The sequence below is a fragment of the Haliotis cracherodii genome, unplaced genomic scaffold (genome assembly GCF_022045235.1).
Source record: "Haliotis cracherodii isolate W230 unplaced genomic scaffold, xgHalCrac1.p SCAF_25, whole genome shotgun sequence".
In the NCBI taxonomy this organism is placed as follows: domain Eukaryota; kingdom Metazoa; phylum Mollusca; class Gastropoda; order Lepetellida; family Haliotidae; genus Haliotis; species Haliotis cracherodii.
Genome location: NW_027266281.1, coordinates 5,202,323 through 5,274,411, shown reverse-complemented (window position 1 = coordinate 5,274,411; position 72,089 = coordinate 5,202,323). Strand labels below are relative to the sequence as shown.

Sequence of the window (72,089 nt, the reverse complement as noted above, 5' to 3'; positions counted from 1 at the left end):
CACAAACAAGGAAATGGATGAAAAAAGCAAAAGTCGATTATCGTTGAAACAATGTTATTCAAGTATGACATAAAGAAGAACAACAAACAAGAACGTTAACATTATGCATATTAACGTCCATTGTAAAAAGAAATATACATTTCAAGTTAATACATCGTATTAGTATATATTATAAGAACAATATCTCGAACCAGTCCTGAAATATTCATGAATTGATTAAATGGAATAATGTCACTTACTGAATGAAATGAAGAAATAATGTAATGCTTTAGCGCCATAAACAGTACCGTATGACACTCGGTAATGACAGAAAAGGTACAGGCAATCGACGTGATGATTGTGAGAATATGCAGGGAATATCCACCTGTGCATAAAATGGACTTGACCGACAATGCCGAGATCGGATTCCTGACCAATCACTCAAAAATCACTGGAGAAGTGGGTCACTCCTTTCGGGCATGGCGGACAGTCCAGTCTGCAACACGCACACATCACCACATGCACTCGGTGTCATTACTGTGGGCATGGCGGACAGTCCAGTCTGCACCACGCACACATCACCACATACACTCGGTGTCATTAGTGTGGTCATGGCGGACAGTCCAGTCTGCAACACGCACACATCACCACATGCACTCGGTGTCATTAGTGTGGTCATGGCGGACAGTCCAGTCTGCAACATGCACACATCACCACATACACTCGGTGTCATTAGTGTGGTCATGGCGGACAGTCCAGTCTGCAACATGCACACATCACCACATACACTCGGTGTCATTAGTGTGGTCATGGCGGACAGTCCAGTCTGCAATATGCACACATCACCACATGCACTCGGTGTCATTAGTGTGGTCATGGCGGACAGTCCAGTCTGCAACATGCACACATCACCACATACACTCGGTGTCATTAGTGTGGTCATGGCGGACAGTCCAGTCTGCAACATGCACACATCACCACATGCACTCGGTGTCATTAGTGTGGGCATGGCGGACAGTCCAGTCTGCAACACGCACACATCACCACATGCACTCGGTGTCATTACTGTGGGCATGGCGGACAGTCCAGTCTGCACCACGCACACATCACCACATACACTCGGTGTCATTAGTGTGGTCATGGCGGACAGTCCAGTCTGCAACACGCACACATCACCACATGCACTCGGTGTCATTAGTGTGGTCATGGCGGACAGTCCAGTCTGCAAAATGCACACATCACCACATGCACTCGGTGTCATTAGTCAGGGGTGTCAAACGTAAACACATGCCAATAAGCGCCAAGAGGTCTGAGCATGTTGACAATGTGATTAACAGTTGAAGAACACGGTGTTTATACCTATATCACACCGACTGATGTTTTTCTGAAAAATGAAAAAAATGGACAGCGACTTTTTAAAACAATGAAAAATGCAAGATTGAAAGTTTGAAAAAACACACGCCTGAACGCAACACCAGTGGTTTAGCCAAGCACGTGCAATACATGACAAGTAAAAGTCAAAGTGGGTTTAAAATAGATTATTCCAGATGCAAATGAACTGCACTTTTAGAAATTGAAAACGTGAGTTTTATCTCTTTTTAACCTCAATGATAAGGCTGAATATATATCAGCTAAGCAGATGATGGTTATTCAAATTCTTCAGAGACGATGTCGTCGACGTTCAACACACGGCACCCGTGATTCCAACGTGTGAAAACGGGTTTAAGATCGTGGTGCAAAGTCCATCTTACCGTCACTTGATCTCAACAATAATTTACATACATTTTCTTCCTCTTTCCTTTCCAGTTCTTCCTCCGTGAAACCCCGCAGTTCATCCATATAGAGCCGTGGTAAACATGACCTGGGATAGTTTCAAGTGACAAAACTTGTCAATGGCATCACTTCCGACATTGGGTTCCTAACAGAGTTTAACTTACTGGCATGTGACCTCTTGACCTCAATACAACTTTGCAGTTGTCATTTGTAGTTATAATGTATATCAATTACTATAATTGATAATTGTACACGATAACATATCTCAATTACGAGACTATAATATCATAAGTAGAGCGATGGGTTATTATCCAAGAACGACAACTGCTGCAGGTTCTTCTAATTTTAGCAACCCTCATTGTTCAGGCTTATACGTCATTTAGCAATGTTTTTCACAATCAGTCACTTCGTAAATTTCCTCCTCAATCAAGCTCGACTCGTATGGCGATCCCATCGTATCAAAGAACGATAACTCTCATAGCTTCTCGTCGTGGGAGTATGGCTCCAGCACCATGTACACGGCCTCCTGAAACTGGTTGAGCTGTATGTGGTCCGCCTCCTTCTCAAGCAGGTATTCCACGTGCTGCACGAGCTCTTTGAAGCGGGGTCGGTCTTGAGGCTGTGATTCCCAGCACTTGCACATCAACGAGTGCATGGGGAACAAGCATCGCATGGTTGGCTCAGTCTATTTGAGTTTGGGCGGTCGGGTAGCCTAGTGGTTAAAGCGGTCGCTCGTCACGCCGAAGACCCGGGTTCGATTCCCAACATGGGTACAATGGGTGAAGCCCATTTCTGGTGTCCCCCGCCGTGATATTGCTGGAATATTGCTAAAAGCGGCGTAAAACCATACTCACTCACTCACTATTTGAGTTTCAGGGGTGATGAGTATTGATCAGCACTGATAATGCAAAAGAGGCCACCATCACGCATCTCAGTTTTGTTCCGTGTCTATGGACAAACGTGCATTATAATTGCAGCCTCATCTCCCAAGGGGAACACAACCTACACTTCAGGCGTATTCATATTCCCATCTTACAGGATGGGTACATGTCAGGTTTAGAAGCCAAGGTAGTGAGTGACTGTTGTTATATGCCGCAATGCAGCTGCCCCAGAAAACATAGGCCACAATTAATTTCGACGAAGTATAATGACACCTTATCCTTTAAAAAAAGGGTTGATATCCATAACATATTTCGTTTGGTCAGGCTCGCTGTCTTGGTTGATGCATGTCATCGTATCCCAATTGCGTGGGTCGATGCTCATGATGTCAATCACTGGATTGTCTGGTGCAGACTCAACTATTTACAGACCGCCGTCATATATCTGAAATATTGCTGAGTGCGGCGTTACACAACAAACAAACAAACTTACAGTTCGTCCATACAGTACTGGGGTGACTCCAGGCGTTTCCCTGCAACAACAACGTCAATAACCCCTCGCAGTGTCATCGTGGAGTAGGGACTGGCTCCTGGGGAGAGAGACATCAGTGAGTGAGCGGGACATTTTTGCCAAGGATATTATTTTCACAACCAGTATCTTAATAAACTGGTATAATTTCCTATATGAATAATAGTTTCTCCGGAAACATTTTGACCCTGGAAACATTAATCATTAACATAATAACCAGAAGTGCGTGCGTGCGTCCGTGCGTGCGTGCGTGCGTGCTTGCGCGCGTGAGTGCTTTTAGCAACATAAATCATATCACAATAACACACTACCGAACACAACATCACGTTACACTTTTGATAACCAATAAGGTTGAGGTCAAGAGGGGTTTGACGTCGCGTTCAAGAGTATGTCATGTTTAACAACACTATTTTCAGACAGATTGCTTGACTTTGAAAAGAAGAAGCTACGCGTGGAAAAGCAGAAACTATCAGATATAATTTTGTTTCAAGCAGGACACTCTGATCTCAGTCAGTTATTCACAGTTATTCTTTTATTCAAATTAGATTTTCCAAATGAACACACTGTGTAAATATGTCTTATATGTTATTTATGCATGGAACTCCTGCAACTGTAAGACAATACATGGTTCGTTATTTACAAGTGTGTTTGTACGACTTGTTATTGTGTCAATAGTCACATGAAATATTCACCTAAATAAAAACTGACTTTTTATTTTGTTTCTGTTTGCATTTATCGGTGGTAACAAAAATATTATAATCATAATTTAGAGCAACGGCTTTTGATAACATCCGCTTCAGACCGAACATGAGGCCCCACGTCTGTGATAGCATTGGCCTATTCTTAGCTTTGGCAGATGAAGACATACTATTATATCTACTTATGATGGACAATTAAATGTTATACACGTGGCACCACTATCAATTGTCAAAATCATTAATGCTATAAACAAAGAAGGTACCCTGAGAGTTAAAATGATATGTGTCAATATTTGTTTGTATAACACTTATGATTCATTTATGGTTGATCTGCAGACCCGTGAAGATCCAGGGTAGAATAGGTCTTCAGCAACCCATGCTTGCCGTAAAAGGTGACTATGCTTGTCGTAAGATGAAACTAACAGGACTGGGTGATCAGGCTTGCTGACTTGGTTAATGCATGTCATCGTGTCCATATTGCATTGATCGATGCTCATGATGTCAATCATTTGGTCCAGATTCGTTTATTTACAGACAGCCGTCATATAGCTGGAAAACTGCAGTGTCCGGCGTTAAACAACAAACGAACAAAACTTGATCTGTAGTTTCTAAATGAAGAAGGCATTGTTTAGTTGTGTGCAGCGGGTTATTATTATTTTTTTGGTTTGGAACATAGTCCGAGTGAACGCTTATATATCCTGATTCTGTGGGTTTCAATATTGGTATGAGTGTGCCATCCATACACGCAAGCACATGAGCGAATCTACCAACATAATTATAGGAATCTTTGGGGTACTGATTGGAACCGAAGGATCACCTGCACACGCCTTTGTCCACTGCACGGCAAAGTTGCAACAGCTCAATATCGTACATTTTAGAAGCTGCTACACCGAACGAAGTACTCCGAACGAAGCAATATGTTACATAAAGCTGTGTTACAATAATAATGAAATAATAATATATGTACATTCGTATCCTACTGACCTCTAGTCTTGACTGTAGCTAACCTGATTTGGTCTCAAGCTTTATGTTATAGTTACTTATTTCACAATAACCCCTTTCAATGATATGAAGATACACTGAACACTGACAAATTTCACACTGAAAATGTTTTCTTTTCAGCAAATTGAGTTCAGATCCCGGACGAGCCCTCGGTTGCCGTTGCGTGGTGATTCCCAAGGTGACACGCAGAAATTGGAACGTATAGAACTACATTGTCAAATCAGTAAAAACAAGAACACAAGATCAATGAACAATACACATCTTAAACTGAATAGACAGGATTAGTGTTACAATCACAAAAGGCAACACTATGGCTCAAATATGTGCCAACAGCGATAAATACGTAATTTCAAGTATTTGTCACAGATTTGTGAATTGCGTTAACATAAAAATAAAGATCAATAGGATAAATTACCAAGCCAATTTACAGCCAGGCTCTTCTCACTTGACGAAACTTGGCCAAACTGAGACACAACACTAGTCTCTGAGAAAATGGCATCACAAGTCAGTATCTCGTGTGACAACAATACTGTTCAGCTGCGCATGCGCATGCTATCAACCACTGAGTTGTCGGCTAACGTTAGGAACCTTCTTAACTCTTGTGGCCATGGAAACATATGGTTAAATCAGCGTAATGGCATACAACCAAACCACATTAATTGTTTTCCGTAAACCTTGAAGGACATGTACATTCAGAACTGGCATGCGTCTCTGTCATTGTCTAGTTAATTAACGTGTTATTCTTTGTTTAAGAAGCGTTTTGTTACTGAAAAATATTTATGAAATATAAACGTTAGTAAATTCAGAGTACAACTTACAAGATTGCGTTGTAGCTCGCATGAATTATTTATTGAGACTTGCAGATACACAGGTATTCCATGTGACAGATGAATTTGTCAGTGTTGCAACTTAAAAAAAGTAGAAGACGAATACCATTTTGTTTTTGTTTGCCTATATATTCGGAGCAACGATTTAAGCGTATTAATAAGTTAAGCAATTTCCTATTAAACTTTAGCTTACTCATGTCAACAGAAAATGTTATACTTATTAATGTATCTATATCACGCTTTGAATTTTTGAAAATTGGTGCATAACAGTTTGTTTGTAATGCAAGACATTCATTACAAGACATTTTGTACCATATATTTATACTTCAGGCTTGTGGACTTTAAATATGTGACGACCGCCTCCGTGAACTAGTGATAGAGCGTCGATAGGTTCGATCCCCGGCCGCGTTATACCAAAAGACTTTAAAAGATCGTACTTGTTGTTACCCTGTCTGACGCTCGGCATTAAGGGGCTAGAACAAGGACTGGTCGGCTCGGGGTCAGTATACTGTGTCTGAGTGGGTTTTCATGTTAAATTGCGGCATGGTATCTCAGTAGGCTAGCACTTAAAATCGGCATCAGTCCGGACTAGTACAAGCAGCCACACACACACGTGCATGCACGCCGCTATAACTGCATTAATCTTGGACGCGACATTAAACCCCATTTCACCTCAACAAAGTATGTTAAATAAATATTGATTGTCGACTCCAGACTCGAGCACTTACAGGTCGCTGTGTACTGCTGTAAATCAAGGACATGAGAATAAATTGAATAAATTTGTATATCGTACATATTTTTACAAATACTACTTCATGAGTATCCTCTGAAACATACATGTATCCATTTTTTATATTCATGCAATAATTTCTGTGTGCCTCATTATCGTGAGTAGAAACTCCTTAATTTAATGTTTTGTGTCGGTAAATAACAGAGCAAAAAAAATACAGATAATTCATCTTAACACGTCGTCCTCGCAGTGGACATTAAGAGCCCATGAAATTCAAATTTTGACAGCTTGACAGATTACCTTAATGCATAGAGCCGTTGCATTCAAGGCTACGTGACAGGTGGTGACACATCAGGCAGACAGGTGACCTAGCTGCGCCGTCTCAACTATTTTGTATATGCATCGTGTACTGTGAGGTGAAAGATCTGCTTATCAATGTTTATTAAGCGTCGAACATTACATTAACACATATATAAATAACTTTACCTGAATTAACAAAACGTCTTGTGATCCAGCTGACCGCTGCTTTCTGGTTTGCTTACGATTCGATTTATTTAACGGTCGGGTGGTCAAGACGTCTAAGGTGCGCACATTGCTGTGTAAAACTTTGTCCCTGGGGCCTTCGTGGTTACGAATCGACGGTCCACGGGTGGCCCAGTCGTCTAATGTTTCTAGGTTTGTCAGCAAAATACCTGTGCTCGTGAGTTTCACCGAAGTGGTAAACATCTGAGACTACATCACTTCGGGCTTTCCTCCCACATTAAGCTGACACGCCGCGATATAACTGGAATACTGTTAAAGGGGCGTTAAACCCAACTCACTCACTCACTCAAGCAAAGTTCACACAACTTGGCATAAAAGGTGTCATTGAACGCACAGTCGCGGTCGTTGTTCTTGCTAAAACCTACTGACTTGTTCTCGAAAAGATCGACCCGGAAGAATATAATTTGAAGATATTTTATATGGGTATACACAGTTGTATCGACGCATTATTTTCTTGCGTCGAAGTTTGACATGAGGACAATCTGAAAGCTTCAGAAGTGTGCTAAAACTGAACAAAAGGAGTAGAATACTGTAAAAGTGTAAGGATTGATTTTAGCTCCAAATGGAGTGATCTGAGCGTTTAGTGCAAAATCCAATAAACGATTAGAAGCAACAAGTATGCTCTATACCTTAACAGCCTTGTTGGGGCGGTCGGGTAGCCTAGTGGTTAAAGCGTTCGCGCGTCATAACGAAAAAACGGGTTCAATTCCCAATATGGGTACACTGTGTGAGGCCCATTTCTGGTGTCCCCCGCCGTGATATCTCTGGATTATTGCTAAAAGCAGCATAAAACCATACTCACTCACTCGCTAACAGCCTCGTTAACACTTATAACACTACCCGATGACCTGACCTGACCAGCTGGTCATACAAACGAAGCAAACGATGAAAAGAAAACCCATGCAAGTCTATAAAAGTTTTATCTAGCAAGTCTAGATTTTCTGCAGTTAGGACTGTCACTTTGACATGCAGTCTTTTTCTATCATATTTAAAAAAAACATAAAGCAAATGGCCTTAAAAGGCTTCCGTAGGCAAAAATAAAATCGAATTGAAATATATCTTGGTGTCATCTCTTGATCTTGTCTAGATAAACAAAAATTCATTTCGAGATTAGGTTTGTCTGCATTAAGGTTCCCATTCACGCGTTGAAGTCCGTAATGACGAGAATAACGCAGGTCTTTGTGATATCAGTCAACTGATCAACTGGCCTGATGAATATGGCGTGTCTTCAAACAAGCTTCGGAATAACTACTATCAATTGCGCTTACAACTTCTAACCTCCACCATAATGTTAGAATATCTAACATACACAGTTATTTATACTACACATTGCAGTCTACAATGATGGGGAGGCTTTTCCTACGTACAAAGACGACCGCCCACGCACATTTGATATACCTCTTGTGGAATAAATTACATACAGTTAATTTTTGGGAGAAATCCTAGGTTTTTTAGCCAAAAACGTTTTGCAGCCATTAAAGGACACGCAAGAACACGCACAAACACGCACATGCACATACATGCACTTACAGATTTCACATAAGTCTTGGCAACTAATAATTGTCCAAGTACAATACAAGGAACTTCTACTGAATCTCAACAGAAAGAATGTCATAACGTTACAATCATTGTTTGAAAATAAATCACACTGCCATAGAACAGAATGTAAACATTTTGAGCGACAGCAGCCGCCTCGGGATGGACAAAGATTTGTATCCACTAATAGATCGTTCTATCTGTAACAGCTGTACTCTGCATCATTGATTTAAGTTCCCTTTAGGGTAAGGGTTAGGGTTAGGGTTAGAAGATACACGAGACTGATTATTCTCGAACAGCTTTATCGGAGTCATATACCCTTTCAACATTACATTATTAGAAGAACTTTGTGTCTTAAGGGTGCGTTTTGGAAATTTTATAATACGTTGGTTCAGCGGATGCTACCAGGGATGTAAAGCATGCATCACCAGTACTGTGCTGTTCCTTGGCTGTGTCTGCTTTTACTTCACGTCTAGAAAGCATCACATACAGGTAAGACATACCATGGACTTAATGTGGACCTTGTAATTTCTTCTTCGTATTTAAAAAATGTATTTGTTCATAATCGTAAGATCACTTGGAGAGTGAACACTTACTTTCTATACTTCTTTCACAAAATAAACCCTAATAACTTGTCTTTTGTTACTTAAAGATATTTAGTTTTTTTAATGTGAAGTTTACTCGATATCTGGCTTTTGCATTGGACGTGGGTCACGTGAAAGCGAAATTGAAGATGATACGTATATTGACAACACAATTTGGCGTTCATACGTTTTTCAGGAGACAGTGGTAAATGACTGAAACACTGACACACTACTTACGCATTTCTGGGGGAACCCCTGGGGTTTCCCTAGCACGAATAGATATAAACACGTTGTGTCTGATCAATTCGACTCTATAATATTTAACTCAGAGTAAGATCCATTGTATTACCGCCGTCTCAAGTTCCGATTTCCATAGTTGGACCATCTCTTTATGAAGGTTCATATTACAATGAACTCCCACAAAGTGAAAATGAATTCTTAAATCTGTTTGACACATCATTATACTCCCCTTTCCAAGATGGTCCAGTTCATCAACGATGACTGATAAATGTTACCGCCATAGGTCCACAAACAGCGTCACGTGTCGGCCATTTTAACGTCTTGCACTTCATGTACACATACGCGATAAATCACAAAGAACAATCAAGATCGAAGTGTGTTTTATTTCACGATAATACATTGTTCTGTCACGACATCATATTTGGAGGTTTAAACATGCGCTCGAAAAATGATGACGTCATAAATTGGACGACATTATTTTTTAGAGGGAAATGTCTCGTGAGTTGTTCCCCATAGATGTAGCTGGGCTACGCGCATAAACAAGGAAGATACATTGATTTATCATATAATGTGTAGGTTTCTCGGCAGGATAAAGCCAACGGATAAAACGATATCCGTTGGGGTCATATGCGGATAGAGATGCAAATATCAAAGGTCAAGTAGGGACTACTTTCACAGATTATAAACAAACATGGCGTCGCCCTCGTCATTCGGCGATCGAGTCAGAATTAACCAAGGGGAATCTGGATAAACTACAGGGATAATTGCTATAATTATCAAAAGAACAGTCTAATACACTGAAAATCAGTGTCTAACTGTGACGTAGCTAAGGCATTTTATAAGTTTTAGCAACTTTGGAGATGTAGATTTCGAAACAATTTTGCGAGGGCACGAGGCCTAGCCAAGCGGAATCAGTAGCCATATCTGTGCTTGTAGACCTCTGCAGCTTGAAACCTTCTCCACGAATTAAAAAAGTTGGATTTGGCCGAAGTATGTTTGAATTGTTACCTTGTTTCGTTTTGTCGATGTGTGCACATCTGACTACATTTCTTTACGTTATGACAGGACAACCCGACTGTCAACAACGTCTGACTGTTGCTGTGACGTCCCATAGACTATAGAGTTAGAGTAGCTTCCCTTTGACAAAGGGCAGTTACTCTAGCGGACAGACCGATGGATTGCCGCGAAAGGCAATTAAAAATAATTGTTGTTTTGCGAATATGTTGCTTCGCCACTGTATCAGAAACAGATTTCAGTTGGAACTATATTGGCTACTGTCACTGTCTGACTGACACATCAGTTACCCTGTGACGTAAGAAATATTCATGCGCGCATTCCAGGAAAACTCGCAATATTTCGGTAATGTTTATGAGAGAGGGAAAGCGATTTTGAAGCACAGAATTAAAGAATGACATTATATGATAAAGAGGTTATCACGCTTGTGTGTTTGGGGATGGTAAATTTCGTGTAAATATCCAAAGCACGCTAAATACAATGTTTATTCCTAATGCAGGATATTTACCATCCCCAAACACACTCGCGTAATAACCTCTATCTATCACATAATGGGTAGGTTTCTCGGCATATGCGGATAGAGATGCAACTATCAAAGGTCAAGTAGGGACTACTTTCAGTGTTCACTATTTCTACACACATGGGTATGATTTAAAAAACGATATTACATGGCAGTAGTTTAGTTAGCAGTTCAGCATAACTATTCTTAAATCAGTTCATGATTTCAATGTCAAAGCAAAAGATTCGAGTAGCTTAATTTTATGCATGTAGTAATGGAAAATTGCATTATCTTATTTCACAGACACCACTTGTATTGGCTTCATATATTTCATTTGTGCATTTAGTATGTTTATGTTTAGCACTATCTTACATATAATCTAACATATAACTAGCTGTTGTAAAGTTATTACCTGGAGAGGTATTTACAAAAGCAAGTTTTGCTTGTTTACCAATCTAGATTTCTTTTGAAATTAAATATGTTTAAACCAACGAGGAAGATATATGACACTCGGTATTTGGAGAAATGGTACAGATAATCGAAGCGAGGATTGTGAAAATATGCGGGAAATACCCAACTTAACCCTCCTGTTCGTAAAATGGACTTGCCCAGCATTTACGAGGCCGGATTCTATTCGGGGAGTCATCCTATTTAAAATTAGGGTAAATATTTCTAAAGCTTGTGCATTTTATCAACACCCTTAGAGAGGTTGTACATTATGTTGACATCTCATATAAGAAATAAACGACTCATGGTCGTGTTTATCGTACAATAAAAAACTGCAGGGACGAGGCGGTAAAAGGTTCGATTATACCGTAGTCATTTATGCATTAAAGACTCTTAGTTATGTAAATAAATCAAACACACGGTTAAAAGCAGATATTAAATTATGTAACAAAACCAGCCCCATATACCCTATTCCCCATTTCACAATCAAATCAATAAATGTAATTATTCAAATATATTAATTTCGACAATAAAATCCTTTTGCAAAAAAACACACCAAAAAACACTGCAGGGACAATAAACTAATCGGGGCTATCCTAATTCGGGAGGATTAAGGGCATTAGGGCTGTGGGATTATAGTCAGTTCTTGACGGGTTGAATTTCGAGTGAAGAACTATCACCTAGAAACGTTTTGATTACCAATCGAGTGTTGTGTTGTTAAAAATCATTACTTCCCCACCTACCCCGAAATGCAATTAATGCGAAGCGGACGTAAAACCTGTAAACCAGCAGCAGCAGCAGCAGTGTAGTTCACCCCTAAACTCAAAATACCTAAAATAGACACAACGCTAGCAAACCAAATAAATAAACAAACCGACCCAAACATAGCTAAAACCACAACACTCGTATACATACACGAAAATTGGCCAAATTGGTGTCACATTTACACTGACGGATCTTCAGACCCGATCTCCAACCACACAGGCTTCGGAGTCCATACCACACAACCAGTTATATCCACACAATCTTACCGACTCCCTAACAACCAATCTATATTCACGGCCGAACTTATGGGCATGGCCTCAGCCCTGCATAACCAACAATCTAAAAACAACAATAAAATCCTAATTCTCACCGACTCCCCTAGTGGACTACAAGCCCTCTAAAACAAAAATACCAAAAAACGACCTAAATTAAGGGATTGCCTAAAAGTCGGGCCAAGAAAAGTCGGGCCGGGCCGGGCCAGCGGGTAATACTAAAAATGGATTGCAGAATAATAAAACGAAACGCGCATATCTAGGCAGATCTCAAATGTCCACAAACGTATAGGTTTGCTCATTTAATTGAGTTTGAATAAAAATGCACCTTCAACAATGTAATAAACTGATGATTATGACTACATACCGTGAGTCTCGTAGAAAAGTCAGTGTTTTGAGTGTGTGTATTCTTTGATTAGAATGCTTCTCACCGACCTTAGCGTGTAGGGGTATGATGTCCTGGGCAGAAAACGACAGTGTTTTGACTACTCTTCTTTCATTAATTAACGTGTTACGGTAATTAACCTTTACTAATTCGTGTAAAACCAAAACAGGAAGTTTCCTGGAAGTGGATATTCGCGAATGTCAAAGGACTGACACGACACGTGTTAATAACTGTCCAAGCACTTCTAAAGTTCCTAACATTCTTTATATCTAAAGACTAGTTTTACATTTAATTATATATCACTTTCTTGTTTCATATTTCAGTAGTTTAAGAAAACACAGAGCTCAAAGAGAAGCTTTTTTCACTCCAAATTCTCAACATAGTCTCTATCAGAAGTGTTTTGCTTGTGTTGGGTCCGACTTGGCCCGGGCTGTCAAAATCAACTTAAACCTCACAGATGTATCATCCAATGGATCCACATCTTTCGATTAGTATTATATCTACCTATATACCACTTTATAGTGTCTCAGATCGCTGTACTTAAAGAAAACAAGGGGCTCCAAGTCTCTATCAGAAGTGTTTTGCTTGTGTTGGTTCCGACTTGGCCCGGGCCGTCAAAATCAACTTTAAACACACAGATGTATCTTCAAATGTGTTTACATCTATAGATTAGTGTTATATCTACCTATATACCACTTTATAATGTCACGGTACATCGTATTTAAAGAAAACAAGGGTCTCAAAGTGAAGCATTTTTACTGTAGATACATCTGTGTGTTTAAAGTTGATTTTGACGGCCCGGGCCAAATCGGACCCAACACAAGCAAAACACTTCTGATAGAGACTATGTTGAGAATGTAGAGGGAAAAGGGCTTCACTTGGAGCCCCTTGTTTTCTTTAAGTACAGCGATCTGAGACACTATAAAGTGGTATTTAGGTAGATATAATACTAATCGAAAGATGTGGATCCATTTGATGATATATCTGTGAAGTTTAAGTTGATTTTGACAGACCGGGCCAAGTCGGACCGAACACTTGTGTGACTGTTGAGAGTATAGGGAGAAAAGGTCTACTTAAACCAACGTGTCTGCTTTAAATACGACGATCAGTGACATTATAAAGTAGTATTTACTTATATATAGTACGTTCCTATAAATATAAACGCTATGCCGACAGATGGAAATTTGTATCACGATAGCTAGAAGTATTTGATACGTTTCAAATCTTATTTCGTTTAACGATTGCACTTTTACATGTTACCAAGATCAGCGACGCTTACACACAGCTCCACTTTCTGGTTTTCAAGCGATTTACTCCGAATTACTTATTTATGGTGCACTTTTTTGTTTGGTGATTGTTCATTAATGTCATGTGTGTATGTTTCATCAATTATATATAGGTATGATCGCTGATAATGAAGTAATTAGCCAGTAACACTTTGGCCCGTCTTGGCCCGGCCCGGCCCGACTTTTAGGCAATCCACTAAATTAATAAACCAAATACTTAAAAGCTCCAACGACCCAACAAAAGCAGGCAAACAAATAACCTTCTTGTGGATCCCCGCCCACGTAGGAATTTACGGCAACGAAAGCGTCGATAAAGCAGCTAAATTATCTCTCAAAATATCAGAAATAAGCCTAAACCTACCCATCTCAAAGTCAGAAATTAAAGTGTAAACAAACAAAAAGTAACCCAAAAATGACATAATAAATATCAAAACTCAAATAGCCAAATAAAAAAAGAGCTCAGCAAACCACTAGCCAAACCTAAAATCCTACACCCCTCAAAAAAATCGACAGAGTAATCACTAAACTCCAAACAGGACACACCAACCTAAATAACCACCTAAAAAAATTTAAAAAACACACTACAGGTAACTGCCCACACTGCAAACAACCAGAAACCCCAGAACACGCACTCAGCCACTGCACACACTACCTAACACATCGAACCGCATTACAAACCACCCTCAATCTAAACAAGGCTCTAACTCTAGAAGCAATACTAAACCCACAAAATAAACTAGAAAACTTCAAGGCCATAGGCGTATTCTTCATCAAAACGGAACTAATAAAACGCATCTAAAAACACAATAACCTACCAAATCAAAATCACATAAACAAACAAACATCCACCATACCCAGCTCCCTTAGTTCTCCTCCCCAACCCCATCGGCATCTATTCCAAATCTCAAAATTCCCAAATTATATATAAGCAGCCCCTAAAGCGCCCTCTTGGGTTGCACAGACCACTTTCGCCCCTTTCGGAAACACATTAAATGGCCTGGCCGGGCCCGTGTGCGAAATACGCATCAGTCGGAAATCGCACGTTAAATCTCCAAAGTAAGTAAGTAAGTAAGTAAGTAAGCAGTGTAGATCAGAACTATAATGGCAAACGCTCTAGTTACAGTCCAGTACATTCATGCTGACTATCAATAAAAAAACAACCAGCCACACAGACACATTGGAGATGTGTACATCATATCACTGGATGTCCAGCCACGCTGAACACGAAGAATCACGTTTAAGATATACTAGATAAGTTTAAGTACCTCCACAACCATCACGCAGACCGGTCAAAAGTAGACAATAGGGCCTTCTTAAGCAACATGAAGAAGCGTGCTTGTGCAGAAGTGATTCCAGTTACATACTGTACAAGAATATACCAAGTGTTATCTGGATGCTGCCTCCCATGGACTTCCTGACCTTTAATGCGTCATTTGTTTTTATGTGTTTTTATGAATTTTGTACAGACATTTATTATTTTTCAGACAAACTGTGTCTTCTGTCAGGAAATGGAACAGACTAAACTATTAGCCCCCATTGTTCAGCCAATGAACAGGTACATTGAATATTCACCTCAAAAGAAACTGACTTTTCATTTTTATTTTTTTTTCATTTATCGGTTGTATCGAAAATAATATAATCATAATTTAGAGCAACGTTTTTTTTATAACAGCCGCTTCAGACCGTACATGAGGCCCCACAAAAACGTATGTGATAGCATTGGCCTATTCTAAGCATTGGCAGATGAAGACAAACTATTACATCTACTTATGATGGACCAATAATGATTTTATAGACGTGGCACAACTAGCCATTGTCAAAATCAATAATGCTATAAACAAGGAATGGACCCTGAGAATTAAATTGATATGTGTCAATATGTGTTTGTATAACACGGATTCATTTATCCTTGATCTGCAGACCCGTGAAGATCCAGGGTAGAATAGGTCTTCAGCAACCCATGCTTGCCGTAAAAGGTGACTATGCTTGTCGTAAGATGACACTAACAGGTTTGGGTGGTCAGGCTTGCTGACTTGGTTGATGCATGTCATCGTGTCCAAATTGCATTGATCGATGCTCATGATGTCAATCATTTGATTTCCTGGTCCAGACTCTTTTATTTACAGACCGCCGTCATATAGCTGGACTATTGCAGTGTGTGGCGTTAAACATCAAACAAACAAAACTTGATCTGTAGTTCCTAAATGAAGAAGGCATTGTTTAGTTGTGTGCAGCGGGTTATTATTATTTTTGGGGTTTGGAACATAGTCCGAGTGAACGCTTATATATCCTGATTCTGTGGGTTACAATATTGGTATGAGTAAGCCATCCATACAAGTAGGCACTTGAGCGAATCTACCGACATCATTATAGGAATCTTTGGGGTACTGAATGGAACCGAATGATCATTTGCACTCGCCTTTGACCACTGCACGGCAAAGTTGCAAAAGCTCAATATCGTACATTTCAGAAGCTGCTATTCTGAACGAAGTAATACGTTACATAAAGCTGTGTTACAATAATAATGACATAATAATATATGTACATTCATATCCACTGACCTCTAGCCTTGGCTGTAGCTAATCTGATTTGGTCTCACTTGGAGACTTAAAAAATGTCTCAAGCTTTATGTTATAGTTACTGATTCCACAATAACCCCTTCCAATGATATGAAGATAAACTGAACACTGACAAATTTCACACTGAAAATGTTTTGTTTTCAGCAAATTGAGTTCAGATCCTGGACGAGACCCGGTTGCTGTTGCATGGTTATTCCCAAATTGAAAGGCAGAAATTGGTACGTATAGAACTACATTGTCAAATCAGTAAAAAACACACAAGAGCAATGATCAATACAGAAATTGTACTGAATAGACAGGATAAGTGTTACAATCCCAAAAGGCAACACAATGGCTCAAATATGTGCCAACAGCGATAAATACGTAAGCACTCAGGAAGTTCAAGTATTTGTCACAGTTTTGTGAATTTTGTTAACATAAAAATGAAATATTATTCTGACGTCTGAGATCAATAGGATAAATTACAAAGCCAATTAACAGCCAGGCTCTTCTGACTTGATGACAGTTGGCCAAACTGATCACCAAGGTTGAAATTAAAGTGTCAAATATTCTTAAAGTAAAACACAACACTAGTCTCTAAGAAAATGGCATCACAAGTCAGTATATCGTGTGTCCGTCATGTGCATTGGTGACTGCCGTGTAACTTCGATACATGGAATGGATGAGGCGGTTGATGAAGGCCTATAGGCACTTGAACCCACACTCTGAAGAACGCCTGACGCAGTTCAGCTGCAGTTGTCGGCCTAGGTCGGAGGTCATTCATCCATCTTTGAATCTCGTCCCACAGGTGCTCAATGGGATTTAAATCGGGACTGAGGGCAGGCCACTGCATGGTTCTGATACCATTCTGCTGGAGGAAGTCTGTTGTTGCTCTCGCGGTGTGGGCACGGGCGTTATCAAGCTGAAACTCGTGGTTGCAGCGACGTGCCAAATGAGGTATGGCGTGTGGTCTGAAAACTTGATCAATGTACCGAGCAGCTGTGACACCATTGCCTCTCCCTGGACTGATGTTGAAATTTCAAGATATTAAGTTGAAATTTCAATATGCTACGTTAAAATTTCAAGATACATACTAAGTTTCAATATCATCGGCAACAGCTGTACCCCGTATCATTGATTTAATGATAGCTGACGTTGTAAGTTTACACGACTGATGATTTCTTCATCCAGTTTGTGTTGCTTTCCACATACAGGAAGAACCGAACTGCTTTATCGGAGTCATATACCCATTCAACATTACATTATTAGAAGAGCTTTGTGTCTTAAGGGTGCGTTATGGAAATTTTGAAATGCGTTGGTCGGCGGATGCTACCGGAATCGTAAATCATGCATCACCAGTACTGTGCTGTTCCTTGGCTGTTTCTGTTTTGACTTTTCATGACTAGAAAGCAGCACATAGAGGTAAGACATAACATGGGCTCATTGTGGACCTTGTTATTCTTTTTTATTATTAAAAACATGATTTTGTTTAAGCAGTGTTAAGCCAAACTCACTCACTTATTCAGAGCCATGTCGGTCCCTCAGGCTGGATGTTGGGGGTAGTTTTCCAGTATAAGCATGCCTATCATGTGGATGTCAAGGCCACAATAAATTAATAGTTAGAGTTAGCCGAATGCTACAAATTGATCTTTGAAAAACTTTCCTTGTGTAACATTGCCTCATGGAGAAAATCACTAGCCTGTGATTATTCCTGTAATTGACAGTGCAGCCGCGAATAGCTGCACTACTGCTGATGTGCCTTTAAGCAATATTTACTCTCTCACTGACAGTGATATATTGTTCCCAGCATCCTCACACTTTAATGTTTTCACTATCACTGGACATTCATGTACATGAATTATTTATTGAGACTTAGTAGATACACAGGTATTTCATGTGACAACAGTATTTGTCAGTGTTTCAACTTAAAAAATGTAGAAGACGAATACTATTTTGTTTTTGTTTGCCCTCCATATTCGGAGCAACCACGGAAGTGTATTAACAAGTTTAGCAATTCTCCTATTACATTTTAGCTTACTCATGTCAACAGAAGATGTTCTACTCATTAATGTATCTATTTCATGCTATGAATTTTTGAAAATTGGTGCATAACAGTTTGTTTGTAATGCAAGACATTCACTACTGGACATTTTGTACTATTTATTTACATTTCAGGCTTGTGGCCTTTAAGTATGTGAAATAAATATTGATTGTCGGCTCCAGACTCGAGCACTTACAAGTCGCTGTGTACAGCTGTGAATCAAGGACATGCGACATTATTGCATACATGTGTGTATCATACATATTATTACAAATACTATTTCATGAGTATCCTCTGAAACATACATTATAATCCTTTTTTTATATTCATGCAATAATTTCTGTGTGCGTCATTATCGTGAGTAGAAATTCTTTAACTTAATGTTTTGTGTCCATAAATAACAGCAACATCAATACACGTCGTCCTCGCAGTGCTCATAAAGAGCCCATGAAATTCAAATATTGACAGTTTGACAGATTACCTTAATGCATAGAGGCTAATTGCATTCAAGGCTACATGACAGGTGGTGACACATCAGCCAGACAGGTGACCTAGCTGCGCCGTCTCAACTATTTTGCATGTGCATCGTGTACTGTGAGATGAAAGATCTGCTTATCAATGTTTATTAAGCGTCGAAAATTACATTACACATATATAAATAACTTTTCCTGAATTAACATAACGTCTTGTGATCCAGCTGACCGCTGCTTTCTGGTTTGCTTACGATTCGATTTATTTAACGGTTGGGTGGTGAAGACGTCTAAGGTGCGCAAATTGCTGTGTAAATCTTTGTCTCTAGGGCCTTCGTGGTTCCGATTCGAAGGGCCACGGGTGGCCCAGTCGGCTAATGTTTCTAGGTTTGTCAGCACCATACCCGTGCTCGTGGGTTTCACCGAAGTGGTAAACGTCTGAGACTGCATCACGTCAGGCTTTCCTCCCACATTAAGCTGACACGTCGTGCTATAACTGTAATACTGTTAAAAGCGACGTTAAACCCAACTCATTCACTCAAGCAAAGTTCACATAACTTGGCTTAATGGGTGTCACTGAACGCAGTGTCGTGGTCGTTGTTCTTGCTAAAACTACTAGCTTGTTCTCGAAAAGAAAGACCCAGGAGAATATAAATTGTAGATATTTCATATGGGTATACAGATTTGTTAGAATAATGTTAGATTAATGTTTGTTTGTTTGTTGTGTAACGCCGCAATATTTCAGCTATATGATGCCCTGTAAATAATCGAGTCTGGACCAGACAATCTAGTGATTGACATCATCAGCATCGGTCTACGCAATTGGTATATGATGACATGCATCAACCAAGTCAGCGAGCCTGGCCAGCCGATCATGTTAGTCGCCTTTTTCGACAAGCATAGTCGCCTTTTACAACAAGCATAGGTTGCAGAAGAACTATCCTAGCCCAGATCTCACATTAAAATATAAAACGTGACATCAGGCTCGATTTTTATTAACAGAATCCAATGGGCGTAAAAGGCCGACTGTTATGAACAGATCATTTAAATTCAGCGATGACATCAGGACAGTGGTGTTTGCAAAAAGGGTCAGCATGTCCTGATCTACCAGTAGCAGCTGCATGAACACTTAAGTCTTTGTCTGTTGCCTATGGCCGCACAACAGTCCCCCTGCCATGTCGCGGCCTTCAAACGATCGAGTCTTTACCAGGCAATATAGCAACATGACAACGCGCTTCTACTGTGACTGACTTAGCAAAGTAGTTGTTACCAGACCGTTCTCAGCCATGATGATGATGATGATATTACAAAACATACTTGACCATACATGCGAGCGCTTTGTTGCCTGTACACCCTGGGCACTCTGATCTCACATAAATTATTGCACAATACAGGCAAGTAAGGAAGCCTTTTAGCAGCGTTAGAAATTGGCACAAGTCATGTAGTCCTTGCCAAATGGCCCAGTAGTTAAGGTATCAGGGTTTTGCCATTGGTTATCAATATAAGGGCCAGTGGACTTTTCGAGATACATACTCAGTTGAAATTTCAATATAATCACTGAGTATCTTGAAATTTCAACTTAGTATCTTGAAATTTCAAGATAGTATCGAAAAAAATAAAAAGGTAATGCCCCTAAAAGGTTTCCGTAGGCAAAAATAAAATCGAAATTAAATATATCTTGGTGTCATCTCTTGATGTTGTCTAGATATATTTTTTTTATTTCGAGATTAGGTTTGTCTGCATTAAGGTTCCCATTAACGCGTGGAAGTCTGTGGTGACGAGAATAACGCAGGGCTATGTGATCAGTCAACTTATAATAATATATATTAGTCAGGTGATTGGCCTGTGTTGACATCAAATGTGGATGCTGTTTCTGGCCTGTGGTATATGGCGTGTCTTCAAACAAGCTTCACAATAACTTCTATCAATTGCGCTTACAACTTCTAAATTCCACCCGTTGGAATTTCTAGCATGCACAGTGGCTTATACTACACATTGCAGTCGGCAATGCTGGGGAGGCTTTTCATGCGTACAAAGACGACCGCCCACACACATGTGATATACTTCGTGCGGAATAAATTACATACAGTCAATTTGTGTGAGAGATCCTAGGTTTATAGCCATAGACGTTTTGCGGCCATAAAAGGACACGCACAAACAAGCACACACACGCACATACATCCACTCACAGGTTTCACATCACTCTTGGCAACTAGTAATTGTCCAAGTACAATGCAATGAACTTCTACTGACTCTCAACAGAAACAATGTAATACAGTTACAATCATTGTTTAACAATACATCATACTGCCATATAACATAATGTAACATATAGCAGAATTACAGAATGTAACATAGCAGCCGCCTCGAGATAGACAAAGATTTGTTCCCACTAATACATCGTTGCATCTGCAACAGCTGTACCCCGTATCATTGATTTAATTTCTGTTTAGGGTTAGATGTACGCGAGACTGATTATTCTCTGCAGCTGACGTTGTAAGTTCACACGACTGATGATTTCTTCATCCAGTTTGTGTTGTTTTCCGCATACACGTAGAACCGAACTGCTTTATCGGAGACATATACCCATTCAACATTACATTATTAGAAGACCTTTTTGTCTGAAGGGTGCATTTTGGAAATTTTTAGTGCGATGTAATATTTATATGTGAAAGCCTAAAATGAATCGGAAGATATATTTATTAAAAGGCAAAAGGTTCTTTTATTAGAACGAGAAGTAATTGATTTGAGGAAGGTGAAAAGAGTAAAAATAATATAGGAAAGATAACACAAATTTAAACTCAAAAGTTGATGAAATTGAAATGCTCCACGAACTTCATATATTCTATAAATATCAATATTCACAACAGAAACTGAATTTGAAACTTACAGGTGCAAGATGAAATCTCAAGAAAATGATTAAAGACATTCATTGTGTAACATTAAAAGTAACAAGTCCCCCAGGATTTCATGGCGTGTCTGTAGAGCTTTCTCAATATTTTGTGGAAATCTCTAAAAGCCATTCTTGAATTATGTCAACCATTTCTTCCAAACATGTAAGTTAACAATATCTCAAAAAGAGGAATTATTACACTTTTAGATAAACACGGAAAAGACACGTCAATGATTGAAAGCAAGAGACCAATTACATTGTTAAATGTATATTATAAAATAATTGCAAAGCTGTTACAAATAGAGAGAAACAAGAAAGAGACTAAAGTCTCTCTTGACAGTTCCTCCTCTCAAATTGGGTTTATGAAAGGCAGATATATTAGGGAGAATATTAGATGTTTCTCAGATATTTTGGAAATATATCATGATTCTGATGAAGGTATTATTATGTCTTCAGATTTTCAAAAGGCTTTTGATTTTAGGGAAACATGTTTTGAAAAGTTCAATTTTGGACCGAAGATGTGTAATTTGGTTTTCTATTTGATATAATTCCCCAGGAGGTTGTGTTATTAATAAAGGTAGATCTACACAAATGGATTCTTTCATTTGTAGGAGTTAGGCAAGGCTGTCCCTTAAGCCCATATATTTTTATTACATGATTAGAAGCCTTCAATATAAAATTATCGAACAGTAATGCTATACGAGGAATTTGTATAGGTAATAAAGAAATAAAAGGATCTATTTTGCTGACGATACCAACTTAACTATTAGATTTATCAAATCAGTGGAAAAAGCTTTTGATATCATAATCAAACTCAAAAGGCAACTGGTTTCAAAATACATCCCCCAAAAAGTAGTACCATGCTAATTCAGAATCTCCCACAAGGAACATGTATTAGTGGAAGTAGTATTTAATGGAGTTAAGTGTCTCAGCATGTAACTGTTTCGAAATAATTATATCTTCGCTGCAGAAAATCTAAGACCACAAATTTAGAAATCTAACAATATATCGAGGACTTTACTTTCTAAAGGAAAAAGCTGCTCTTGATTAATGTATCAAAGTAATAGGATGCAAGTACTATACTCAATAAGAAAGGAAATTAATGCTGATTCACTTAAATTTATTTGGAATTATAAGCGAGAAAAGAATAAAATAACTACTTTAATAAACACGAGTGATAATGGAGAAGCATCAGTATTGAAATTTGATAATATGTGTAAATCCCTATGTCTTGCACGGATTCCAAGATCTTTTTCATTAAAAGGTTGTTTGAACATTATTCTTGATTTGCCTTTCAATCGAGTAGGGCGATTAAACTTCAGGTATTGGTTCCATCATTTCATGAATATTTGTTGAATTCATGGAAGAATACTGTTTACAAAGATAATATATAGTTTATTAAATAATAATTTGGTTATTGTGAATGGAAAAACATTTTATAATGTAAGCTGGGTTAAAGCGTGTGTTATTTTCGTCAGGAATATATATTATGATGATGGTAATGTAATGAGTAAACATGAACTGCAAGTTCTACAATAAGATCTATCCAATGGGCAGTTGGTTGTGATATGTTATATCCATAGACTAAGAAGACCTGACAGAGATCTTGATGAACTGGCAGAAATTGAGGGGAAATGATAAAAAGAAATTAGATCAACAATGTTTTATCAGGTTTTGAAAAACAGTAAAGTTACTTTGCCATATACAATTCATAACACTCCTAATTTTAAGGTTATGTTTGCTGATATGTGTAGGTTACCTGTGCAAAACAAGATGAAAGAATTGGCGTTCACGAATTTTGATAATATTGTACTTTGCAGAAAATGGTTATTCCAAATTAGTTGTGTAGATAGCCCCATCTGTGGAGTCTGTGAGGATGGTCTTTAGAAACTTTTATGTACATATATGGATCATCAGATAATGTGTATGACTTTTTTAACTTAAATGTGAAATGTTTCATTTCCAAATCATATGATAAGATCAACTAAGAATGCTAAATTGAGATAGTTCTTGTTAACATTAAAATTGAAAGTCTTATGAAGGATATTATTTAGTATCCTTGACCATGTGCACATGGATGGTTTGTTGTAAAAGTGAGGTTAGTATCCATGGTAATAAAAGCAAACAAAAAACAAACAAAAGAAAAAAAGCCTTCAAGATGGCCATACTACACTATTAAAGCAAAGAAGAAAGTCAATAATTCTATTGCTTTAGTTTTCAACAAGTTGACATACAGAGACAAAGTTTGTAACGTCATTTTTTCTTACTCTATGATTAAGTTTCATCAATCTATTAAAACAGGAACTACTCAACACATTCGCCAGCAAGTGCTTACATCATGGTATTCCTATATTTGTCATCGAAACATCCGTACTGCAGCACCTATTGTCTGCCAATGAGTCGGAACCTCCCTGTATCCTGTGCTCGGCTGGAGATGTCATCTAACTGGGGGTGTTCGGAGCAGACTGGGACAAAGGGGTATGTTAAAACCATAACACACTTCACAATTAACTCAGGGCAAAGACATTTTTCTCAAATAATATTACCTGCCCATGTAAATTGTCAAGTTGGACACCAGAGCCTTCGTAGCTCATCCAAAATGGTTCAAGCCAAGAGGGAAATTGGCTATCATGTCGTCTGGTACATCTACGTTGAAGTATCTTGCCGAATTTACTAGAAATTACGGGCATACCTTCTCATACTCAGGTGATCTTTCAATACCAATCTATATCACATAATAATGTATTCATGATAAATTGAGTGAGTGAGTTAAACGTTAACGTCACATCAATATTTCAGTCATATCGTGACGAGAACTATATATATATATGTATCGTCGTTGGACAAGGCAATAACAATCACAGTTTCGATTCAAAAGTAGTTGAGAGTATTTAAAAGAAGAAGTTATTGTACAACAGAAAAATAAAAAAGGGTCATAGATCGCCAGCAACCAAAGTCAGGCCACCATACTAGGAACCATGGGGACCTACGAAACTTCCGCGTCCTGCTCGGTTCCGCAGCAGGATTTATACCGTTCCTTCAGCTGCTGGAGAAGTATGCAATTTAGCCATCAATATAAAATGACAAATATACTACTTTTATAAGTATGGCATGCATAAAAACACTCTGAATGACGTGAAACTTATATACCCACTTAGGGGGACACTAACAATCTAAGTTACTATTTAGCAGCTCCAGTTAATATAATAACACACTTTGTACAACAAGATTTATGAATCAATTCTATTTCTCTTAAAAAGCACAATATAAATGAGAAATAACATTTCTAGAAAGAAAGGTTCGTGGACGTTTGAAAGTGAAATATGTATCCCTTGTGATGGAACAAAATCAGTAAAGTCAAGCAGGACATGCTTGACCATAAATGAGGGCTATATCTTGAAGGTCAATATGTGCAAATGAAATGGCTTTGTTATTCTGATTCCAAGTAGTGGGATAAGATATGATTTCTTGTTGTAAATATCTTCATAAAGAGGATTAAAGACAAAAGCTGAATATGCCTGTTTTGAACATAATTTAGTGTTGTATTGTAAGAGTGATTTCAGACGGCGTTGAAATGGGTAATTCCTCTGCTTCCTATGAATGGGAGAAGTTCTGAAGGCTCCAATGCAAAGCCTGAGGCCTTGATGATGAAGAGTATCTAGTTTGTTTTGTAAATTACGTTTATATGCTCAAACATAGACGATGGAGCCATAATCAAGTTCTGAACGAATCAGTGACCTGTACAAGCGTAAGAGGGTTAGGTCTTTGAAAGGCATTTAGAATTTATACACATAAGGAAGAGAATATATGGATGGCAACTTCTGTATTATGAGGAACATAATATAAAAGTTGATATCCATATACTCTCTTCTTAATGTAAGAGGGTTGTCTGATCCCCTACCCACTCTGAATTAGAAACTTCTTTCAACAAATCTCCTTTAGGCATTGGCTTTGAGGTATTTAATGTAAGGAAGTTAAATGGCTGTCAAAGTCCCAATATCTTGGCCTCCTTTACAACTTTGATAGGGATGCAATTCAATAATAGTTCAGGGTCCTTATACGACTTACATTTTCTGCAGAAAAACATACAATAAGTTTTAAAATTTCGAAAATCTGTTCTCAAGAAACCACTTTTAGACAGATTTGTAACTGCCTCTCTATTGTGTGCATATTTTTACCCCGATAAGAAATATTAAGATCACCCACGAACAGTGATCTATATACTGAATCAGTTCAAACCTTTTAAAGACTATATATTCTAATACGAAACAATCTGACATAGGTTTCTGGCGTGCCCAAGGGACGCAACTCTGTACAGCGAATATCGGCGCCTTAGAAGACTTGGCCATACGCACCCGATGTATGCAGTCAACCATTTATGGATTAAATTAATATTTTAAGCTACCTAGTGTTACTATCTCCCACAGGAGCACCCCGAAGGTCCAGACGTCCGCCTTGTGACTGTGAAACCCCTCCATCAAGGCTTCGGGGGACATCCACCGGACAGGGAGCGGCCCCCTTAGACGTCCTCTCGTACACGTCCACACCCTCCACATCTCTTGCGAGACCGAAGTCCGAGATCTTGCACACACAGTTATAGCCAACCAGCACATTTCTTGCAGCGACGTCACGATGCACAATCTGGAACGACATGGTCACAGACATCAAATCACTGTCAAACCACGGTGTGAGGGAGGGTTATTTTATGCCGTAGTCAGCAAAAAAGAAGAAGAAGGAGAAGAGGAAGAAGAAGAACGAGTAGGAGGAGTTATTTTGCGCCGCAGTCAGCAAGAAAGAAGGAGAAGAGGAAGAAGAAGTAGAAGAAGGAGGAGGAGGAGGAGGAGAAGAGAAAATCCGGGCCACAATAACTAGTGATTGATATAATGAGCAACGATCTACACCGGTGCAGGTACGATAACACACAGTCAACCATGTTAATGAGAGTGACAAGCCGATCTAATTTAGAGGCCTATTTCCACAAGCAACAGTCAGTTTGGGGCCCACTCTAGCCCTGGAGAGGTAGTCATTAAAAATAAGGCCTTGAAAAAACCACTGCATTCACTCTGCGATCGCTTGGGATTATGTATATTCAGAGATTATATTTATTCTCTACACATTTCATATTACATATTCCCTGATTAGACATATTATTCCCTGATTACACATATTCCCTAGTTAGACATATTTCCTGATCATACATATTCCCTAGTTAGACATATTTCCTGATCATACATATTCCCTAGTAAGACATATTTCCTGATCAGGAACATTCCTTGGTTAGACATATTCCATGATCAGGCACATTCCTAGTAATATATGTCCCCTAGTTATGCATATTCACTAGTTATACATATTCCCTGATTGTACATATTCCCTCGTTAGACACATTCCTTAGTTAGACATATTCCCTGATTATACATATTTCCTAGTAATACATATTCCCTGATTATATATATTTCCTGATTATGCATACTCCCTAGTTATACATAATCCCTGATTAGACTTCTTCGCTGATCATACATAAACCCTTATTATACCTATTCCTAAGTTACACATACTCCCTGATCATACATATTCCTTCATTACCCATGCTCCCTTATTATACATATTCACTAGTTATGCATATTCCCTGATTGTACATATTCCCTAGTTAGACATATTCCCTAGTCATACATATTCCCTACAATACATATTCCCTGAGTATACATATTCTCTAGTTATACATATTCCCTATTTATATGTATTCCTTGATTAGGCATATTCCCTAGATATACATATTCCCTGATTACACATATTCCCTGATTGTACTTTTCCCTAGCTATACATATTCCCTGTTCATACATATTCTCTAGTTAAACATATTCCCTAGTTATACACATCCCATAGTTATACATAATCCCTGATTACACATGTTCCCTGATTATACTTTTCCCTATTTATACATATTCCCTGATTATAATATTCCCTAGTTATACACATTCCCTGATTACACATATCCCCTAGTTATACATATTCCCTAGGTATACATATTCATTGATGAGATTTATTCCCCTGTTATACATATTCCCTGGTTAGACAATTATTCTGTAAGGTAACACTATAAAAAACCTACACAGGTAGCGTCCAGGTGCTGCATTCCTCGAGCTGTCTGCAAAGCAAAGGACAGTAGATCCTTGGCGGTCAGCTCCCCGTCATCTTCACCTTTGACCATTTCCTCTACCGCTAAGGGGCTCTCCTGCACGCTGAGGGGACTCTCCAAGGTCTTGTCATAGGCAGGGCGGCGTCTGCGCAGGTAGTTGCGCAGATCTCCGCTGGGAATATACTCCAAGATCAGAAGGAGAGGCTCGTAACGCCAGAGAATTGTCACGTTGATATTGACTCGTTATACTAGCATACACATCACCTCCACAATCAAAACAATGGCGAAGATTGATCCTCATGATGTCAATCACTGGATTGTCTGGTCCAGACTCGATTATTAGCAGATCTCCGTCATATAGCTGGAATATTGCTGAGCGCAGCGTTAAGCAACAAACAAACAAACATTGAAAAAAAGATATATTAATTTATCAACAGAATCCAAGTCCTTGCCAAATAGTCCTTGCCAAATTCCCCAATAGTTGAGGTATCAGGGTTTTGCCATTTGTTATCATGATAAGGGCCAGTGGACCAAAACTCTAGGTTTCTAGCCCTGTGTTTAGGGTCATTTGTTTTCTTCTTCTTTTCTTGAAAAAAATTAAGTTTTATTTAGTTTCAAGTTTATTTCAAGATAATAAGTTGAAATTTCAAGATACTCAATTGAAATCTCAAGTTGCTACGTTGAAATTTTAAGATGCTACGTTGAAATTTCAAGATACAAACTTGAATTTCAAGATACATACTTAGTTGAAATTTCAATATAATCACTTAGTATCTTGAAATTTCAACTTGGTATCTTGAAATTTCAAGATCATATCGAAACAAATAAAGAGCAAATGGCCCTAAAAGGCTTGCGTAGGCAAAAAAAAAATCGAAATTAAATATACCTCGGTATCATCTCTTGATGTTGTCAAGACATTTATTTTTATTTCGAGATTAGGTTTGTCTGCATCGAGGTTCCCATTAACGCGTGGAAGTCCATGGTGACGAGAATAACGCAGGGCTATGTGATATCAGTCAACTGATTATAATTGCTATTAGTCAGGTGAACGGCCTGTGTTGACATCAAATGTGGATGCTGTTTCTGACAGACCAGGAAGCTGTATGCTCTAAGCTGCTATCTAGACTTAACTTAAATATGTATGTTTCGCTACGTAATGATAGAGAACACAGACTCTGGCTGCTTGCACTTGAACGTCCTGAACAGTTCCCAAACCTGTCTTATCTTGTACGACTGGGATGCCTAGATATAGAATCTAGGGAATGTCGATGTAGAATTGTAGCTCATGATATTATTAAGCATGTCTTTTTGTATTGTACTTTGAATATGAATGACAGAAATGAACTATTTGAAATCATTTGTGATGTGATAAATGTCTCAACATTTGCAAGACTATGTAGTGAGGACGATGATATAATCCTGTCTGTACTACTTGGCGGTATGCCTGATTGTGTTAGCTCTTTATCTCAAAGTCTATGGGGTGAACTTATGGTTATCGTGTAGGAAACGGCTGTATCTGTTACAAAACAGTTATAAGAATGCTTGATTGTCATGCATTTTGTAGTTATCATTTCTCATAATAGTGTTAAATTGTACTTCTGTACAGCTCTGAAATTATACATAATATCATATATGATATTTATCTTCAATATCTGGAGGAAATAAAGAAAAAAACAATATCTATCTAACAGAATGTAATATATAGAGCGACAGTAGTCGTCTCTGGGTAGACAACAATTTGTTTCAACTAATAGATCGTACTATCTGCAACAGCTGTACCCCGTTTCATTGATTTAAGTTCACTTTAGGGTAAGGGTTAGTGTTAGGGATAGAAGATACGCGAGACTGATTATTCTCTGCAGCTGACATTGTAAGTTTACACGACTGCAGATTTCTTCATCCAGTTTGTGTTGCTTTCCGCATACACGTAGAACCGAGCAGCTTTATTGGAGTCATATACCCATTTAACATTACATTACTAGAAGAACTTTCTGTCTTAAGGGTACGTTTTGGAAATTTAAGAATGCGTTGGTTCAGCGGATGCTACCAGAATCGTAAAGCATGCATCATCATTACTGTGCTGTTCCTTGTCTGTGTCTGCTTTTACTTCACGTCTAGAAAGCATCACATACAGGTAAGACATACGACCTTGTAATGCTTTTTATTATTATTAAATACATGTATTTGTTCCTAATCTCAAGAGCACTTGGAGAGTGAACACTTACTTTCAATACTTGTTTCACAAAATAAATCCTGATAACGCATGTCTTTTGTTACGTACGGATATTTAGTTTTTAATATGAAGTTTACTCGATATCTGGCTTTTGCATTGGGCGAGAGGTGGGTCATGTGAAACCGAAATTGAAGTTGATACGTATATTGACGATACAATTTGGCGTTCATACGTTTTTCGCGAGACAGCGGTAAATGACTTAAACACTGACACCCTACTTACACATTCATGGGGAACCCCTAGGAATTCCATTGCCCGAACAGATTCAGAAACGTTGTTTCTGATCATTTCGACCCTATAATATTGAACTCAGAGAATTCTTAAATCAGTTCACGATTTCATTGTCAAAAGCAAAAGATTCAAGTAGCTTAATTTTATGCATGTAGTAATGGAAAACTGCATTATCTTATTTCACAGACACCACTTGTATTGGCTTCATATATTTTATTTGTTCATTTACATAAGCAAGTTTTCCTTGTTTACCGATCCAGATTTCTTTTGAAATAAAAATATGTTTAATCCAACTCAGGGTGAGAGCCATTGTATTAACGTCGTCGCAAGTTCCGACTTCCATAGATGGACCATCTCTCTATGAAGTTTCATATTCCAATGAACTCACACAAAGTGAAAATCAATTCTTAAATCTATTTTACAGATCATTATACTCCCCTTTTAAAGATGGATCCATTGTCAACGATGACTGATAAATGTTACCGCCATAGGTCCACAAACAACGTCGGGAATCTCTCCCGTCACATGCCATGTTAACGTCTTGTGCTTCATGTACACATACGCGATGAATCGAAATAAACAATCAAGATCAAAGTGTGGTTTATTTTCCGATAAAATTGTTCTATCACGACATCATCTTTGGCGAAAATTGATGAAGTCGTAAATTGGACGACGTTAGTTTTGAGTGGGAAATGTCTCATGAGTTGTTCCCCATAGACGAACGTAAACGAGGAAGATATTCGAGAATCGGTATTTGGAGAAATGGTACAGAAAATCGACGCGAGGATTGTTAAAATATGCGGAAAATACCAATCTTAACCCTTCTGTTGATTCTATTCAGGGAGTCATCCTTTTTAAAGGGTAAATATTTTAATTTTTTTTATAGCTTGTGCATTTTATCAACGTCCTTAGAGAGGCCTTACATTATGTTGACATCTTATATAAGAAATAAACGACTCGTGTTTATCGTACAATAAAACACTGCAGGGACAATAAACTAATCAGGGCTGGGTTTGGGGTCTTCCCAGTTAGCTCAAAACTGAAATTCGGGAGAATTGAGGGGATTAGGGTTATTGGATTATAGTCAGTTCCTGGCGGATGAACGCTAGTCAGTTTTAAAGTTTAGAAGCTGAAGACAGCATTTGACAGTTGCATTTTGAGTCAACACCTGTCACCAAGAAAAGTTTTGATTACAAATCGAGTATTGTGTTGTTATTAGTGCACCTGACACTTGAATTTTGAGTGAACACCTGTTACCGAGAAAAGTTTTGATTACCAATCGAATTTTGTGTTGTTATTAGAGCACATGACACTTGTATTTTGAGTGAACACTCATCACCTAGTTGTGTTGTGGTTAGTATCAACTTACTAAAAGTGACTAGGTACATCAACATGAAGTTAAAGTAAACACATCAAAATTCGCGGATGATGGAGCCCTCTGGATCCGCACTAAAAGCATTAAAATGACGCCATATACAACACCCTAAACAATTCTCTATCTAAAAAACTTGACTCAATACAATATCAGGCTCTCAAGCTAATTACACGCACCCAACATGGCACCTCCTACACTTCACTTCAGGCCTTAACAGGAGAAATGCCATTAAGTCTACGCAGGGAACAGCTAAGCTTAAATTTCTGGGCCGCGTCCCAATCAAACCCTCTCATCCAAAACTTAATAAACCAAAATATCAGCACCAAAAACCAAGCTCTAGCTCGTAAACACCCCTTACTTACCCCAATATCCCAAAGAATAACAAACTACCTAAATGAACACCAAATTAAAAATCTTAAACAAAACTGCAAACAATCAAATATCTTCACCCCTAAACTCAAAATACTCAAAATAGACACAACACTATCTAGCCAAATAAATAAACAAACCGACCCAAACATAGCTAAAACCACCACACTAGCATACATACACGAACATTGGCCAAATTGGTGTCACATTTACACGGACGGATCTTCAGATCCGACCTCCAAACACACAGGTTTCCGAGTCCATACCACACAACCAACTAAAACCACACAATCCTTCCGACTCCCAAACAACCAATCAATATTCACGGCAGAACTAATGGGCATGGCCTCAGCCCTCCATAATCAAGAATCTAAAAACCACAAAAAAATCCTAATACTTACCGACTCCCTAAGTGGACTGCAAGCCCTCCAAAACAAAAATACCCCAAACCGACCTAAATTAATAAATCAAATACTTAAAAGTTGCACTCACTACTTGTTCCCCTTTCGGAAACACATTAAATGGCCTGGTCAGGCCCGTTTGCGAAATACGCATCAGTCGGAAAGCGCACGTTAAATCTCCAAAGTAAGTAATTAAGTAAGTAAGTGTAGGTCCGAACAATTATGGCAAACGCTCGAGTGAAAGTCCAGTATATTCCAACACTAAGGGTGGTAGGATATTGGCTCTTGCTGACTATCAATACAAAAGAAATCAGCCACAAAGACACGACATACTGAAGATATGTACATCATACCACTGGATGTCCAGCCACGCTGAACACGAAGAATGACGTTCCAGATATACTAGATAAGTATAAATACCTCCACAACCATCACGCACACCGGTCAAAAGTAGACATTAGGGCCTTCTTAAGCAATACGAAGAAGCGTGCTGGTGAAGAAGTGATTCCAGTTACATACAATGGATCCCCCAAAAAGTAGTACCATGCTAACTCAGAATCTCCCACAAGGAACATGTATTAGTGGAAGTAGTATTTAATGGAGTTAAGTGTCTCAGAATGTAACTGTTTCGAAATAATAATATCTTGGCTTCAGAAAATCTAAGACCACAAATTTAGAAATCTAACAATATATCGAGGACTTTACTTTCTAAAGGAAAAGGCTGCTCTTGATTAATGTATCGAAGTAGTAGGATGCAAGTACTATACTCAATAAGAAAGGAAATTAATGCTGATTCACTTAAGTTTATTTGGAATTATAAACGAGAAAAGAGTAAAATAACTACTTTAATAAACACGAGTGATAATGGAGAAGCATCAGTATTGAAATTTGATAATATGTGTAAATCCCTATGTCTTGCATGGATTCCAAGATCTTTTTCAACAAAAGGTTGTTTGAAAATTATTCTTGATTTGCCTTTCAATCGAGTAGGGGGGATTAAACTTCAGGTATTGTTCCATCATTTCATGAATATTTGTTGAATTCATGGAAGAGCACTGTTTACAAAGATAATATATATTTTATGGAATGATAATTTGGTTATTGTGAATGGAAAATCTTTTTATAATGAAAGCTGGGTTAAAGCGTGTGTTATTTTCGTCAGGAATATATATTATGATGATGGTAATGTAATGAGTAAGTATGAACTGCAAGTTCTACAATAAGATCTATCCAATGGGCAGTTGGTTGTGATATGTTATATCCATAGACTAAGAAGACCTGACTGAGATCTTGATGAACTGCCAGAAATTAAGGGGAAATGATAAAAAGAAATTAGATCAACAATGTTTTATCAGGTTTTGAATAACAGTAAAGTTACTTTGCCATATACAATTCATAACACTCCTAATTTTAAGGTTATGTTTGCTGATATGTGTAAGTTACCTGTGCAAAACAAGATGAAAGAATTGGCGTTCACGAATTTTGATAATATTGTACTTTGCAGAAAATGGTTATTCCAAATTAGTTGTGTAGATAGCCCCATCTGTGGAGTCTGTGAGGATGGTCTTTAGAAACTTTTATGTACATATATGGATCATCAGATAATGTGTATGACTTTTTTAACTTAAATGTGAAATGTTTCATTTCCAGATCATATGATAAGATCAACTAAGAATGCTAAATTGAGATAGTTCTTGTTAACATTAAAATTGAAAGTCTTATGAAGGATATTATTTAGTATCCTTGACCATGTGCACATGGATGGTTTGTTGTAAAAGTGAGGTTAGTATCCATGGTAATAAAAGCAAACAAAAAACAAACAAAAGAAAAAAAGCCTTCAAGATGACCATACTACACTATTAAAGCAAAGAAGAAAGTCAATAATTCTATTGCTTTAGTTTTCAACAAGTTGACATACAGAGACAAAGTTTGTAACGTCGTTTTTTCTTACTCTGTGATTAAGTTTCATCAATCTATTAAAACAGGAACTACTCAACACATTCGCCAGCAAGTGCTTACATCATGGTATTCCTATATTTGTCATCGAACCATCCATACTGCAGCATCTATTGTCTGCCAAAGAGTCGGAACCTCCCTGTATCCTGTGCTCGGCTGGAGATGTCATCTCACTGGGGGTGTTCGGAGCAGACTGGGACAAAGGGGTATGTTAAAACCATAAAACACTTCACAATTAACTCAGGGCAAAGACATTTTTCTCCATTAATATTACCGGCCTATGTAAATTGTCAAGTTGGACACCAGAGCCTTCGTAGCTCATCCAAAATGGTTCAAGCCAAGAGGGAAATTGACTATCATGTCGTCTGGTACATCTACGTTGAAGTATCTTGCCGAATTTACTATTCCCCCTGTCAGAAATTACGGGCATACCTTCTCATACTCAGGTGATCTTTCAATATCAATCTTGATCACATAATAATGTATTCATGATAAATTGAGTGAGTGAGTTAAACGTTAACGTCACATCAATATTTCAGTCATATCGTGACGAGAACTATATATATATATGTATCGTCGTTGGACAAGGCAATAACAATCACAGTTTCGATTTAAAAGTAGTTGAGAGTATTTAAAAGAAGAAGTTATTGTACAACAGAAAAATAAAAAAGGGTCATAGATCGCCAGCAACCAAAGTCAGGCCACCATACTAGGAACCATGGGGACCTACGAAACTTCCGCGTCCTGCTCGGTTCCGCAGCAGGATTTATACCGTTCCTTCAGCTGCTGAAGAAGTATGCAATTTAGCCATCAATGTAAAATGACAAATATACTACTTTTATAAGTATGGCATGCATAAAAACACTCTGAATGACGTGAAACTTATACCCACTTAGGGGGACACTAACAATCTAAGTTACTATTTAGCAGCTCCAGTTAATATAATAACACACTTTGTACAACAAGATTTATGAATCAATTCTATTTCTCTTAAAAAGCACAATATAAATGAGAAATAACATTACTAGAAAGAAAGGTTCGTGGACGTTTGAAAGTGAAATATGTATCCCTTGTGATGGAACAAAATCAGTAAAGTCAAGCAGGACATGCTTGACCGTAAATGAGGGCTATATCTTGAATATGTGCAAATGAAATGGCTTTGTTATTCTGATTCCGAGTAGTGGGATAAGAGATGATTTCTTGTTGTAAATATCTCCATAAAGAGGATTAAAGACAAAAGCTGAATATGCCTGTTTGAATATAATTTAGTGTTGTATTGTAAGGGTGATTTCAGACGGCGTTGGTCAATGGGTAATTCCTCCGCTTCCTATGAATGGGAGAAGTTCTGAAGGCTCCAATGCAAAGCCTGAGGCCTTGATGATGAAGAGTATCTAGTTTGTTTTGTAAATTACGTTTATATGCTCAACCATAGACGATGGAGCCATAATCAAGTTCTGAACGAATCAGTGACCTGTACAAGCGTAAGAGGGTTAGGTCTTTGAAAGGCATTTAGAATTTATACACATAAGGAAGAGAATAAATGGATGGCAACATCTGTATTATGAGGAACATAATATAAAAGTTGATATCCATATATTCTCTTCCTAATGTAAGAGGGTTATCTGATCCCCTACCCACTCTGAATTAGAAACTTCTTTCAACAAATCTCCTTTAGGCATTGGCTTTGAGGTATTTAATGTAAGGAAGTTAAATGGCTGTCAAAGTCCCAATAACTTGGCCTCCTTTACAACTTTGATAGGGGTGCAATTCAAACAATAGTTCAGGGTCCTTATACGACTTACATTTTCTGCAGAAAAACATACGATTAGTTTTTAAATTTCGAAAATCTGTTCTCAAGAAACCACTTTTTAGACAGATTAGTAACTGCCTCTCTATTGTGTGCATATTTTTACCCCGACAAGAAATATTAAGATCATCCACGAACAGTGATCCATCTACTGAATCAGTTCAAACCTTTAAAAGACTATATATTTTAATACAAAACAATCTGACAGACAGAATTGTGGGACTCCCTGATACTGATAATAATGTCCAGACAAGGTTGAACCCTCTCGGACTTGTAACTGTCTATCTGTAAAACTGTGATATAACATGACCTCAATAATGAAAAATTCTTTAAAGTGCCATGCTTCCAGATAGTATACCATACTTTTGCAAGATCAAAGAACATTTAAATTGATACTACTTGTTTATTTACTACAGCATTTTAACAAAGGATTCTAATCGTACGAAATGATCAGTTTTGTACTTCTATTTGTAGCTCATGTAATGAACATACTTTACTGCAATCTTCACCGTTTGAATCAAAATTAACATTTTTATTTTCCTGCTGTTTCTATTATCTCTCAAACTCAGGGACGTAAGTTTATTTGCATTGTCAGATTTATCAGTTGTTAATTTGTAACCTTCTTTAATATGGTGCACAGATGATTTTTTAACCTTTGCCTTATATTTTTCAACCTTGTTCCACACCTTGTACGTAGTTGTGCGTAAATTAATTTGGAGACATAGTTCCTGCAAGAATGCCGCTTATTGTGGTTATATACACGTCATTATTTTGCACCAGTAGTAATCTTAACTTCATCTACGTTGTTGCTTGTTTGGATTCATTATTAAACCATGGTTTACGAATATAAGGATTTGCAGAGGACGATAACTGTATGAGATTTTTCAAATTATCAGGTTTAACCCTTTCAGCACATGCTATTTCGTACACGGACAAATTCGCCTTTGTAAAATACCACCGTGATAAAGGGGGTTATCATCCGGTTTTACAGTTTTGAGGACAATAGGGAAGTGAATCTTCAATGGCTTTGCCCTTATTGCTTGTACTTGCACTTCCAAATAGAGGGGACCCGTGAAGATACGGGGTAGAATAGGTCTTTAGCAACCCATGCTGACCCGTGAAGATTCGGGGTATAATAGGTCTTCAGCAACACATGCTTGTCATAAAAGGAGACAGGCTGATGCATGTCATCTATCCCAATTGCCTGGATCGATGTTCATGATGTAAATCACTGGATTGTCGGGTCAAGACTCGATTATTTACAGACCGCCGTCATGTAGCTGGAATATTGCTGAATGCGGCGTTAAACAACAAACCAAACCCAATAGAGGGTTATGCCCATTTAATTCTCCCTTGATGATGCAGGGCTGATCATATAGATTCTGAAGAACAGAATGTCGTAGAACAGATGAGGGGGGTATATACAATGAGCACAAAGTAAATACAGTGTGAAAGGCGGATAGCAACAGCTTGAAGATTAGTATTTAAATATATAGCAGTATGAATGATGTCCTAGCTTATAGAATAGTGGAGCCTCCAGTCTCTTATCACCTGTAATTCACATCATTAGAAACTGATAACAGCGTTTCAATATTTCTGAAAGTCAGGATTCTTCAGCATTGTGGTTCCCCATGTCACAGGTACAGCTTCAACACTATATAAACTGTGGTCAAGGTTGTATCACTGCGAACATGAAGCAATTACATGTGTGTATCGATTATCAAGCTACACATTTTAGGCTGAAGATATATTTTTCGTCACAGGAATCACTCCTTCTAGAATTCAATGACCTTGGTATTGTACTAAATGAAGTGACCGCTCCTGATCCCCGCCTGTTGTCCTTGGAGCGGACCACTGTCCCCAGTGTTCCTACACATTACCTCATCCGCCAGTCGGGAAGCCTTCCTCTGCATCTGGTGGTATTCTACGAACGGGACGACAACTACTGGTGGCACAGTTCCCTTGAACCCTCGAACAGTCAGATCTTTCACGGATTCAACACGACGTTTGGAAACAGCGCAGGAGCATATGACAGGTACACGACGTGTCTTTTACCACCTGGACACATTGTATCGGTCAGCTCATGTGTTGTATTTATAGTATGACTCGTGCTACAAACACATTTCAAAATCAAGTATTACATTTTGAGTGAGTGTGTGAGTTGGGTTTAACGCCGCTTTGAACTGTGTCATTTTGCTGTATTTTGCTGCGGGAATATTGCTCGTCATAAGGGGGAAGACGTTGCACATGAGGGCTGTTGCCAACGTTGCCATAAACACCAAATGATGTTTCTGTGGACGTTAAATTGTCTTGCAACACCACGTTGACCCGATCCTGCTTCAAGCATACCAATGGCTCGCAGACGCTCATTCTCGGACAGGCGTGGCATTTCGCAATGTTGAATAATTGCGTAATTTTGTTGTTTTTCTGAGTGGTTGTTGTCAGCACGATGCTAAACAATGCATATGGAATCCCGTCAACGCACATGTTTTTATACCCATTCATGGGTACTGAAATGCATGGGGCTTGCATAAAAGTCAACTTTTGCATGGAATGCATGCTTTCTGTAGCAGTTGCGTTTTTGTGACTTGATTCCATACATGTACTACAATATTGAAAACCAAACTTTACTTGTCTGAAAAATAAACTAAAATATTGGCGCCGATCCATCTCATCCCACATGTGCTCAAATGGTGAGAGATCAGGGATGCGAGCCGGGCAGGCGTGGCATTGCGTAATGTTGAATAATTTCGTAATTTTGTTGTTTTTCTGAGTGGTTGTTGTCAGCACGATGCTAAACAATGCATTTGGAATCCCGTTAACGCACATGTTTTTATACCCATTCTTTGGTAGTGAAATGCATGGGGCTTGCATAAAAGTCAACTTTTGCATGGAATGCATGCTTTTCTGTAGCAGTTGCACTTTTGTGACTTGATTCCATACATTTTCTACAATATTGAAAACCAAACTTTGTTTGAAAAATACACTAAAATACTGGTGTCACAGGAACTTTGGTTGTTGAGTATATTTTGGGAGAGGGCTATCTAAGTTGTGAAAACTTGTGCCCAATCCTTTTCCTTGTGAATAACATATGTTTAAATCATAACTAGATTCGATGTCCGACTGACGGCGGTGGACGGCATGTGGCTCTACCTCCCGCACCCAGTAGGGGAGTTCCTGGCCCAGATGCCGAGGTCCAAGTTCATTGAGTGTGACTATCAAGGGGCGCAGACATATCTCAGTAAAAACCCTCAAAAAAGAAGTGGAATAGCATTACATGGGGCAGAAGTCCTGTACAAAACGAAGAGGGCTCTGGATCCTCTTGGCATTCCTTTCTGGCTCAGTTTTGGCACGTGTCTTGGTGAGAGCACCTGTATGGCATTATGTTACGTCACCAACCACCATTAAGGGTCCCGTCGTTTCCCTATCTGTGTGTGTGTGTGTGTGTGTGTGTGTGTGTGTGTGTGTGTGTGTGTGTGTGTGTGTGTGTGTGTGTGCAAACAAACAAATCAACCACTGGGGTCTGGTAACTTTCACCAAAATATACAGCTATACAGATGAAAGTCTAATATTAATAACAAAGCTTCTGGATGCTGCTTACATATGAACTCGATAAAAGTATCAATATCTTGTGTGACATTCTCCAGTGGTCAGACAGGTCTGGGGCCCGTTCCACAAAGCGATCGGCGCTCCCATACTTTAACATAGACTTACGGCAGTCTTAGCGCTAAGATCACTTTGTGGAACTAGGCCCTTGGCACGAAGCTTTATGGATAATGTAAGCCGCCCGATAGCGTCATTGGAAATGCGATCGCACTCCGCCAATAACGCAGGTTCCTACTGTGGACATTGTCTTATCTGTCTACCAAGATGATCTCAAATATATTATATCGTGAGAGGTCTCATGACAGCCCTGGATTATTTGAGCAGTATGGTTCTGACATTGTAATTTTGAAACATTGTCACCTGTGGTTATCTTCTGACATAGGGAGTAAGTAAGTGAGTGAGTTGGGTTTGACACCACTTTTAACAGTATTCCAGTTATATCACGGCGTGTCAGCTTAATATGGGAGGAAGCCAGAAGTGATGCAGGTCTCAGACGTTTATCACTTCGGTGAAACCCACGAGCACGGGTATGGTGCTGACAAACCTAGAAACATAATCGAGCGAACCGGGATTTTAACCAACAATCATAGCTTTCTGGGGTGCCCGAGGGGTGAATCGCGGCGCCTTAGTCGACGGGGCCACCCGTGCCCCCCTGACACATGGAAGGACACCTCGAAAGGACACAGTTCGGAACCAATGCTTTTTATTATGCAGATGTTGACGGGTCAAAACTATTCTGCGGTTGGGTCTGCAAATTCCTGAGCACTGCAAGTTATTGCCTTGATATTTTTGTCTTATAGTGCGGCGTCTCAATCCCGTCAACGCCAATGACGTCACCGTCAGGAAGCGGTTGAGCAGTCGTCGCACGCCACACTTTACGGTCACACGTGGCCTACGCCACTGTGGCCTGTCTCCCGTTTTCGGATCCATCTGTTTGCACTTTATACCTTTAAAACATCTCATCTCACGCTAGAACCGTGAAGATCCGGGTTAGAGCAGGTCTTCAGCAACCCATGCTTACCGTAAAAGGCGACTATGCGTGTCGTAAGAGGCGGCTAACGTGATCGTGTGGTCAGGCTCGTTGATTTGGTTGATGCATGTCATTGGTCCTAATTGCGCGAATCGTTGCTCATTATATTAATCCCTTGATTGTCTGGTCCAGACTCGATTATTTACAGACCGCTGTCTTATAGCTAGAATATTGCTGAGTTTGGCGTTAAAAAACAAACAATAACAACAACAATATAACTATGTATACTTTCCTTTTATGGGGTGTTTATTTCTTATATATAATCAAGATGTGACCAGGCTCCTCTTATACGAAACATACAAATAATGAGTTTTAAACTTAATTTCTAATACACAGCTTTATGTTTTTCCTTTCCAAAAAGCTACTCAGTTGCAACAGCACCAATCTAATATAACAAATTGTATCTTACTGGACTTCTGTTATGCATAAGAGATTGACAGTGAACCGGACGTTAACATTGTGCCAAACTGTATACTCAAAACAATGTGTTTATCAGGTTGGTATCGACAGTGTGGTTTCATTCCCTATACCAGTGATATAGACATAGAGATTCCCATTCAGCGCTACAGTACAGGCATCCTGCCGGCGTTTTTGAAAGTCGGGTTTCAACTCCTGCATGTCAAGGGGAAGGTGAGCCTGTATGTTCTTTTTTTAAACTCTTCTTTATGGAATGTGGGTTTTAACTATTCTTTACTTTATTTTATGGTATGAGGGTTTCCACTCGTTCTTTGCCTTATTTTACAGCATTCAGATTTTAACTCTTTTTCACAGTATTTTACTATATTCGGGGTTCAACTCTTCCTTACAGTGCCTTTGCATGTGATTGTGACGGGTGCCACGGGTGGGGCAGGATACGCTGACCATTTCGGGAATACCTGGTATCATTACTATTTCATAGTGATTCATAAACACATGCTCGTGATATAGTCGGGATTGTATAATCGATTATACAATTCTATTGTATATGGAAAGGAATTTGTTGCTGTTTTTTGGCATTTGCGTTTCAACTCTCTCTTTACGCTACTTTATGGTGTTCGATTTTTAACTCTTCTTTACAATATTTGAGTTTATAAGTCTTCTTTACTGAATTTTACAGTATTTGTGTTTCATTTCTTCTTTATGATATTTTATTTTGGTATTCAATTTCTGACTCTTCTTTATGGTATTTTAAGGTATTCAACTTATAGCACTTCTTTACAGTATTTGGGGTTTAAATCTTCTTTACGAAAGTATTCAAAATTTAGATCTTCTTTACGGTACGGGGGATTATAATTCTTTTGCATGTATATGCATACGGATTTCAACTCCTTTATGGTATCCGAGTTTCAACTCTTCTTTGCGGTATTTTATGGTATTTGGGTCTCAACTCTTGTTTGCAGTATTTTATGGTATTTGGGTCTCAACTCCTCTTTATGGTATTTTATGGTATTCGGGTCTCAACACTTCTTTAAGGTATTTTATGTTTTTCGAGTTTCAACTCACCTTTTTCCGTATTTTATGGTTTTCGGGTTTCAACTCTTTATTTTTGGTATTGATGGTATTTTTGTCTCAACTCTTTATGGCATTTTATGGTATTCGCGTCTCAACTCTTCTTTGTGGTATTTTATGGTATTTCTGTTTCAACTCTTCTTTAAGGTATTTTATGGTATTTGGATTTCAGCTCCTCTCTACGGTGTTTTATGGTATTTGGATTTCAACTCTTTACTTTGCGGTATTTTATGGTATTTCGGCCTCAACTCTTCTGTAAGGTGTTTCATGGTATTCAGCTTGTATCTCTTCTTTGCGGTATTGGGTTTGAATTCTTCTTTAGGTCTTTCAAAATGATATTATGATGGTAGCTAGATGACTACGGATGCGGGGTTTTTTTAGTAAATATTCACCGTTGTATTTGCGTATCTGTTATTTATACATGTGTTCAATGTAAACGCAGTACAAATCGCCAGAAAACTTCACTACACAATACGCGGGAGAGGAGCATCCAAACACCGCCTTCCTAGAAATAAACATAAAAAAACATGTTGACACTACAAAATCTCTGAACTGTGAATGAACCTATTCTGGCTAAGCCAGCTGTCATCCAAGTCTGGCCGTCCTACATTAAAAATGTGTAGAAGAAGAAGTCTTTTATTTGTGCCAAGGCCACTGGCCCATATACAATACATACATTTGAAAGAGTGTGGTGCATGAAAAAAATGTAAAATCAGGTACAGATTTACGTAATATAAGTGAAATAATATTCAATTAGTAAGGAATGTTAATATTTGAAATATCCGTGCAAGTAATAGATTCTTATCTCAATCCATTTTAGATGTCTGATAGTTTCGAAATGGCTTTTAAAACTCATGGCATCAAGATCGATGTGTGCTTCGTGTATGAGGAAAAGACCTATCTATGGCTAGGAGGAACCGACGCCCACGATGGCAAGAAGTATAAGTGAGTGTTGATAATACGAATCTCCTACCTCATCCTACATAATCCCATTTGTGCTTTTTCAAAAAGTGTTTCCTTTGCAGTAGGATTAGCTTCTAGCCTAACTATTTAAGAACTGACTTCAGTATGTTTTGCTTGTGTATTGTACTGTGTTAATCTGCGTGTGCACATCTGGGTTTGTGTTCATATAAAAACGCAAAATAATAATATTAATATAATATGCAGTACAAGCCCCACCCACTCTATTATCAGCCACTCATGAAACATAAGTCTTCTAGTGGGCGTGGCCTATTTTTCAGGTTTATGAATACATAAAGCACAAATAATGCTTGGTTAACCAATCAAATGCCATGGAATCACTTCCAATTATATGTATGTGTACATAATGCTTTGCTCTGTGGTTCACTGGCCTTCATTGGTAGCTTCTTAAAGATTACGGGGGCGGTCGGGTAGCCTAGTGGTTAAAGCGTTCGCTTGCCACGCCGAAGACCTATGTTCGATTCCCGACATGGGTACAAAGTGGGAAGCCCATTTCTGGTGTCCCCCCGCAGTGATATCGCTGGAATATTGCTAACAGCGGCGTAAAACCATACTCACTCTCTCTGAAAGATTACAGTTTGCAGGCAACACTTATGGCTGAGATGAGGCTGATGTCATGTTGACCTTTTTACCTCACTAACTCACACATGATGCTCATCACTGCATGCTACTGGGGCCTCATGCCTATTTGGCGGCCCTGCTTTGGTTGCTAGTGGTCTTTAGTCCGTTCTGCTGGTAATTAATGTTGATAGTATTTAAATACGTTTTACTTCTAATAATAACACTCAGGTAGAAGGATATAAGCATGACTATTATTCCAGATACATTTTTCCAAAGTTTGACACTTGCTGGACTGACTTCATGGGTTGCCGACTGCGCATCCCCTGTCCTACTCTGCCCTACATCACTGCCGCCTACGGCAAGAACTGGAACACTTCAGTGAAGCAGTGGGACTGGAGGGGAAGCAGCAGTAACGTGCAGAAAAACGGGGTCTGGCCAAAGGAAGAATGGCAAACAGTGATACAGGAGACACACTAGTGGGTTAACATCAGTTAATCAGAGCTACTGTACTGGAGGTCAGCTCATCATTAAAAAGGGCAAACGTGTCGGCATGCCTTCATGAATATATCTTAAACATGTACCGTGTCTTCAATTCAGTCGGGAAACACGACATACCGACGGAGTTCACTTATTTAGATATAACACGCCAAGGCAGGAAAATAACAAATGACGGAACAGACAAGTACATAAGATGTACTCACGCCGCACAGTAGTACTCCCGCCTGGCGATGGATGCCACAAGGGATATCACAAGCTTATTGTCATTTTATGTTTTTGATATTCATTAATGAGTGTAAGATATTAAAATTGCTGAAAATCAGTTACTTGTTTCATGATAGTCATTTTGTGCAGGAAGCGTATGAAACAAAACTGTTTTTGTTTATATTTCATGCTTGCAGATAAAGTACTCTGACACTTTAAAATGTTGAAACAAATCGCAGACATTTCTCATGATGATGCAAAAAGAACTTGAACATTTATTTGGTCCATGTGGTTCTTAAAAATTGAACGTCAGTTTGGATTGGTTCATTGAAGTGTGTACGATTTAAAAGCGCTCGTTAAACTGCGCTGGTGAACTTTTTTGTCCGTTCACAGGTGTGTGAACTCCAAACATCAGATCACGCGACTACCCCTTCCGCCAATCAGTATGAAAGAAACAGTGTAAACTTCAAAGCATGAAATTATTAATAAATAAAGTAACACATGTTTACTGCATTCGCACGATATCCATTGTGGAAGGTAATGATTGTGTAAATGATGCATTGAAATTACCTACAAGCATAATCATTCACATGAAGGTTGGGCTTTCTGGGTATGGTCCTTCCTCATTTATACATGGTCGACGATTACGTTCAGCAATAATCGTCGAATCAAGACAAGACAATTCAGTGATTGATATCATGAACATCGATCCACGCAATTGGGATACGATGACATGCATCAACCAAGTGAGCGAGTCTGACCGCCCGAACTCGTCAGTCCTCTCACAACAAGCATATTCGTCTTTATACGACAAGCTGAAGACCTATTCTAACAGGCATCTTCACAGGTGGGTGGCTGATAGCTGTCATTTCGTATCTTCGTATTATCGAGTGATTTTGTTCCATCCTCATCCTCCATCCTACATAACTTAATGAGGGCGAAAGTACGAAGGCACGATGCGATGACAAGAAGGCAAACCAACTCACTCACTCGAAAACAAGGGTAAATATATTTGACGTTACTTAACTATGAAGTCATACAGAGAAATACGAGCAATCCTTTATGACTGAGTGAGTGAGTGGCTTGGATTTGACGCCGCTTTAAACGGTATTCCTGTTATGTCAAGGCGTGCCAGCTTGATGTGGGAGGAAAAGTGATGCAGTGAGCAAGGGTATGGTCCTGATCAACCTATAAGTATAATTGGGGCGAACCGTGACTCGAACCCACAATCATAGGTTTCTGGCGGGTACAAGGGACGCAACTCTGCAAAGAGAATTGCGGCGCCTTAGACGACGGGGCCTACCGCGACATCACATTGTTTTAAGGTAATTCACAGTTACCAGCATGAATAAAACAGTTCTTGGTGCCCATGCCACGATATGACTTGAATACTGACAAAAGCAGTGGAAAACCTCACTCACTCTTAATTTAATTCAAACTTTAATGTTCGAAAGAAGGACATGGCGTTTTCTTGTGGATAATGTAAGTGAGTATTTCATTATTACATGACCGTATGCATTTAGTTCCACATGTGTTCGACAGGGCTGAGGTCTGGTGGCCAGACTGTCCACTCCATGCGGACAATGGTCTCCTGCTCTATATGGACATCCACGACCCTGGCACGATGAGGTCGTGTGTTATCGTCCATTAGGATCAAGTCCGGTCCGATTACACCAGTATACGGTCTAACGTACACATCCCCAATGTGATCCCTGTGTAGAACACACCTGTCATCGTGCCCCACTGTAGGACATAGACCCCAGATCTGCTGATCCCACCAAGAAATCATGATTGAGCCATCCCCAGAGCGGCCATGTTCGGCTACGTTGGACGACTTGGGCACGACGATCTGTGAAGTATTGACACTACCTCCATTCATTAGTGAATGGTACTGGAGCCCTGTCGTGGTATGTCCAACTGACGTAATCTTCAGCCCAATCAAAACCTCTTGACCTCAGTACAACTTTGCAGTTCTCATTTGTAGTTATAATGTATATCAATTACTATAATTGATAATTGTACACGATAACATATCTTAATTACGAGACTATAATATCATAAGTAGAGCAATGGGTTATTATCCAAGAACGACAACTGCTGCAGGCTTACACGTCATTCAGCAATGCTTTTCACAATCACCTTCGCACCCGCACAGTTCCTCCTCAATCAAGTTCGACTCGTATGGCGATCTCATCGTATCCAAAAACGATAACTCTCATAGCTTCTCGTCGTGGGTGTCTTGCTCCAGCACCATGTACACGGCCTCCTGACACTGGTCGAGCTGTATGTAGTCCGCCTCCTTCTCAAACAGGTATTCCACGTGCTGCACGAGCTCTTTGAAGCGGGGTCGGTCTTGAGGCTGTGATTCCCAGCACTTGCACATCAACGAGTACCTGGGGAACAAACATCGCATGAATAGGCATGGTTGGCTCAGTCTATTTGAGTTTTAGGGGTGATGGGTATTGATCAGCACTGATAATGCAAAAGAGGCCACCATCACGCATCTCAGTTTTGTTCCGTGTCTATGGACAAGCGTGCATTATAATTGCAGCCTCATCTCCCAAGGGGAACACAACCTACACTTCAGGCGTATTCATATTCCCATCTTACAGGATGGGTACGTCAGGTTTAGGAGCCACGGTAGTGAGTGACTGTTGTTATATGCCGCAATGCAGCTGCCCCAGAAAGCATAGACCACAATTAATTTCGACGATGTATAACGATATCTTATCCTTTAAAAAAAGAGTTGATATCAATAACATATTTCGTTTGGTCAGGCTCGCCAGCTTGGTTGAGGCATGTCATCGTATCCCAATTGCGTGGGTCGACGTTCATGATGTCAATCATTGGATTGTCTGGTGCAGACTCAACTATTTACAGACCGCCGTCATATATCTGAAATACTGCTGAGTGCGGCGTTACACAACAAACAAACAAACTTACAGTTCGTTCATACAGTACTGGGGTCACTCAAGGCGTTTCCCTGCAACAACAGCGTCAATAACCCCTCGCAGTGTCATCGTGGAGTAGGACTGGCTCCTGGGGAGGGAGACATCAGTGAGTGAGCGAGAATTTTTTGCCCAGGATATTATTTTCACAACAAGTATCTTATTAACACTGGTATAATTTCCTATATGAATATTATTTTCTCCAGAAACTTTCTGACCCTGGAAACATTAATCGTTTACATAACGCGTGCGTGCGTGAGTGAGTGAGTGAGTGAGTGAGTGAGTGAGTGCTTTTAGCAACATAAATCATAACACGATAACACACTACCGAACACAATATCACGTTACACTTTTGATAACCAATATGGTTGAGTTCAAGAGGGATTTGACAGACGGGGTTTTAAGTCGCGTTCAAGAGTATGTCACTTATAAAGCGACGTCTGGCGGCTTGTAATAGCCGAGACAGACGGGGTTTGACATCGCGTTCAAGAGTATGGCACTCATATGGCGACGTCTGGCGGCTTGTATAGCCAGGACAGCCGGGGTTTGAGGTCACGTTCAAAAGTATAGCACTTATATAGCGACATCTGGAAGCTTGTAATAGCCGGGACAGATGCCAGATTGAAAGGCGGCTAGCCCACTGAGATAGCACACAGCAGATACCCTACTCAGGAGCAGTGAACTGACTCCAACACGACCAGTCCTTGTTTTATCACTTTATGACGAGCACCAGCCAGGGCAACATCAAGGCATCCGTTCGGTTAAGCAAATTTCCGGATAAACGAAGTAGTGATTGTATGTGTTGACATAGGCCCCGGATTATAGAAGCTATTGATATGATCCTCTGGATCTTTGTACACGTCATCCCTGGAGGTACTCCCTTAGTTGAGGTTTCCGGATTAAAGGGGTCCGGAATAAAGGATTAGAGGGACCAGGGATGTTATTAACAACGTTTACATTTTCATGGTATCTGTCAGTTATAACCAAACACTGAATTGAAATGAGTAATGAAAGTCTCCGACGTTTACCACTTTGGTGAAACGTTCACAAAGCTATTAATTTATTAACAGAATCCAATGGGCGTAAAAGGCCAACTTGTATGAACATATCAGGACAGTGGTGTTGGCAAAAAAGGGTCAGCATGTTCTGATCTACCAGTAGCACCTGCATAAACACTTAAGTCTTTGTTTGTTGCCTATGGCCGCACAGCAGTCCCCCTGTCATGTCGCGGCATTCAAACGATCGAGTCTTGACCAGACAATATAGCAACAGGACGGCGCGCTTTCACTGTGACTGACTAAACTAGGTAGTTGTTAACCAGACCGTTCTCAGACATGATGATGATGATGATGTTATTACAAAAGATGTCACTGTAGAGCTACTTGACCATACATACGAGCACATTGTTGCCTGTACCCCCTGGGCGCTCTGATCTCACATAAAGTATTGCACAATACAGGCAAGTACGGAACCTTTCAGCAGCGTTAGAAATTAGCACAAGTCATGTAGTCCTTGCCAAACTGCCCAACAGTTGAGGTATCAGGGTTATGCCATTTGTTATCATTATAAGGGCCAGTGGACTAAAACTGTAAGTTTCCAGCCCTGTTCTTAGGGACATTTGTTTTTTTTTCGTTTTTCTTGAAATTTCAAGATACATACTAAGTTGAAATTTCAAGATACATACTAAGTTGAAATTTCAAGATACTAAGTTGGAATTTCAAATTGCTACGTTGAAATATCACGATACTAACTTGAAATTTCAAAATAATAACTTGAATTTTCAAGATACATACTTTGTTGAAATTTCAATATAATCACTTAGTATCTTGAAATTTCAAGATAGTATCGAAAAAAAATAGAAAACATATGGGCCTGAAAGGCTTATGTAGGCAAAAATAAAATCGAAATTAAATCTATTTCGGTATCATCTCTCGATGTTGTCTAGATATTTTTTTTATTTCGATATGAGGTTTGATACGCAAATACACGCACAAACAAGCACACGCACGTACACGCACATACATCCACTCATAGATTTCACATCAGTCCTGGCAACTAATAATTGTCCAAGTACAATGGACCGCCTCCATGGTCTAGTGGTAGAGCGTCCGAGCGGAAGGTCCGGGTTCGATCCCTAGCCACGTCATACCAATGACGTTAAAAGATGGTACTTGTTGTTACCCTGTCTGGCGCTCGGCATTAAGGGGCTATAACAAGGACTGGTCGGCTCGGAATCAGTATACTGTGTCTGAGTGGGGTATTCATGTTAAACTGCGACATGGTATCTCAGTGAGCTAGTACTATAAATCGGCATCAGTTCGGACTAGTACAAGCAGCCACTCACACACGTACATGCATGTCGCTATATAAGTGCAATAATCTTGGACGCGACGTTAAACCCCCATTTCACCTCAACTCACCAAGTACAATGCAATGAACTTCTACTGACTTTCAACAGAAACAATTTAATACAGCTACAATGATTGTTTAACAATACATCATACTGCCATAAAACATAATGTAACATAAAGAGCGACAGCAGTCACCTCGAGATAGACAAAGAATCGTGTCTGTTAAAAGATCGTTGTCCTTGTCCTCGTTCGCCATGGTGGTAAAATCGATCTTTCTCCTTTATGGTTCAAGTTGTCTCTGTTCAACAGCTGTGCTCCATGTCATTGATTTTAGTGATGATAGCTGACGTTGTAGGTTCACACGACTGATAAATTCTTCATCAAGTTGTGTTGCTTTCCTCATACACGGAGAACCGAACAGCTTTATCGGAGTCATATACCCTTTCAGAAAGAACTTTGTGTCTTAGGGGTGCGTTTTGGATTTTTTAGAATGCGTTGGTTCAGCGGATGCTACGGGAATCGTAAAGCATGCATCACCAGAACTGTGCTGTTCCTTGGCTGTGCGTGTCTTTACTTCACGTTTAGAAAGTATCACATACAGGTAAGACATACCATGGGCTCATTGTGGACATTTTTTATTATTATTATTATTATTATTATTATTATTATTAAAAAAATGTATTTGATCATAATCGTAAGATCACTTGGAGAGTGAATACTTACTGTCTATGCTTCTTTCACAAAATAAACCCAAATAACTTATGTCTTTAGCTACTTAAGGATATTTAGTTTTTTTAACGTGAAGTTAACTCGATATTCGGCTTTTGCATTGGACGAGAGGTGGGTCACATGAAAGCGAAATTGAACTTAATACGTATATTAACAACTCAATTTGGCGTTTATACGTTTTTCACGAGAGCGTGGTAAATGACTTAGACACTGACACACTACACACTGGAGGGATGCCTAGGAATTCCCAAGCACGAATAGATATAAACACGTTGTTTCTGATCATTTCGACTCTATAATATTGAACTCAGAGTGAGAGCCATTGTATTAACGTCGTCGCAAGTTCCGACTTCCATAGTTGGACCATCTCTTTATAAAGGTTCATATACCAATGAACTAAAACAAAGTGAAAATCAATTCTTAAATCTGTTTGACACATCATTATACTCCCCTTTCACAGATGGTCCAATTTATCAGCGATGACTGATAAATGTTACCGCCATAGGTCCACAAACAACGACACGTGTCAGCAATTTTAACGTCTTGCACTTCATGTAAATCACAAATAACAATTTAGATATAGTTGTGGTTTATTTCACGATAACACATTGTTCTGTCACCATCATTTTTGGAGATTCAATCATGCGCTCGAACAATGATGACGTCGTAAATTGGACGACGTTAGTTTTGAGCGGGAAATGTCTAGTGAGTTGTTCCCCATATTTGTAGCTGGGCTACGCGCATACAGGAAGATGATATATGACAATCGGTATTTGGAGAAATGGTTCAGATAATCGAAGCGAGGATTGTGAAAATATGCAGGAAATACCCAACTAATCCCCCCTGTTCGTAAAATGGACTTTCCCAACATTTACGAGGCCGGATTCTATTCAAGGAGTCATCCTTTTCAAAATTAGGTTCATATTTTTAAAGCTTGTACATTTTATCAACACCCTTAGAGAGGTTGTACATTATGTTGACATCTCATATCAGAAGTAAACGTCGTGTTTGTCGGACAATAAAACACTGCAGGGATGAGGCGATAAAGGTTCGATTATAACATAGTCATTTATGCATAACAGACTCTTAGGTGTGTGGCCACTGTTTCGTCATATATCAAACACACGGTTAAAAGCAGATGTGAAAGAATGTATCAAAACCGGCCCCATATACCCTATTCCCCATTTTACAATCAAATCAATAAATGTAATTATTCAAATATATTACTTTCAACAATAAAAGTTAGTTTGCGAAAAAAAACACCAACAAACTTAAAAACACTGCAGGGACAATAAACTTATCGGGGCTTGGCCCCTCAGGGTTTGGGGTCTTCCCAGATAGCTCAAAACTGAAATTCGGGAGGATTAAGGGGATTAGGGTTCTTTCATTATAGTCAGTTCCTGACGGGTGAACGCTAGTTAGCACAAAAGCTGAAGCCCAGAAGCTGAAGATAGTATTTGACAGTTGAATCTTGAGTGAAGGCCTATCACCTGGAAACGTTTTGATTACCAATCGAGTGTTGTATTGCTATTAGTGCACATGGCACCTGAACGTTGAGTGAACACCTGTCACCTAGTTGTGTTGTGATCAACTTACTTAAAGTGACCAGGTATATCAACATGAAGTTACGAAGTGTAGGTTTATTACCACACAATCCTTCCGACTCCCTAACAACCAATCAATATTCATGGCAGAACTAATGGGCATGGCCTCACCCCTCCATAATCAAGAATCCAAAAACCACAAAAAAATCCTAATACTTACCGACTCCCTAAGTGGACTGCAAGCCCTCCAAAACAAAAATACCAAAAACCGACCTAAATTAATAAATCAAATACTTAAAAGCTCCAACGACATAACTAAGGTAGGCAAACAAATAACCTTTTTGTGGATACACGCCCACGTAGGAATGTACGGTAATGAAAACGCCGATAAAGCAGCTTAACTATCCCTCAAAATCCCAGAAATAAGCTTAAACTGACCCATCGACAGAGTAATCACTAAACTCCAAACAGGACACACCAACCTAAATAACCACCAAAAAAATTTAAAAAACACACTACAGGTAACTGCCCACACTGCAAACAACCAGAAACCCCAGAACACGCACTCATCCACTGCACACACTACCTCACACATCGAACTGCATTACAAACCCTCCTCAATCTAAACAAGGCTCTCACTCTAGAAGCAATACTAGACCCACAAAATAAACTAGAAAACTTCAAGGCCATAGGCGTATTCTTAATCAAAACGGAACTAATATAACGCATCTAAAAACACAATAACCTACCAAATCAAAATCACATAAACAAACAAACATCCACCATACCCAGCTCCCTTAGTTCTCCTCCCCAACCCCATCGGCATCTATTCCAAATCTCAAAATTCCCAAATTCTATATAAGCAACCCCTGAAGCCCCCTCTTGAGTTGCAGAGACCACTTTCGCCCCTTTCGGAAACACATTAAATGGCCTGGCCGGGCCGTGTGCGAAATACGCATCAGTCGGAAAGCGCACGTTAAAACTCCAAACTAAGTTAGTAAGTAAGTAAGTGTAGGTCAGAACCATAATTGCAAACGCTCGAGTTCAAGTCCAGTATATTCCTAACACTAAAGGTGGTAAGATATTGGCTCACTAAGGGTGGTAGGAAATTGGCTCAAACTGACTATCAATATAAAAAAACAGCCACAAAGACACGACATATTGGAGATTTGTACACCATATCAGTGGCTGTCCAGCCAAGCTGAACACGAAGAATGATGTTCAAGATAAGTTTAAGTACCTCCACAACCATCACGCAGACCGGTCAAAAGTAGACACTAGGGCCTTCATAAGCAACACGAAGAAGCGAGTGGTGAAGAAGTGATTCCAGTTACATACTGTACAAGAATATACCAAGTGTTTTCTCGAAGCTGCTTCCCATGGAGTTCCTGACATTTAATCTGTCATTTGATTTTATGTGTCTTTATAAATTTTGTAACAGACATTTATTGTTTTTCATTCAAACTATGCCTTCTGCCAGGAGACGGAACAGACTAAACTATAAGCCCTATTGTTCAGCCAATGAACACCTGCGTTACAGCTGACTGCATTTGAGCTAAAAAATAATCCATGGTTTATTCTCCCTGCAGGGTTTAATTATACGATAAAAAACTCCAATTCGTCGTCTTTTTCTTAGGTGTTGTGAGATGAAATTGAGCTGTACGTCGCGTCCAAGATTTTTGCACTTTATATACCAACGTGCATGCAAAATTTCGGTGTGTGGCTGCTTGTACTCGTCCGGGCTGATACCGATTTATAGTGTATCACAGTGAGATACAATACCGCAGTTTGACATGAATACTCTGACACAGTATACTGACTCTGAGCTGACCGGTCCTTTTTTTAGGCCCTTAATGCCGAGCGCCAGACAGGATAACAACAAGTTCCATCTTTTAACGTCTCTTGGTATGACGCGGCCGGGGATCGAACGGACGCGTCTATTTCCTAAGTATTATGACGCGCTGTCATTTTGACGTACTGTGGTAGTTTGCAAGCTCCGACGTTCATACAGTCTGGCTCTCACTCTTTGAAGGATCATATTTCAATTTAACGCACACACAGTGAAAGTCAATGCTTAGGTCATATTTACTACTTTTTAGCGGCTTTCATAACGATCACCATGTCTAACTGTCAGTCTGTCCTCGAATTCGCCCTCGTCTCGCCTTGACCTTATATACATGTAGGTACATACAGATGTTCTGGAGACTTCTCGAACATCGAGAACCATGAAATCATTTCCGGAAGAGACGAAAGCTGTAAACAATTTCCTCACGGCGGAGCTCTCTATATCGGTAAGGAAGGTGTCAAGTGCTGGGACAGAGTTTGTACTGTAAACACTAAGAGAGATCACTTTAGTTTACCTTCGGGCAGGCTACAAACCTATGATTGTGGGTTCGAATCCCGGTTCGCCTTGAGTATGGTTCTAGGTTTGTCAGCACCATACCCGTGCTCATGGGTTTCACCGAAGCTGTTAACGTCTGAGGCCTCCCACATTAAGCTGACACGCTGTGATATAATTCAAATACTGTTAAAAGCGCGTTAAACCCGACTCACTCACCCACTCACTCTCTGTTTTAAATAATTTATATACACCGTATTTTGGTAAACTGACTTTTCATTTCGTTCCTTTTTTCATTTATCAGTGGTAGCGAAAATAATATAATCATAATTTAGAGCAACGGCTTTTGATAACATCCGCTTCAGACCGAACATGAGGCTCCACGTCTGTAACAGCATTGGCCTATTCTTAGCATTGGCAGATGAAGACAAACTATTATATCTACTCATGATGGACCAATAATAAAGTTATAGACGTGGCACCACAAGCCATTATCAAAATCATTAATGCTATAAACAAAGAGTGTACCCTGAGAGTTAAAATGATATGTGTCAATATTTGTTTGTATAACACCGTGGATCAATGCTCGTGATGTCAATCATTTGATTGCCTGGTACAGGCTCGTTTAGTTACAAATCGCCGTCATATAGTTGGACTATTGTTGAGTGCGGCGTTAAACAACAAACAAACAAAACTTGATCTGTAGTTTCTAAATGAAGAAGGCGTTGTTTACTTGTTGTGTAGCGGGTTATTATTTTGGGGGGTTTGGAATATAGTCGCTTGAACGCATATTTATTCTGATTCTGTGGGTCACAATATTGGTATGAGTGTGCCATCCATACAAGCAAGCACTTGAGCGAATCTACCAACATCGTTATACGAATCTTTGGGGTACTGAATGGAACCGAATCATCACCTGCACTCTCCTTTGACCTCTGCAATTTGCAAAAGCTCAATATCGTACATTTCAGAAGCTCCTACTCCGAACGACGTAATACATTTCATAAAACTGTGTTACAATAATAATGATATAATAATATATGTACATTCATATCCTACTGACCTCTAGTCTTGGCTGTAGCTAACCTGATTTGGTCTCACTTGGAGACTTAAAAAATGTCTCAAGCTTTATGTTATAGTTACTGATTTCACAATAACCCCTACCAATGATATTAAAATACTCTGAACACTGACAAATTCCCCACTGAAAATGTTTTCTTTTCAGCAAATTGTGTTCAGATCCCGAAAGAGCCCCCGGTTACTGTTGCGTTCTGATTCCCAAAATGAAACGCAGAAATTGGTACGTATACATTGTCGTATACATTGTCAAATCAGTAAAAAAAACACACAAGATCAATGAACAATACACAAATTGTACTGAATAGACAGGATTAGCGTTACAATCACAAAAGGCAACACAGTGGCTCAAATATGTGGCAAAAACGATAAATACATAAGCACTCGGGAATTTCCAGTATTTGTCACAGTTTTGTGTATTGCGTTAACATAAAAATTAAATAATAACAATACATTCATATTATACTGACGTCTGAGATCAATAGGATAAATTACCAAACCAATTTACGGCCAAGCTCTTCTCACTTGAAGAAACCTGGCAAAGCTGATCATCAAGGTTGAAATTAAAGTGTCAAATATTCTTAAAGTGAAACACAACACTAGTCTCTGAGGAAATGGCATCACAAGTCAGTATCTCGTGTGTCCGCCATGTGCATTGATGACTGCCGTGTAACTTCGACACATGGAATGAATGAGGCGGTTGATGAAGGCCTATAGGCACTTGAGCCCACAATCTGAGGAACGCATGATGCAGTTCAGCTGCAGTTGTCGGCCTTTAGTTGAATCTGCAGATTCAGCCGTCTTTGAATCTCGTCCCACATGTGCTCAATGGGATTTAGGGCAGCCCTATGCATGGTTCTGATACCATTCTGCTGGAGGATGTCTCTTGTTGCTCTCTCAGTGTGGGCGTTATCACGCTGAAACTCGTGTTTGCAGCGACGTGCCAAATTAGGTTTGGCTTGTGGTCTCAAGACTTGATCAATGTACCGAGCTGCTGTGACACCATTGCCTCTCCCTGGACCTATGTTCTGGAAGATCGCAAGACCGATTCACCCCCACACCATGATGCTCGGACCACCCCACAAGTCTCTCTCAACAACACAAGCATCCGAATAACGTTTCCCACGGCGTCGCCAGACTTTCTTTCTCTGCCATCTGCTGATGAGATACGGTAACAGCTCTCGTCTGATAAGAGGACTCTTCTCCACTGCTGGTGGCGCCAATGCTGGTGCTGTGTTGCCCACTGAAGACGGTCCCAGTGATGACGTGGTGTCAGAATGGGTCCTCGGTGTGGCCTGTGACAGTGGAGGTGTCTGCTCATCAATCGTCGGCGCACTAATGTGTCGCTTGTGTGTCCCCCTGGTCTGTCAAGCAGTTTCTGCAGCAGTAACAAAGCCATCTTGGGTGGTGACCTTTAGTCTTCCACTACGTGGTCAGCCATCTGTAGTGTTGGTGGTCTGGTACCGTTGCTGGAACCTGTAAATTTGATAATTTGTGTAAATCCCTATGTCTTGCATGGATTCCAAGATCTTTTTCAACAAAAGGTTGTTGGAGAATTATTCTTGATTTGCCTTTCAATAGAGTAGGGGGATTAAACTGCAGGTATTGGTTCCATCATTTCATGAATATTTGTTGAATTCACAGAAGAATACTGTTTACAAAGATAATATATATTTTATGGAATGATAATTTGGTTATTGTGAATGGAAAATCTTTTTATAATGAAAGCTGGGTTAAAGCGGGTGTTATTTTCGTCAGGAATATATATTATCATGATGGTAATGTAATGAGTAAGCATGAACTGCAAGTTCTACAATAAGATCTATCCAAAGGGCAGTTGATTGTGATATGTTATATCCATTTAGACCAAGAATACCTGACTGAGATCTTGATGAACTGCCAGAAATTGAGGGGAAATGATAAAAAGAAATTAGGTCTAGAATGTTTTATCAGGTTTTGAATAACAGTAAAGTTACTTTGCCATATACATTTCACAACACTCCTAATTTTAAGGTTATGTTTGCTGATGTGTTTACGTTAAAAACAAGATGAAAGAATTGGAGTTCACGAATTTTGATAACATTATACTTTGCAGGAAATGGTTATTCCAAATTAATTGTGTAGATAGCCCCATCTGTGGAGTCTGTGAGGATGTGGAACATGACACTCATTTTTGTTCATTTTTTAATATAAAAATGTTTCTGCTTTTCTAAAGGAATATAAACACTTTCGTAGAACATATACTTCACAACTATGGTCTTTTGAAACTTATACGTACATGTAATGTGTATGACTTTTTTAACTTAAATTTGAAATGTGATGATTCAAATGTGATAAGATCAACTAAGAATGCTAAATTGAGATAGTTCTTGTTAACATTCAAATTGAAAGTGTTATGAAGGATATCATTTAGTATGCTCTTATGTGAAAAATACATTCAAAATCAGAAGTTCTTGACCACGTGCACATGGATGGTTTGTTGTAAAAGTGAGGTTAGTATCCATGGTAATAAAAGCAAACAAAAAACAAACAAAAGAAAAAAAGCCTTCAAGATGGCCATACTACACTATTAAAGCAAAGAAGAAAGTCAATAATTCTATTGCTTTAGTTTTCAACAAGTTGACATACAGAGACAGAGTTTGTAACGTCGTTTTATCTTACTCTATGATTGAGTTTCATCAATTTATTAAAACAGGAACTACTCAACACATTCGCCAGCAAGTGCTTACATCATGGTATTCCTATATTTGTCATCGAACCATCCGTACTGCAGCACCTGTTATCTGCCAATGAGTCGGAACCTCCCTGTATCCTGTGCTCGGCCGGAGATGTCATCTCACTGGGGGTGATTGGAGCAGACTGGGACAAAGGGGTATGTTAAAACCATAACACGTTGCAAAATGTATTGAGGGCAAAGACGCTTTTCTCCATCAATATTACCGGCCCATGTAAATTGTCAAGTTGGACACCAGAGCCTTCGTAGCTCATCCAAAATGGTTCAAGCCAAGAGGGTAATCATGTCGTCTGGTACATCTACATTGAAGTATCTTGCCGAATTTACTATTCTCCCTGTCATACCTTCTCATTTTCAGGTGATTTTTCAATACCAAACTTGATCACATAGTAATGTATTCATGATAAATTGAGTGAGTGAGTTAAACGTCAACGTCACATCAATATTTCAGTCACATCGTGACGAGAACTATATATATATGTATCGTCGTTGGACAAGGCAACAACTAGATTATCACAGTTTCGATTTAAAAGTAGTTGAGAGCATTTAAAAGAAGTTATTGTTCAACAACACAAAATAAAAAAGGGTTATAGATCGCCAGCAACCAAAGTCAGGCCACCATTCTAGGGACCGTGGGGACTTTCGAAACTTCTGCGGTTCGTCGGTAGGATTTATACTGTTCCTTCAGGTGCTGGTGATGAATGCAATTTTAGCCATCAATGTAAAATGACAAATATACTACTTTTATAAGTATGGTATGCATAAAATATTTTGAATGATATGAAACTTATATACCCACTTGGGGGTTACTATTTAGCAGCTCCAATTAATAAAAGAGCCGTGAAGATCCTGGGTAGGTCTTCAGCATCCCATGCCTGCCGTAAAAGGTGACTATGCTTGCCGTAAAAGGCGATAAACGGGATCGGGTGGTCACGCTCGCTGACTTGGTTGATGCATGTCATTGATCCCAATTGCGTGGGATTTACAAACCGCCATCATAAATCTGGAATATTGCTGAGTGCGGCGTTAAACAACAAACCAACCAACCAACCAATTAATAAAATAACACACTTTGTACATCAAAATTCATTAATCATTCATCATTCTATTTCTCTTAAAAAGCACAATATAAATGAGAATTAACGTTACTGGAAAGGTTTTTCGCCGTTTTATAGTGAAATATGAAATGTCCTCGTAATGGAAAACAAATCAGTACAGTCAAGCAGGACATGATTGACCGTGATTCTTTAATCAAACAGAATACACAACGGAGGATCCCCATCTTTCAATAAATATTCATGTCTTGAACTCTTGACTGACAGCAAACGTAGGTGTAACCCAGTAGAGGGTTTAATTCCATGTAATTTCCTAATATCTACGTGGGTGCCCCACTTCTTTTGTATTAGATCTCTCATGTAAACATCTGATTTATGGTATCAGAGGTGATGTCACAGATTTGTTGAGTGCTGCTGTTGCAGCAGCATCAGCCATTGTGTTACCAATAATTCCAACATGACTAGGTAACCAACAAAAGACGTTGTCATATTAGCCTGTAACAAGATCATTAAATAATGTAAAAAAAAAAACTAAAAGAGGATGTTTACATGACATATTTTTAATAGCATAAGGCACGAAAGAGAACCTGAAAATATTATGAACTGTATATGTTTAGATTGGTTATTGATATATTTTAGAATACAAAAATAGCTTTTGCTTCTGCTGTGAATATGGAGCTATTATCTGATAATCTTGAAGATATTATTCCGGAACTGATAACACTGTCACTAGCAACTGCGCCCACCATCCTTGGATCCAGCTGTAAATTCAGTGTCACATGTGTTTCTTAATTGATTGTATTCTTGTTGGTAAATTACTTATTTGGTTTCTGATTTTTGAGGTTTAGTTATTGTCAGACTTACATTTGACTTTACCAAATTGCCAAGGAGCCGATGACAAAGCTGAATAAGGACTATATCTTGAAGGTCAATATGCGCAAATGAAATGTTGTTTTTTTTATTCTGATTCCGAGTAGTTGGGATAAGATATGATTCCTTCTTGTAAATATCTTCGTAAAGAGGATTAAAAACGCAATCAAAAGCTGGGTATGACTGGTTTGAATATAATTTAGTGTTGTATTGTAAGGGTAATTTCAGACCACGTTGGTCAATGGGTAGTTACTCTGCTTCCTATGAATGGGAGAAGTTCTGAAGGCTCCAAGGCAAAGCCTGAGGCCTTGATGATGAAGAGTATCTAGTTTTATGTAAATTACTTATACATGCACCAACATATCCGATGGAGCCGTAATCAAGTTCTGAACGAATCAGTGACCTGTACAAGCGTAACAAGGTTGCGTCTTTGAAAGGCATTTAGAATTTATACAAATAAGGAAGAGAATTATATAGATGTCAACTTCTTAATTATGAGGAACATAATAAAGAAGTTGACATCCATATATTCTCTTCCTTGTGTAAGAGGGTTGTCTGATCCCTACCCACTCTGAATTAGAAACTTCTTTCAACAAATCACCCATTGGACATTGGCTTTGAGGTATTTTATATAAGGAAGTTAAATGGCTGTCAAAGTCCCAATAACTTGGCCTCCTTTACAACTTTGATAGGGGTGCAATTCAAAAAATAGTTCAGGGTCCTTATACGACTTACATTTTCTGCAGAAAAGCATACAATAAGTTTTTAAATTTCGAAAATCTGTTCTCAAGAAACCATTTGTGAATTTTTTGACAGATTTGTAACTGCCTCTCTATTGTGTGCATATTTTTACCCCGACAAGAAATATTAAGATCATCCACGAACAGTGATCCATATACTGAATCAGTTAAAACCTTTAAAAGACTATATATTTTAATACGAAACAACCTGACAGGCAGAATTGTGGGACGCCCTGATACTGATAATAATGTCCAGACAAGGTTGAATCCTCTCGGTCTATCTGTAAAACTGATGACCTCAATAATATAAAATCCTTTAAATTGCCATGCTTCCAGGTAGTATAGCATACTTTTGCAAGATCAAAGAGCATTTATGTTGATACTACTTGTTTATTTACTACAGCATTTTAACAAAGGATTCCAACCGTAAGAAATGATCAGTTTTGTACTTTGTACTTTTTGTAGCTCATGTAATGAACATACTTCACTGCAATATCATCTTCATCGTTTGAATCAAAATTAACTTTTTTATTTTCCTGCTGTTTCTGATATCTCTCAAACTCAGGGACGTAAGTTTATTTGCATTGTCAGATTTATTAGTTGTAAATTTGTCACCTTCTTTAATATGGTGGACAGATGATTTTTTAACCTTTGCCTTGTATTTTTCAACCTTGTTCCACACCTTGGACGTAGTTGTGCGTAAATTAATTTGGAGACATAGTTCCTGCAAGAATGCCGCTTATTGTGGTTATATGCACGTCGTGCTTTGGCACCAGTAGTAATCTTAACTTCATCTAAGTTGTTGCTTGTTTGGATTCATTATTAAACCATGGTTTACTAATATAAGGATTTGCAGAGGACTTAGGAATTGTGATGTCAGTAATTTCAATGAGTTCAGCCAAAAACAACTGTATGGGATCTGATACATTTCTGAAATTTTCAGGTTTTACTTTTTCAGCACATACTATTTCGTACACGGAAAAATACGCCTCTGTAAAATTTTGAGGACAATAGGGAAGTGATTAAATCTTCAATGACTTATCCTTTATGGCTTGTACTTGCACTTCCAAATAAAGGGGACCCGTGAAGATCCAGGGTAGAATAGGTCTTCAGCAACCCATGCTTGCCGTAAAATGCCACTTTGCTTGTTGTAAAAGGAGACAAACGGGATCGGGTGGTCAGGCTGATGCATGTCATCTATCCCAATTGCCTGGATCGATGTGCATGATGTAAATAACTTGAATGTCTGGTCAAGACTCGATTATTTACAGACCGCCGTCATATAGCTGGAATATTGCTTAGTGCGGCGTTAAACAAAAAACCAAACCAAAAGAAACCCAATAGAGGGTTATGCCCATTTAAATCTCCCTTGATGATGCAGGGCTGATCATATAGATCCTGAAGATCAGAATGTTAAAGAGCAGTTGAGGGGGGGATATACAATCAGCAAAAAGTAAATACAGCGTGCAAGGCGGATAGCAACAGCTTGAAGATTAGTATTTAAATAAATAGCACTATGAATAATAGAGTGGAGTCTCCAGTCTCTTATTACCCGGAATTCACATCGTTGGAAACTGATAACAGCGTTTCAATATTTCTGAAAGGCAGGATTCTTTAGCATTGTGGTTGCTCATGTTACAGGAAAAGCTTCAACACTATATCAACTGTAGTCATGGTTGTATCACTGGGACCATTCTATTTTATGAAGCAATTACATGTGTGTATCGATTATCAAGCTAACCATTCTAGGCTGAAGATATATCTTTCGTCACAGGAATCGCTCCTTCTAGAATTCAATGACCTTTGTATTGTACTGAATGAAGTGACCGCTCCTGATCCCCGCCTGTTGTCCTTGGAGCGGACCACTGTCCCCAGTGTTCCTACACATTACCTCATCCGCCAGTCGGGAAGCCTTCCTCTGCATCTGGTGGTATTCTACGAACGGGACGACAACTACTGGTGGCACAGTTCCCTTGAACCCTCGGCTACCTCGAACAGTCAGATCTTTCACGGATTCAACACAACGTTTGGAAACAGCGCAGGAGCATATGACAGGTACACGACAGATGTCTTTTACCACCTGGGCACATTGCATCTGCCAACTCATGTGTTGTATTTATGGTATGACTCGTGCTACAAACACATTTCAAAATCAAGTATTACATTTTGAGTGATTGTGTGAGTTGGGTTTAACGCCACGTTGAACGATGTCACGGCGTTTCAGATTGATGGGAGAGAAGCGTGAAGCGCCGAAAAGACTTGTGTATCGTGCAGATTCTTTGTATTGATAAAATGTTTCAAATGAAATTATATGTTTGTAAAAAAAAGCTCGTAGAAGTATTCTTCGAGTGCTGATTAAGCCCATGTATAGTTAAATGTGTTACATGATATCAATAACTCAAGATATTTTCCTTTGAAAATCAAACACGTGATGGGCTGCTTGACTGATTTGTAAACAACACATGTACTAACATTTATCTTTATGATGTTTGGCATTTGCGATTTATGTGTCGAATATTTCATAAAAATAATTCCCTGAAATATTTAATATTTATTGTCCTCCAATGGGGAGGCAGAATCAAAGCCTAAAACTTGCATTTAGAAGTGATATACATAAGGAAGAAACTATAGCGATGTCAACTTCTTTATTATGAGGAACACAACGTTTCGGAGTTTGCAAAGTTCTGTCTTTTACTAAATCTGAAACAAGTTCGGTTTGCAACAGATAAAAGACTCCTGTAAGTGTTCAAATGGTTTAATTTGCCATACTGACTTCAGAAAATGCGAAATTTCATAAAAAAACATGAACATGCAAAAATGTCAATTTACAAATCAATAGCGTATGTGTCTACCTCTGGTTGCGATGGAGGCAACACATCGTCTCATGGAATGGACCAGGCGTCGCACAAAGTCCTGTGTGATATCTGTCCATATCTGCTGGAGCATGTTTCAAAGTTCTTGGAGTGTCTATGGAAAACGTGGTTGACGTCGAAGGCGCCGATCCATCTCATTCCAATGTGCGCGATTTGTGAGAGATCAGGGGAGCGTGCCGGTCAGGGGATGACGTTCACGTTGTTTTGTTGAAGGGAATCCTGAACAAGTCCAGCAATATGAGGCTGGGCGTTGTCATGTTGAAAGGTAATGCTTGGGCAATGACGACGCCGCAAAAACGGTAGAACAACAGGGCCGATGATCTTGTCGCCCGAGCGCTGTCCATTGAGATTCTACCACTATCAAACGGGTCCTCTGTCTTGCTGTAATCCCACCCCATACCATAACACTGCCGCCCCCGAACCGATCTGCTTCCATGACACAATGATTGTCGTAGCGTTCCCTCGACGTCGGTACACTCGAATCCGTCCATCGCTGTGGCTGAGGTGAAAACGAGACTCGTCAGTGAATAGAACTTGTCCCCACTGCATGGCTGTCCAGCGTAGACGCTGTCTGCACCACTGTATACGTGCTTGACGATGGTTTCCTGTAAAAATGGGACGTCTGGCGGGTCTTCTGGCGATAATCCCTACACAACTGAGGCGGTGACGTACGGTTTGTGAAGATATTCGTCGAAGGCCAGGAATGCTTCTTGCAGTAACTGTTGCTGGCTGGAATCGATTTCGTAGGTGTGTTGTTCGAATCCAGTTGTCTTGTTGATTATTAGTTACGCGTGGCCTGCCACTCCGAGGACGGTCTCTGACTGCATTCGTCTGTTGCCAACGTTGCCATAAACACCAAATGGTGTTTCTGTGGACGTTAAATTGTCTTGCAACATCACGTTGACTCGATCCTGCTTCAAGCATACGAATGGCTCGCAGACGCTCATTTTCGGACAGGCGTGGCATTTTGCAATGTTGAATAATTGCGTAATTTTGTTGTTTTTCTGAGTGGTTGTTGTCAGCACGTTGCTAAACAGTGCATATGGAATCCCGTTAACGCACATGTTTTTATACCCATTCTTGGGTAGTGAAATGCATTGGGCTTGCATAAAAGTCAACTTTTGCATGGAATGCATGTTTTTCTGTAGCAGTTGCGTTTTTGTGACTTGATTCCATACATGTACTACAATATTGCAAACCCAACTTTACTTGTTTGAAAAATAAACTAAAATATTGGTGTCACAGGAACTTTTGTTGTTGAGTATATTTTTGGAGAGGGCTATCTAAGTTGTGAAAACTTGTGCCCAATCCTTTTCCTTGTGAATAAATTATATTTAAATAATTACTAGATTCGATGTCCGACTGACGACGGTGGACGGCATGTGGCTCTACCTCCCGCACCCAGTAGGGGAGTTCCTGGCCCAGATGCCGAGGTCCAAGTTCATTGAGTGTGACTATCAAGGGGCGCAGACATATCTCAGTAAAAACCCTCCAAAAAGAAGTTTACTAACATTCCATGGAGCAAAAGTCCTGTACAAAACGAAGAGGGCTCTGGATCCTCTTGGCATTCCTTTCTGGCTCAGTTCTGGCACGTGTCTTGGTGAGAGCACCTGTATGGCATTATGTTACGTCACCAACCACCATTAAGGGTCCCGTCGTTTCCCTATCTGTGTGTGTGTGTGTGTGTGTGTGTGTGTGTGTGTGCGCGCGCGCGCGCGTGCGTGCGTGCGTGCGTGCGTGCGTGCGTGCGTGCGTGCGTGTGTGTGTGTGTGTGTGTGTGTGTGTGTGTGTGTGTGCAAGCAAGTAAGCAAGCAAATCAAACACTGGGGTTTGGTCACTTTCACAACAATGTACAGCTGAAGAGATGAAAGTCAAATAAGAAAGCTTCTGGACGCTTACATAGGAACTCGATAAAAGTTTCAATATCTTGTGTGACATTCTCCGGTGGTGAGACAGGCCTGGGCCCCGTTCCTTAAAGCGATCGGAGCTCCCATACTTTGATATAGACTTACGGCAGTCTTAGCGCTAAGATCACTTTGTGGAACGGGGCCCTTGGCACGAAGCTTTATGGATAATGTAAGCCGCCCGATGTCGTTATTGGAAATGCGATCGCACTCCGCCAATAACGCACGTTATTGGCTGTGGACCTTGTGGATCTTGTCTACCAAGGCGATCCCTAATGTATTCTATCGGTGAGAGGTCTTATGACAGCCAGCGTCACTAGGGTACATTATTTATGTTAAGAAAGCCCTGGATTATTCGAGCAGTGTGGGTCTGACATTGTAACTTTGAAACATTGTCGCCTGTGGTTATCTTCTGACATAGGGAGTAAGTGAGTGAGTTGGGTTAAACGCCACTTTTAACAGCATTCCAGTCATATCACGACGTGTCAGATTAATGTGGGAGGAAGCCAGAAGTGATGCAGGTCTCAAAAGTTTACCACTTCGGTGAAACCCACGAGCACGGGTTTGGTGCTGACAAACCTAGAAACATAATCAGGCGAACCGGGATTCGAACCCACAATCATAGGGGTGAATCGCGGTGCCTTAGACGAAGGGGCCACCCGTGCCCCCCTCAGACATGGAAGGACACCTCGAAGGACACAGTTCGAAACCAATGATGTTTATTATGCAGATATTGACGGGTCAAAACTTTTCTGCGGTGGGGTCTGCGAATTCCTGAGCACTGCAAGTTATCGCCTTTATATTTGTCTTATAGTGCGGCGTCTCAATCCCGTCAACGCAAATGACGTCACCGTCAGGAAGCAGTTGAGCAGTCGTCGCACGCCACACTGTGCGGTCACACGTGGGCTACGGCACTGTGGCCTGCCCCACGTTTTCGGATCCTACTGTTTGCACTTTACACCTTCTAAACAACTAACCATCTCGCGCTATCATAAAAAAAAATGTAACCGTCAAAAGATGTTTGTACAAACGTTTTCAGCCTGCTTTACCCAAGGTTTTAACCCTATTCACAATCTTACATTACGTGGATCGATGATATGATATCGATAACTGGATTGTCTGGTCCTGATTCGATTATTTACAGACCGCCGTCGTGTAGCTGGAATATCGCTGAACGTAATCATCCACCATGTATAAATGAGGAAGAACCATACCCAGAAAGCCAAACCTTCATGTGAATGTTTATGCTTGTAGGTAATTTCAATGCTCCATTTACACAATCATTACCTTCCACAATGGATATCGTGCGAATGCAGTAAACATGTTTTACTATATATCTTAGAAACAGATGGACCAAATAAATGTTCCATTTTTTTTCTGGTCCAGACTCGATTTTTTAAAGACCGTCGTCATAGAGCTGGAATAGTGCTGAGTGCGACGTTAAACAACAAAAAATAAAAACAATGATATAACTATGTATACTTTCCTTTTATCGGCTGTTTATTTCTTATATAAAATCAAGATGTGACCAGGCTCCTCTTATACGAAACATACACATAATGACTTTTAAACTTAATTTCTAATACACAGCTTTATGTTTTTCCTTTCCGAAAAGCTACTCAGTTGAAACAGCACCAATCTAATACAACAAATTGTATCTTACTAGACTTCTGTTATGCATAAGAGATTGACAGTGAACCGGACGTTGACATTGTGCCAAACTGTATACTCAAAACAATGTGTTTATCAGGTTGGTATCGACAGTGTGGTTTCATTCCCTATGCCGGTGACATAGACATAGAGATTCCCATTCAGCGCTACAGTACAGACATCCTGCCGGCGTTTTTGAAAGTCGGGTTTCAACTCCTGCATGTCAAGGGGAAGGTGAGCCTGTATGGTTTTTTTTGGTATTTTATGGTATTAGGGTTTCAACTTGTTCTTTGCCTTATTTTACGGCATTCGGGTTTTATCTCTTTTTCACAGTGTTTTATGGTATTTGGGGTTCAACTCTTCATTACGGCGCCTTTGCATGTGTTCGTGATGGGTGCTACCGGTGGGGCAGGATACGCTGACCATTTCGGGAATACCTGGTATCATTACTATTTGATAGTGATTCATAAACACATGCTCATGATATAGTCGGGATTGTAAAATCCATTATACAATTCTATTGGAAATGGAAAGGGGTTTGCTGCTTTTTTACGGTATTCGCGTTTCACCTCTTTCTTTAAGCTACTTTATGGTGTTCGATTTTTAACTCTTCTTTACAATATTTGAGTTTTTAAGTCTTCTTTACGGTATTTTAAGGTATTTGGGTTTCATTTCTTCTTTATGATATTTTATTTTGGTATTCCATTTCTGACTCTTCTTTATGGTATTTTAAGGTATTCAACTTATAGCTCTTCTTTATGGTATTTGGGTCTCAAATCTTCTTTACAGTATTTTATGGTATTCAGGTTTCAACTCTTTCTTTGCGGTATTTTATGGTATTCAGGTTTCAACTGTTCTTTGTGGTATTTTATGGTATACGGGTTTCAACTCTTTCTTTGGATTATCTTATGGTATCCGGGTTTCAACTCTTTCTCTGTAGGTATTTTATGATATTCGGTTTCAACTCTTCTTTAGAGTATTTTATGGTATTTGGAGTTCAACTCTTCTTCGCGGTATTTTATGGTATTCAGGTTTCAAATTTTTATTTGGGGTATTTTATGGTATTCAGGTTTCAACTCTTTCTTTGGGGTATTTTATGGTATTCAGGTTTTAACTCTTTCTTAGCAGTATTTTATGGTATTCGGGTTTCAAATCTTTCTTTGCGGTATTTTATGGTATTCGTGTCTCAAGTCTGCTTGAAGGTGTTTTATGGTATTCAGGTTTTATCTCTTTTTGGCGGTTTTTGGGTTTGAATTCTTCTTTAGGTCTTGAAAAATGATATTATGATGGTAGCCAGATGACTACGCATGCGGTTATTTTAAGTAAATACTCCGTTGTATTGGCGTATCTGATATTTATGCATGTGTTCAATGTAAACGCAGTACAAATCGCCAGAAATGTTCACTACACAATACACGGGAGAGGAGCGTCCAAACACCGCCTTCCTAAAAAACACAGTTGAAATAAACAAAAAAAAACATGTTGACACTACGAAATCTCTGAACTGTGAATAAACCTATTCTGTCTAAGCCAGCTGTCATCCAAAGTCTGGCTGTCCTACATTAAAAGTATGTAGTTCTTGCCACTGACAAGGCCTCAAATAACAGCCATTGTTTGTAGCATCACTATATTAATTGTATGATCAAAGAACTTGATTCGAGTGACATAAAAACGCCATTTATGAGGTCAGGTGGTTAACTGAGGAAGAAATCTGCCAAACTCAACCATCATTACTTTCAACTTTTTGCTTGACGCTTAAATCTGAAGATATATCCATTCCTCATTTGTACTGGTTGCCAAAGCTCTATAAACATTATGGCCAGGCACGACTTGAAGAAGGAGAAGAAGAAGAAGAAGTCTTTTATTTGTACCAAGGCCACTGGCCCATATACAATACATACATTTGAATTATTGTGGTGCATGAAAAAAGGTAAAGTCAGGTACAAATTTACAGATTTACGTAAGTAAAATATTATTCAATTAGTAAGGAATGTTCACATTTGAAATATCCGTGCAAGTAGTAAATTCTTTTCTCACTCCATTTTAGAAGTCTGATAGTTTCGAAATGGCTTTTAAAGCTCATCACCTCAAGATCGATGTGTACTTCGTGTATGAGGAGAAGACCTATCTATGGCTAGGAGGAACCGTCGCCAAAAATGGCGAGAAGTATAAGTGAGTGTTAATAATACGAATCTCCTACCCCATCCTACATAATCCCATTTGTGATTTTTCAAAACGTGTAGTAGTACTAGCTTCTAGCCTAACTATTTAAGAGCTGACTTCAGTATGTTTTGCTTGTGTATTGTACTGTGTTAATCTGCGTGTGCACATCTGGGTTTGTGTTCATACTTGAACGAAAAATAATAATATTAATATGCAGTACAAGCCCCACCCACTCTATTATCAGCCACTCATGAAACAGTAGTCTTCTAGTGGACGTGGCCTACGTGTCAGGTTTATGAATACATAAAGCACAAACAATGCTTGGTTAACCAATCAAATGCCATGGAATCACTTCCAATTATATGTATGTGTACATGACGCTTTGGTCTGTGGTTCACTGGCCTTCATTGGTAGCTTCTTAAAGATTACGGGGGCGGTCGGGTAGCCTAGTGGTTAAAGCGTTCGCTTGCCACGCCGAAGACCTATGTTAGATTCCCGACATGGGTACAATGTGTGAAGCCCATGTCTGGTGTCCCCCGCCGTGATATTGCTGGAATATTGCTAACAGTGGCGTAAAACCATACTCACTCTCTCTTAAAGATTACAGTTTGCAGGCAACACATGTGGCTGAGATGAGGCTGATGTCATGTTGACCTTTTTACCTCACTTACTCACACATGATGCTCATCACTGCATGTTATTGGGGCCTCATGCCTATTGAGCGGCCCTGCTTTGGTTGCTGGTGGTCTTTAGTCCGTTCTGTTGGTAATCAATATAGATAGAATTTAAATACGTTTTACTTCTAATAATAACACTCAGATAGAAGGATATATGCATGAATATTATTCCAGATACATTTATCCAAAGTTTGACACTTGCTGGACTGACTTTATGGGTTGCCGACTGCGCGTCCCCTGTCCTACTCTGCCCTACATCACTGCCGCCTATGGCAAGAACTGGAACACATCAGTGAAGCAGTGGGACTGGAGGGGAAGCAGCAGTAACGCGCAGAAGAACGGGGTCTGGCCAAAGGAGGAATGGCAAAAAGTGATACAGGAGACATACTAGTGGGTCATTATCAGTAAATCAGAGCTACTGTACTGGGGGTCAGCTCATTATTAAAAAGGGCAAACGGCATGCCTTCATGAATATATCTTACACATGTACCGTGTCTTCAGTTCAGTCTGGAAACACGACAGACCGACGATGTTCACTTATTTAGATATACCACGCCAAGGCAGGGAAATATCAAATGACGGAACAGACAAGTACATAAGATGTACTCACGCCGCACAGTAGTACTCCCGCCTGGCGATGGAGGCCACAAGGGATATCACAAGCTTATTTGTCATTTTATGTTTTTGATATTCATTAATGAGTTTAAGAGATTAAAATTGCTGAAAATCAGTTACTTGTTTCATAATTGTCAATTTGTGCAGAAAGCGTATGAAACAAAATTGTTTTTGTCTATATTTCATGCTTGCAGATAAAGTACTCTGACACTCTGAAAAAAAATTGAACATTTATTCTTAAAACTTGAACGTCAGTTTGGATGGGTTCATTGAAGTGTTAACGATTTAAAAAAGCGCTCGTTAAACTGCGCTGGTGAACTTTTTTGTCCGTTCACATGTGTGTGAACTCCAAATATCAGATCACGTGACTATCCCTTCTGCCAATCAGCATGAGAGAAACAGTGTAAACTTCAAAGTATGAAATTATTAATAAATAAAGTAACACATGTTTACTGCATTCGGACGATATTCATTGTGGAAGGTAATGATTGTGTAAATGCCACGAGCAAGGGTATGGTGCTGATAAACCTAAAAGTATAATTGGGGCGAACCGTGACTCGAACCCACAATCATAGGTTTCTGGCGGGTACAAGGGACGCAACTCTGCAAAGAGAATTGCGGCGCCTTAGACGACGGGGCCAACCGCGACATCACATTGTTCTAAGGTAATTCACAGTTACCAACATGAATAAAACAGTTCTTGGTGCCCATGCCACGATATGGCTTGAATGTTGACAAAAGCAGTGAAAAACCTTACTCACTCATAATTTAATTCAAACTTAAATGTTCGAAAGAAGGACATGGCGTTTTCTTCTGGATAATGTTAGTGATTATTTCATTATTACATGACCGTATGCATTTAGTTTCACATGTGTTCGACAGGGCTAAGGTCTGGTGGCCAGACTGTCCACTTCCAGATCTGCTGATCATAATTGAGCCACCCCCAGAGCGGCCATGTTCAGCTACGTTGGACGACTTGGGCACGACGATCTG

The 72,089-nt window shown here is 39.4% G+C and overlaps 2 protein-coding genes across 2 annotated transcripts; both read left to right on the top strand.

The window, feature by feature from the left end:
- Positions 1-30,111: 30,111 nt before the first annotated feature.
- Positions 30,112-44,603, top strand: LOC139472889 (ribitol-5-phosphate transferase FKTN-like). The gene is made up of 7 exons (XM_071255354.1): positions 30,112-30,222; positions 34,683-34,859; positions 38,224-38,495; positions 39,571-39,821; positions 41,593-41,726; positions 43,405-43,529; positions 44,387-44,603. Exons 1-7 carry the CDS (start codon positions 30,112-30,114, stop codon positions 44,601-44,603), a joined length of 1,287 nt encoding a protein of 428 aa, XP_071111455.1.
- Positions 44,604-50,493: 5,890 nt separating this feature from the next.
- LOC139472852 (ribitol-5-phosphate transferase FKTN-like) lies at positions 50,494-70,872 on the top strand. The gene is made up of 8 exons (XM_071255322.1): positions 50,494-50,728; positions 55,964-56,038; positions 58,511-58,687; positions 62,989-63,269; positions 65,437-65,687; positions 67,742-67,875; positions 69,689-69,813; positions 70,656-70,872. Exons 1-8 carry the CDS (start codon positions 50,618-50,620, stop codon positions 70,870-70,872), a joined length of 1,371 nt encoding a protein of 456 aa, XP_071111423.1. The 5' UTR covers positions 50,494-50,617.
- Positions 70,873-72,089: the final 1,217 nt, after the last annotated feature.

Bases quoted from the DNA above. Each gene is read 5' to 3' on its own strand.
- LOC139472889 (XM_071255354.1), top strand. From the start codon at position 30,112: ATGCGTTGGTTCAGCGGATGCTACCAGAATCGTAAAGCATGCATCATC. The intron at 34,860-38,223 runs GTATGTTAAAAC...TTTTCGTCACAG, and splicing joins GAGCAGACTGGGACAAAGGG to GAATCACTCCTTCTAGAATT. The intron at 38,496-39,570 runs GTACACGACGTG...AATCATAACTAG, and splicing joins AGCGCAGGAGCATATGACAG to ATTCGATGTCCGACTGACGG.
- LOC139472852 (XM_071255322.1), top strand. From the start codon at position 50,618: ATGCGTTGGTTCAGCGGATGCTACGGGAATCGTAAAGCATGCATCACC. The intron at 63,270-65,436 runs GTACACGACAGA...AATAATTACTAG, and splicing joins AGCGCAGGAGCATATGACAG to ATTCGATGTCCGACTGACGA. The intron at 69,814-70,655 runs GTGAGTGTTAAT...ATATTATTCCAG, and splicing joins AAAAATGGCGAGAAGTATAA to ATACATTTATCCAAAGTTTG.